The sequence below is a fragment of the Antechinus flavipes genome, chromosome 4 (genome assembly GCF_016432865.1).
Source record: "Antechinus flavipes isolate AdamAnt ecotype Samford, QLD, Australia chromosome 4, AdamAnt_v2, whole genome shotgun sequence".
Lineage (NCBI taxonomy): Eukaryota > Metazoa > Chordata > Mammalia > Dasyuromorphia > Dasyuridae > Antechinus > Antechinus flavipes.
In genome coordinates, this window is record NC_067401.1 from 598,873 (window position 1) to 659,820 (window position 60,948).

The 60,948-nt window shown below is 51.7% G+C and overlaps 2 protein-coding genes across 5 annotated transcripts in view; one reads left to right on the top strand and one right to left on the bottom strand.

Annotated features, from left to right (window-relative positions):
* Window positions 1–8,914, bottom strand: part of CFAP410 (cilia and flagella associated protein 410) — a 15,427-nt gene extending 6,513 nt beyond the window's left edge. For all 3 annotated transcript variants that reach the window (XM_051998186.1, XM_051998188.1, XM_051998185.1), the window contains exon 1: window positions 8,750–8,914. In XM_051998186.1, coding sequence (XP_051854146.1) covers window positions 8,750–8,826 — 77 coding nt within the window. In that variant the 5' untranslated portion in view covers window positions 8,827–8,914. The remainder of the gene's footprint in view (window positions 1–8,749) is intronic.
* Window positions 8,915–16,998: 8,084 nt separating this feature from the next.
* TRPM2 (transient receptor potential cation channel subfamily M member 2) lies at window positions 16,999–60,376 on the top strand. 2 transcript variants are annotated; one of them, XM_051998189.1, is made up of 33 exons: window positions 16,999–17,320; window positions 27,865–28,134; window positions 28,774–28,859; window positions 30,039–30,207; window positions 31,723–31,903; window positions 32,587–32,753; window positions 34,032–34,212; window positions 34,522–34,583; window positions 35,175–35,375; window positions 36,425–36,527; window positions 36,975–37,096; window positions 37,194–37,544; window positions 40,247–40,384; window positions 41,609–41,738; window positions 41,839–41,984; window positions 43,307–43,419; window positions 45,753–45,966; window positions 46,846–46,964; window positions 48,135–48,267; window positions 48,874–49,045; window positions 49,686–49,869; window positions 50,260–50,441; window positions 50,768–50,900; window positions 51,724–51,811; window positions 53,679–53,766; window positions 54,912–55,063; window positions 55,163–55,239; window positions 55,489–55,590; window positions 56,111–56,197; window positions 56,361–56,466; window positions 57,085–57,186; window positions 57,768–57,884; window positions 59,320–60,376. In XM_051998189.1, the coding sequence occupies exons 2-33, from the start codon at window positions 27,952–27,954 to the stop codon at window positions 59,443–59,445; spliced, it is 4,515 nt and encodes a 1,504-aa protein (XP_051854149.1). In that variant the 5' UTR covers window positions 16,999–17,320; window positions 27,865–27,951; the 3' UTR covers window positions 59,446–60,376. The 2 variants fall into 2 exon arrangements, with proteins under 2 accessions (XP_051854149.1, XP_051854150.1); XM_051998190.1 differs by having other exon boundaries at window positions 55,166–55,239.
* The last annotated feature ends 572 nt before the right edge of the window (window positions 60,377–60,948 follow it).

Consider the following 60,948-nt stretch of genomic DNA (forward strand, 5'->3'; position numbering starts at 1 on the left):
TGACAGCCACATGGTCAGTGACCCTAATACTGACACAGTCAGTGACCCTGACAGCCACATGGTCAGTGACCCTAATACTGACACAGTCAGTGACCCTGACAGCCACATGGTCAGTGACCCTAATACTCACACAGTCAGTGACTCTGACAGCCACATGGTCAATGACCCTAATACTGACACAGTCAGTGACCCTGATATCCACATGCTCAGTGACCCTAATACTCACACAGTCAGTGACCCTGACAGCCGCATGGTCAGTGACCCTAATACTGACACAGTCAGTGACCCCGACACTGACACTATCAGTGACGCTAATACTGACACAGTCAGTGACCCTGATATCCACATGGTTAGTGACCCTAATACTGACACTATCAGTGATCCTGACAGCCGCATGGTCAGTGACCCTAATACTCACACAGTCAGTGACCCTGACAGCCACATGGTCAGTGACCCTAATACAGACACAGTCAGTGACTCTGACAGCCGCATGGTCAGTGACCCTAATACAGACACAGTCAGTGACCCTGACAGCCGCATGGTCAGTGACCCTAATACAGACACAGTCAGTGACTCTGACAGCCACATGGTCAGTGACCCTAATACTCACACAGTCAGTGACTCTGACAGCCACATGGTCAGTGACCCTAATACTCACACAGTCAGTGACTCTGACAGCCACATGGTCAGTGACCCTAATACTCACACAGTCAGTGACCCTGATATCCACATGGTCAGTGACCCTAATACTGACACAGTCAGTGACCCCGACACTGACACTATCAGTGACGCTAATACTGACACAGTCAGTGACCCTGATATCCACATGGTTAGTGACCCTAATACTGACACTATCAGTGATCCTGACAGCCGCATGGTCAGTGACCCTAATACTCACACAGTCAGTGACCCTGACAGCCACATGGTCAGTGACCCTAATACAGACACAGTCAGTGACTCTGACAGCCGCATGGTCAGTGACCCTAATACAGACACAGTCAGTGACCCTGACAGCCGCATGGTCAGTGACCCTAATACAGACACAGTCAGTGACTCTGACAGCCACATGGTCAGTGACCCTAATACTCACACAGTCAGTGACCCTGACAGCCACATGGTCAGTGACCCTAATACTCACACAGTCAGTGACTCTGACAGCCACATGGTCAGTGACCCTAATACTCACACAGTCAGTGACCCTGATATCCACATGGTCAGTGACCCTAATACTGACACAGTCAGTGACCCTGATATCCACATGGTCAGTGACCCTAATACTGACACAGTCAGTGACCCTGATATCCACATGGTCAGTGACCCTAATACTGACACAGTCAGTGACCCTGATATCCACATGGTCAGTGACCCTAATACTCACACAGTCAGTGACTCTGACAGCCACATGGTCAGTGACCCTAATACAGACACAGTCAGTGACTCTGACAGCCGCATGGTCAGTGACCCTAATACTCACACAGTCAGTGACCCCGACACTGATACAATCAGTCACCCTGACAGCCACATGGTCAGTGACCCTAATACTGACACAGTCAATGACCCTGATATCCACATGGTCAGTGACCCTAATACTGACACTATCAGTGACCCTGACAGCCGCATGGTCAGTAACCCTAATACTCACACAGTCAGTGACTCTGACAGCCGCATGGTCAGTGACCCTAATACTGACACAATCAGTGACTCTGACAGCCACATGGTCAGTGACCCTAATACTGACACAGTCAGTGACCCTGATATCCACATGGTCAATGACCCTAATACTGACACAGTCAGTGACTCTGATATCCACATGGTCAGTGACCCTAATACTGACACAGTCAGTGACCCTGACAGCCACATGGTCAGTGACCCTAATACTGACACAGGCAGTGACCCTGACAGCCGCATGGTCAGTGACCCTAATACTCACACAGTCAGTGACTCTGACAGCCGCATGGTCAGTGACCCTAATACTCACACAGTCAGTGACCCTGACAGCCGCATGGTCAGTGACCCTAATACTGACACAGTGACCCTGACAGCCACATGGTCAGTGACCCTAATACTGACACAGTCAGTGACTCTGACAGCCGCATGGTCAGTGACCCTAATACTGACACGATCAGTGACCCTGACAGCCACATGGTCAGTGACCCTAATACTGACACAGTCAGTGACTCTGACAGCCACATAGTCAGTGACCCTAATACTGACACGATCAGTGACCCTGACAGCCACATGGTCAGTGACCCTAATACTGACACAGTCAGTGACCCTGACAGCCACATGGTCAATGACCTTAATACTGACACAATCAGTCACCCTAATACAGACACAGTCAATGACCCTAATACTGACACAGTGACCCTGACAGCCACATGGTCAGTGACCCTAATACTGACACAGTGACCCTGACAGCCACATGGTCAGTGACCCTAATACTGACACAGTCAGTGACCCTGACAGCCACATGGTCAATGACCTTAATACTGACACAATCAGTCACCCTAATACTGACACAGTCAGTGACTCTGACAGCCGCATGGTCAGTGACCCTAATACAGACACAGTCAGGGACCCTAATACTGACATAGTCAGTGACTCTGACAGCCACATGGTCAGTGACCCTAATACAGACACAGTCAGTGACCCTAATACAGACACAGTCAATGACCCTAATACTGACACAGTGACCCTGACAGCCACATGGTCAGTGACCCTAATACTGACACAGTGACCCTGACAGCCGCATGGTCAGTGACCCTAATACTGACACAGTCAGTGACTCTGACAGCCACATGGTCAGTGACCCTAATACTGACACAGTGACCCTGACAGCCGCATGGTCAGTGACCCTAATACTCACACAGTCAGTGACCCTGACAGCCGCATGGTCAGTGACCCTAATACTGACACAGTGACCCTGACAGCCACATGGTCAGTGACCCTAATACTGACACAGTCAGTGACTCTGACAGCCACATGGTCAGTGACCCTAATACTGACACAGTCAGTGACCCTGATATCCACATGCTCAGTGACTCTGACAGCCACATGGTCAGTGACTCTGACAGCCACATGGTCAGTGACCCTAATACTGACACAGTCAGTGACTCTGACAGCCGCATGGTCAGTGACCCTAATACTGACACAGTCAGTGACCCTGATATCCACATGGTCAATGACCCTAATACAGACACAGTCAGTGACTCTGACAGCCGCATGGTCAGTGACCCTAATACAGACACAGTCAGTGACTCTGACAGCCGCATGGTCAGTGACCCTAATACAGACACAGTCAGTGACTCTGACAGCCGCATGGTCAGTGACCCTAATACTGACACAGTCAGTGACCCTGATATCCACATGGTCAGTGACCCTAATACTGACACTATCAGTGACCCTGACAGCCACATGGTCAGTGACCCTAATACTCACACAGTCAGTGACTCTGACAGCCACATGGTCAGTGACCCTAATACTGACACAGGCAGTGACCCTGACAGCCGCATGGTCAGTGACCCTAATACTGACACAGTGACCCTGACAGCCACATGGTCAGTGACCCTAATACTGACACAGGCAGTGACCCTGACAGCCGCATGGTCAGTGACCCTAATACTGACACAGTGACCCTGACAGCCACATGGTCAGTGACCCTAATACTGACACAGGCAGTGACCCTGACAGCCGCATGGTCAGTGACCCTAATACTGACACAGTGACCCTGACAGCCACATGGTCAGTGACCCTAATACTGACACAGTCAGTGACCCTGATATCCACATGGTCAGTGACCCTAATACTGACACTATCAGTGACCCTGACAGCCGCATGGTCAGTGACCCTAATACTCACACAGTCAGTGACTCTGACAGCCACATGGTCAGTGACCCTAATACTGACACAGGCAGTGACCCTGACAGCCGCATGGTCAGTGACCCTAATACTGACACAGTGACCCTGACAGCCACATGGTCAGTGACCCTAATACTGACACAGGCAGTGACCCTGACAGCCGCATGGTCAGTGACCCTAATACTGACACAGTGACCCTGACAGCCACATGGTCAGTGACCCTAATACTGACACAGTCAGTGACCCTGATATCCACATGGTCAGTGACCCTAATACTGACACTATCAGTGACCCTGACAGCCACATGGTCAGTGACCCTAATACAGACACAGTCAGTGACCCTAATACTCACACAGTCAGTGACCCTGACAGCCACATGGTCAGTGACCCTAATACAGACACAGTCAGTGACCCTGATATCCACATGGTCAGTGACCCTAATACAGACACAGTCAGTGACCCTGATATCCACATGGTCAGTGACCCTAATACTCACACAGTCAGTGACCCTGACAGCCACATGGTCAGTGACCCTAATACTGACACAGTCAGTGACTCTGACAGCCGCATGGTCAGTGACCCTAATACTGACACAGTGACCCTGACAGCCACATGGTCAGTGACCCTAATACTGACACAGTCAGTGACTCTGACAGCCGCATGGTCAGTGACCCTAATACTGACACAGTGACCCTGACAGCCACATGGTCAATGACCCTAATACTGACACAGTCAGTGACTCTGATATCCACATGGTCAGTGACCCTAATACTCACACAGTCAGTGACTCTGTCAGCCGCATGGTCAGTGACCCTAATACTGACACAGTCAGTGACCCTGATATCCACATGGTCAGTGACCCTAATACTGACACAGTCAGTGACCCCGACACTGATACAATCAGTCACCCTAACAGCCACATGGTCAGTGACCCTAATACTGACACAGTGACCCTGATAGCCACATGGTCAATGACCCTAATACTGACACAGTGACCCTGATAGCCACATGGTCAATGACCCTAATACTGACACAGTGACCCTGATAGCCACATGGTCAATGACCCTAATACTCACACAGTCAGTGACCCTGATATCCACATGGTCAGTGACCCTAATACTGACACAGTCAGTGACCCCGACACTGACACTATCAGTGACGCTAATACTGACACAGTCAGTGACCCTGATATCCACATGGTTAGTGACCCTAATACTGACACTATCAGTGATCCTGACAGCCGCATGGTCAGTGACCCTAATACTGACACAGGCAGTGACCCTGACAGCCGCATGGTCAGTGACCCTAATACTCACACAGTCAGTGACTCTGACAGCCGCATGGTCAGTGACCCTAATACTCACACAGTCAGTGACCCTGACAGCCGCATGGTCAGTGACCCTAATACTGACACAGTGACCCTGACAGCCACATGGTCAGTGACCCTAATACTGACACAGTCAGTGACTCTGACAGCCGCATGGTCAGTGACCCTAATACTGACACGATCAGTGACCCTGACAGCCACATGGTCAGTGACCCTAATACTGACACAGTCAGTGACTCTGACAGCCACATAGTCAGTGACCCTAATACTGACACGATCAGTGACCCTGACAGCCACATGGTCAGTGACCCTAATACTGACACAGTCAGTGACCCTGACAGCCACATGGTCAATGACCTTAATACTGACACAATCAGTCACCCTAATACTGACACAGTCAGTGACTCTGACAGCCGCATGGTCAGTGACCCTAATACAGACACAGTCAGTGACCCTAATACTGACATAGTCAGTGACTCTGACAGCCACATGGTCAGTGACCCTAATACAGACACAGTCAGTGACCCTAATACAGACACAGTCAATGACCCTAATACTGACACAGTGACCCTGACAGCCACATGGTCAGTGACCCTAATACTGACACAGTGACCCTGACAGCCGCATGGTCAGTGACCCTAATACTGACACAGTCAGTGACTCTGACAGCCACATGGTCAGTGACCCTAATACTGACACAGTGACCCTGACAGCCGCATGGTCAGTGACCCTAATACTGACACAGTCAGTGACTCTGACAGCCACATGGTCAGTGACCCTAATACTGACACAGTCAGTGACCCTGATATCCACATGCTCAGTGACTCTGACAGCCACATGGTCAGTGACTCTGACAGCCACATGGTCAGTGACCCTAATACTGACACAGTCAGTGACCCTGATATCCACATGGTCAATGACCCTAATACAGACACAGTCAGTGACTCTGACAGCCGCATGGTCAGTGACCCTAATACAGACACAGTCAGTGACTCTGACAGCCGCATGGTCAGTGACCCTAATACAGACACAGTCAGTGACTCTGACAGCCGCATGGTCAGTGACCCTAATACTGACACAGTCAGTGACCCTGATATCCACATGGTCAGTGACCCTAATACTGACACTATCAGTGACCCTGACAGCCACATGGTCAGTGACCCTAATACTCACACAGTCAGTGACTCTGACAGCCACATGGTCAGTGACCCTAATACTGACACAGGCAGTGACCCTGACAGCCGCATGGTCAGTGACCCTAATACTGACACAGTGACCCTGACAGCCACATGGTCAGTGACCCTAATACTGACACAGGCAGTGACCCTGACAGCCGCATGGTCAGTGACCCTAATACTGACACAGTGACCCTGACAGCCACATGGTCAGTGACCCTAATACTGACACAGGCAGTGACCCTGACAGCCGCATGGTCAGTGACCCTAATACTGACACAGTGACCCTGACAGCCACATGGTCAGTGACCCTAATACTGACACAGTCAGTGACCCTGATATCCACATGGTCAGTGACCCTAATACTGACACTATCAGTGACCCTGACAGCCGCATGGTCAGTGACCCTAATACTCACACAGTCAGTGACTCTGACAGCCACATGGTCAGTGACCCTAATACTGACACAGGCAGTGACCCTGACAGCCGCATGGTCAGTGACCCTAATACTGACACAGTGACCCTGACAGCCACATGGTCAGTGACCCTAATACTGACACAGGCAGTGACCCTGACAGCCGCATGGTCAGTGACCCTAATACTGACACAGTGACCCTGACAGCCACATGGTCAGTGACCCTAATACTGACACAGTCAGTGACCCTGATATCCACATGGTCAGTGACCCTAATACTGACACTATCAGTGACCCTGACAGCCACATGGTCAGTGACCCTAATACAGACACAGTCAGTGACCCTAATACTCACACAGTCAGTGACCCTGACAGCCACATGGTCAGTGACCCTAATACAGACACAGTCAGTGACCCTGATATCCACATGGTCAGTGACCCTAATACAGACACAGTCAGTGACCCTGATATCCACATGGTCAGTGACCCTAATACTCACACAGTCAGTGACCCTGACAGCCACATGGTCAGTGACCCTAATACTGACACAGTCAGTGACTCTGACAGCCGCATGGTCAGTGACCCTAATACTGACACAGTGACCCTGACAGCCACATGGTCAGTGACCCTAATACTGACACAGTCAGTGACTCTGACAGCCGCATGGTCAGTGACCCTAATACTGACACAGTGACCCTGACAGCCACATGGTCAATGACCCTAATACTGACACAGTCAGTGACTCTGACAGCCACATGGTCAGTGACCCTAATACTGACACTATCAGTGACCCTGACAGCCGCATGGTCAGTGACCCTAATACTGACATGATCAGTGACCCTGACACTGATACAATCAGTGACCCTGACAGCCGCATGGTCAGTGACCCTAATACTGACACAGTCAGTGACCCTGACAGCCACATGGTCAGTGACCCTAATACTCACACAGTCAGTGACTCTGACAGCCGCATGGTCAGTGACCCTAATACTGACACAGTCAGTGACCCTGATATCCACATGGTCAGTGACCCTAATACTGACACAGTCAGTGACCCCGACACTGATACAATCAGTCACCCTAACAGCCACATGGTCAGTGACCCTAATACTGACACAGTGACCCTGATAGCCACATGGTCAATGACCCTAATACTGACACAGTGACCCTGATAGCCACATGGTCAATGACCCTAATACTGACACAGTGACCCTGATAGCCACATGGTCAATGACCCTAATACTGACACAGTCAGTGACTCTGACAGCCACATGGTCAGCGACCCTAATACTGACACAGTCAGTGACCCCGACAGCCACATGGTCAGTGACCCTAATACAGACACAGTCAGTGACCCTGATACTGACACAATCAGTCACTCTGACAGCCGCATGGTCAGTGACCCTGATACTGACACAATCAGTCACTCTGACAGCCGCATGGTCAGTGACCCTAATACTGACACAGTCAGTGACCCTGACAGCCACGTGGTCAGTGACCCCGATACTGACACTATCAGTGACCCTAATACTCACACAGTCAGTGACCCTGACACTGACACTATCAGTGACCCTAACAGCCGCATGGTCAGTGACCCCGATACTGACAGTGACCCCGATACTGACAGTGACCCCAACACCCATGTGATCAGTTAACCTAAGGCTGACATGGTCGGTGATTCCGAGGCTAGGGGGCCGAAAGGCCTGGGCTCACTTGACCCTCACGAGGCCTCCAATTTACAGAGAAGGAAACCGAAGCAGGGAGAGGCCAAGACTCCCATTTCCATCTGAGAAAGCCAACTCTTCTCCCGTCACCACCACCGCATCCGGCGGAGCGCACGCGCAGTCCAGCCCACTCTCCTGTCCCATTCCTCCCCACCCCCACCCCCGGCGGAGCGCACGCGCAGTTCGGGGAGGCGGGCAAGCCGGGAAAGGGACGCATGCGCTGTGCTCTCGTTCTGGCCCGCCCCCTCACCAGCAGTTTAGCTTCCTCACGCTTTCCAGCTCCGAGGCCTTGGCCCGGGACAGCACCATTTTCCGAGTCAGCTTCATGGCTTGCCTGGCAGAGGTACCGGTTCGCCGCAGAGCCCAGCAAGCGAGCTAGCGAACAAGCGACAGAGACGCGGGCCGGCGGCACGTTTCTAAGGGGCGGGGCTTGGGCGTCGCCAGGGGACGGGGCTGAGAGGCTTGCCTGGATTGGCGGGCCGCGTGGGTCACGTGTCAGACCATAGAGACTCCTCCCTCCAGGCCACTTCCAGCCGCACAGGCGCTGTTTTCCCTTCACCCCCCCCCCCCAACCCCCCTCTCCTCAGCCGGGCCCCTGCCCTGGGGACATGCGCAGAACGCCTGAGGCCGCCCGGGCCGCCACGTGCCTCCTAGGCTCGGCTCCCGCGTGTCCCAGCCTCGACCCCCAATGACACAGGAGGGTGGTCGGTAGATGAGCAGAAAGGCGGGGCTGTCCAGCGTGGTCAGTCAGTCCTTACACTCCAGCCTCGAGGAGCCCCTTTACAGTGGGGGAAACTGAGGCACCCACCTAGCGGGTGAGGTTAAAGGCCAGGATACCAACCCGCGTGTGAATAAAGATGGTCTCACAGGGACTTCCTACCCTAGTCCTGGCCGAGAAGAGTCCTCAGAGATCCTCTGGTCCCGTCTGAGACCCAGCGGCAGAGAAGGTGGCTCCTGCCCTCGGCAGCGTGTCCCTAGTGCTGCGCCTAGTGCCTGGCCCCTAACGGGCGGAGCCTAAATGCCGGCTCCTGGGGGAGCCCGCTCTCCCCCCACTACTGCGCGTGCGTTACCCCCCTGGGATAACTGTGCACCGCGGCTGTGGCGGGGCAGGCCCGGGACCCCCCGCACCCAAGTTAAATGGAAAGCAGCCAGGTTCAGGCGCTCGACTCCGGCCCCACTGGGGGATTTCTCCGCAGAGATACTGGAGGGGTTCACCATTTCCTTCTCCAGCTCATGTTGTAGGTAAGGAAACTGAGGCAGGCAGGGCGAAGTGACTTGGTTAGGATCTCACAGCTAGGGTGTCTTGGAGGCTGGAACTGAAGTCAGACTTTCCCATCCCCAGACCTGGTGCCCCACCTGCTGTCCCAGGAAACAGCAGCCACAAGCAAGCTGGCAGCAAGCCAGCCTTTTTTTTTTTTTCCTTAGTGGTTTCCTTCCTTCCTTCCTTTCTTCCTTCCTTCCTTCCTTCCCCCCTCCCTCCCTCCTTCCTTCCTTCCTCCCTCCCTCCTTCCTCCCTCCTTTCCTTCCTTCCTCCCTCCCTTCCTTCCTCCCTTCCTCCCTTCCTCCTTCCTCCCTCCTTTCCTTCCTTCCTCCCTCCCTTCCTTCCTCCCTTCCTCCCTCCCTCCTTCCTCCCTCCTTTCCTTCCTTCCTCCCTCCCTCCTTCCTCCCTCCCTTCCTTCCTCCCTCCCTCCTTCCTTCCTTCCTCCCTCCCTCCTTCCTTCCTTTTTCCCTCCCTTCCTTTCTCCCTCCCTCCCTCCCTCCTTCCTTTCTTCCTTCCTTCCTTCTCCTTTCTTTTCTTTCTTCCTCCATTCCTACCTCTATTCCTTCCTTCCTTCCTTCCCCTCTCTTTCTTTTTTTTATTAAAGGTTTTAATTTTTCAAAACACGTGTGAACAATTCTTCAAACATTAGCCCTTGCAAAACCTTGTGTTCCAATTTTCCCTCCATTCCCCCAAGCCCTCCCCTAGATGGCAAGTAGTTCGATATATGTTAAATCTGATGTATGCATACATATTTATACAATTATTGTGCTACACAAGAAAAATCATATCAAACCAGTAAAAAAAAAAAAAGCAAAATAAAACACAAGCAAGCAACAACAGAAAGAGTGAAAATGTTATGTTGTAGTCCACAGTCAGTTCCCACAATCCTCTCTCTGGATATAGATGGCTCTTTTCTTCACTGAACGAATGGAACTGGTTTGAATCATCTCATTGTTGCAGAAAGCCACGTCCATCAGAATTGATCATCATATAGTATTGTTGTTGTTGAAGTATATAGTGATCTCCTGGCCCTGCTCATTTCCCTCAATATCAGTTCATGTGAGTCTTTCCAGTCCTCTCTGTATTCATCCTGCTGGTCATTTCTTACAGAACAATAGTATTCCATAACATTCATATACCACAATTTATTCAGCCATTCTCCATGATGGGCAGCCACTCAGGTTCCAGTTTCTGGCCACTACAAAGAGGGCTGCCACAAGCATTCTTGCACATGTGGGCCCCTTTCCCTCCTTTAACATGTCTTGGGGATACAGGCCCAGTAGAAACACTGCTGGGTCACAAGGTGTGCACAGTTTGATAACTTTTTGAGCAAAGTTCCAAATCGCTCTCCAGAATGGTTGCATCCATTCACAGCTTCACTAACTGTGGTGATCTTCTTCTTTTAAAATAAGTAGAATAGTTCTCTCTGGGGGAGAGGGTAGGTTTCTTGGGGGAGGTTTTCTTGGAAGCAGTCTTAGTTGCAGTTGAAAGTAATAATCACCCAAATGCAGCCAGCTGGTAAAAATACAAACGTTTACTTTCTCCTTCCAAAGTAGCCTGGTTAGTTGAAGCCTCTCTCTCTGCTTGGTTCCAAAAGCTCCCTCCGAATGTCTCCAAATCCAAAGGTTTTGCCCTTCAGCCTCTGCCTCTGCTTTCTTCAGCCTCCAGAGCCAGCACCAAGTTGAATCTGTCTTGCCTCTGAGAGAATCTTCTCAATCTTCACTGAGCTCTCCACTCGTAGCTTCTTCCTCTGAAAACTCTTTTTCCGCCACCAGCCAGCCAAGTGGAAAATATTCTGCAATGAATCACTCTTCACTGGCTTATATATGACTCTTCTGAGAGAATGGGATTATGGGTTTTCTCCCATAGTGCTCTCTGGCCCTAAGAGCTTCAAGGGAGGTATGAATTCAGATATCTCATACTAACCCCTGAAATTTCCCAAACATGTGAACTCCAGTGAGTAAAGGTGCAAACACAAGCATTGTATCAATTAGTTTTACTTAGTACCTTGTTTCAGGTTTTGGCCCAAAACATCTTCTTGTAAGAGCAGATCAATAATCTATCAACTCTAATGAGTTAGCAGTTTGTAAAGATTCCAACAACTAACAAGGTATCCCAGTTTTTTAATTGTGTCCCAGTTTTCCCACATACCCTCCAATATTGGTCCTTGTCTTTTCCTGCCATCTTAGCCAATGTGAGAGGTGTGCAGTGGTACCTCAGAGTTGTCTTGATTTGCATTTCTCTGGTCAATAGTGATTTGGAGCACCTTTCCATCTGACTAGAAATGGTTTCAATTTCTTCATCTGAAAATTGTCTGTTCACATCCTTTGACCCTTTATCAATTGGGGAATAAACCAGTCTTTATTTCTTCCGAGCATCGTGGGTGGGTGATTGTGAGGCTCACATGAGGTAACACTGATGAAGTGGAGTGCCGGCACATAGTAGGCACTCCACTCCATATTTCCTCCCTTCCCTTTTCCAGCTCCCAGGGATGAGAGCAGTGTGTCTGGTCTCTCCTGGCACCATGTGATATGGCGACCTTTGAGGTGATGGCAGTCTGCCTCTTAACTATGGGGAAGCTGAGGCCGGACCGTCTGTGCAATCAGCCAATAAGCACTTATTAAGTGCCTATGTGCGCCAAACTCTATTTCTCAAGGAAGAGGCAACAGGGACCTCTCTCAGCACGTGCAGGACCAACAGGAGCTAGGTCCCGTTTGTGGGGAGGGAGGTTGGATTTCCAGTAGAAGGGCAAGATTGGAGGAAGCCCAGGCTTTTGGGGTCAGAGGCGAGGAGGGAGGCAGAGGTTCCGAACAAAGGCCTCAGCTCTCCTTCCACCGGACACTGCGCTCCTCCAGGGAGCAGGATAGCCTGTTTCCATGGCCAGTCTGTCGCCTGGCAACTGTTAGGAGGAAAAGGCTGGTTGAAGGCTGGAGATGCTGTTCTCCTCTTTAGGACCTCCGACTCCTTCTTGGACCTGGCGAGGCTGGAAAGGGCTGTCCACCTGACCAGGCAGCTGAGGAGACCTTGATTTCCTAACAAGAAATTCCTGGAAATGAGGCTGAAGGAGGATGTTTCTGAGAAGGATTTCTGGCAGGAAGCTGAGAGCCAGGGAACTGAGGGCCCAGCTGCCCTTCCTCCTTCCTGCCTGCTGCCCCTCCACTTTTCTCTGCCCGCTGCCCCGCTGTTTTTCTCTGCCCGCTGCCCCACTGTTTTTCTCTGCCTGCTGCTCCACCACTTTTCTCTGCCCGCTGCCCCTCCGCTTTTCTCTGCCCGCTGCCCCTCCGCTTTTCTCTGCCCGCTGCCCCGCTGCTTTTCTCTCCAGACCCTAGGGCCTCTTTGCTCCCGTTTATTATTCATGACCAGAAGGCGCAGGCTCTGCCCGCTGCCCTCCTTGGTTTTCATGGGCAGGCCTTGTGCTGCCCAAGGTCTTCCTGACCTCGGAATAATGGCCTCTGTGGTGTTCCTGAAACTTGTGAAAGAGCCATTCTGGCCCGTTTTCCCATCTCTAAACTTTCAAGCAGCGCCCTGGGATGGGCAGAGCAGTCTGCAGGCTGTGGGCCGCCGCAGCTGCCACTAATGGAGAAGGAGGCCGTTCGGCCTGGGGCTTTGGGAGCCCAGCCCCGGCAAAAGGAACACGCTCTTCTCCACGCTCTTCTCCGTGCCCTTCCCAGCCCTCTCCAAGAGGCCGGGGCTCAGCTGTTGGCTCGGGCAGACAGGCTTCTGAAATGCTTTCCTTCCCTGTGGACTTGGCGTGGACTTGGCCCGCCCTACGGCCCACCGCGCCCGGCCGGTGCTTTGGGATCCCTGTTGGTAATTGTGCACTTCTCATTTTCTTCCTCTAGATTCTGACCGCATTGGTACAGATGGTTCCCAGGGCATCCAGAACAGTCCTGGGGAAGGAAGCAGGGAGCTGCCTGCTGCTGACCGGCCAGCTGAGTGACCTGAGGTCAGCCTTGCCCTGGCGTGGCCCACCGAAAGCCCAGACTGCAGGGAGCTTTCCAGGGCACGGGAGGGTCATGATCCCCAGAGAGTGAGCTCCCTGGCCAGAAGAGGGCTCCCACCCGGCGCATGGGTGTGGAGGGGAAGCCTGGGCCGCAGAGGGCCGGCACTTGGCAAGATGCCTTCTGGTCCAGCCCAGACCTGCATGAGGATCTCCACTAGGGCACGTGTGATGGGCGGCCACCCCACAGCTCCCGAGAGCTCCTCCTCTGGGCTCCCAGAGCACACCACCCCCTTCCTGGACATGTCCGCAGGTTGCCTTTGTGTAAGACTGCCTTTGCTCCTGCTTCTGGCCCCAGGGAATTCTTCCAAAGGATGAATTAGCCAGTGAGCATTTATTAAACTCTTACTGTATGCCAGATACCATGCTGGTGTTGGGGATACAGATAGAAAGACGGGGCCTGCCTTCAGGAAGCTTCCCTTCTAAGGAAGAAGATGGGGGGCATGGGACGCAAAGTTCTGTGGAGATGCAGTAATGCAGGAGAGAAGTCTCCCCCTTAAATGGGAGCGTCTGGGAGGAAGGCAAGGCCTCCAGGATCTGGACACAGCATGGGGGGGTGGGGGATGGACACGGCTCCAGGTTGTTTCCCCTCAGTCCCACCTTGTCCCCTCCCTCCAGGAAAGTGAGGCAAGTTCTTTCCCTGACCTGAAGTGGTCACAACTTCCCAGTCACTTCTCCTGGTCGCTTACGCACCTCAGGGGGCCACATGCCCTCTGTCTTCTTGGCCAGATGCACCGTAAGGCATAGAGGATGTGGAGGTGAGGGGGGGCCACATGTACCCGAGAAGCAAACCTCCTCTGTTAACTCCTGAGTAACCGATGCTGACTCCCAACTGCTGGGAAGGGTCCTCCACGGAGGGAGTCTCCAGGAGGCAGAAGCTGGAAGATGCTGGAGGGCTTTCTTTGGAATCCCCAGAGTGCCTAGGATGGGGCACGCTCTCAGTGAGTGAGGGAAGGGGGGGAGACAGATGGACATTTTGCCCCGGAGAAGACAGGCACCCTCATTGTCGCCATCAACCCTCTCTCCAGGGGCTCTCCCCAAGGCAGATGTCTGGCCAGCCCAGGGGGGCTCCCGGTCCTCCAGGAGGGCCTTGTGAGGAGCTGGGGCAGGAGCTGCATCATGAAGCTGCTGGGCGCAGGCCGAGAGCTGGGAGGGAGCTGTCCTGCCTGTCATGCTTCCGGACCCTTATTGGATGGCAGCAAAAGAGCCCTGGCTCTGGGGTCAGAGGACCCAGATTCCAGTTCTGCCACTTTCTCTGGGACCTCGACCAAGGCATGTCCTGAGCCTCGAGGCCTCTGAAGTCCCCCCTAGTTCTAGATCTGGGATCCTGGGGAATGGGGTTGGGAAGTGAATGCCATCCCTCCCAGAGGAGGGGCTGACCAGCCTGCTTCTGAGAAGACCCTCGGCTGTGCCCCCACTGAGGCTTCCAGCTGCTAGTGCTCTACAGAGTGTGGTGAATGTGCCTGGGAGGCTACTTACCTAATGGGGCAGGAGCCAATCGGGAGCTGGCAAACTTTCTCTGGCTCCCAGATGCCTTTGCTGGTGTTTGCTGGCTGAGCCTGGCTTCCTGCAGAGCCTTCCCTTTGTGCTTCTCCTAGGCTGGGGACTTCCCTGTGTGAGTCTGGCCACCTCTGTAGGTGGGGGGGGGCTTCTCGCCATGGACATGAGGAACAGCTGGGGGCACGGAACTCAAGCCCACCCCCATCCAGGCCTGGGGGCTTGGCCTCTGGGAGACAGCCAGCAGCTCCTGGTCCTGTCTCCTTACAAGAGCCTTTGGACACAGTTCATTGTGAGGAGGCTGAGGCTCAAAGACAAGAAGCACAGAAGTCATGGAGCCCACAAATGGTGGAACCATCAGTTTTCTTGACTCCAGGTTCAGGCCTCTTTGCACTGCTCTCTACCCTCCTCCTCCTTTTCCTCTCCTCCCCTCTTCTTCCTCCTCTTCTTCCCATTCTTCCCCCCTCCACTCCTCATTTCTGTTTCTTTCCATTTTCATCTCTTTCTCTTCCTCTTCTTCTTCTTCCTCCCCTCCTCTTTCCCTCCCCTCCCCTTCCTCTTCCTCCTCTTCTTCCCATTCTTCTCCCCTCCACTTCTCATTTCTGTTTGCTCATCATCTACATGGACAAGTTCATTCTCCTTCAGTTCCTTCCTAAGTGGTGTTTGAAGCCTCAGAGTTAATCAGGTGCCACCCACTTCTTGGGGGCTGAGGGTACCCCCCACAATCTTGGGGCAAAGCCTGCAGCAGGATGTGTTGGCAGGAAATGGGAGGGCTGGTCCAGCATAGTAGAGGCTGCCCACCAAAGGGCCTTGGCAGGGCCCTGCTCCCAGACAGCCACGGGCACTTCCAGTTCTTGCCCATCCGCCATACTCTGCTCTAGCCCAGCCCCACCACACCCCCGTAAGGAAGCGGCTCTTCCTCCCCGTGTCCAGTCCCCAGTGACCAGTTCCCGTCTGGTCCCCAGTGTCCTGCTCTGCGGCCAAACTTTCTCCCTTAGTTAGATGTGGATGTTGGGGCCATTGAGAGTGGACCCCATGGCTGTCTGTGCTTTTGTATTTACTCGGATAGAGCCAGGCCCTGGGAGATCTTGGGAGAGAAGAGGAAGAAGACAAGCCTTTAAGGGGGCTGGCCTGGTCTGGGGACAGAAGGCTTCAAGGAGAGGGAAGTGTTTCCTTTGGATTGTCTCCTGGGTGGTGCTGTCTTTGGGTGAGGAGGGAGAGGAGAGGAAAAAAGGAGAAAAGGGAAGGGGAGAGGAAAGGAAAGGAGTTGAGAGAGAAGAGAGAAGGGGAGAGGAGATGAGAAGAGAGGGAGAAGAGGAGAGGAAGGGAGAGAAAAGAAGAGATGGAGGAGAAAGTCGAGGAGAGGAAAAGTTGGGAGAGGAGAAGAGAGGGAATGAGTAAGAGGAGGTGGGGGAGAAGAGAAGAAGAAAGCAGGGAAGGACAGGAAAGGGGAGGAGAGGGAGAGAGTTAAGGAGAGGGAAGGAGGGAGGAAGGGAGAGAAGAGGAGAAGGGAGAAGAGAAGAAAGGAAAGAGGGGCAGGAAAGAGGAGGAGAGGGAGAGAGTTGAGGAGGAGAAGGGAAGAGGAGGAAAGAAGAGGGGAGGGGAGAGGAGAGGGATGGAGGGAGAAAGGAGGAGGAAGGGAGGAAAGAAGGGAGGGAGGGAGAGTTGGGTGTATGCAGTCAGGTTTTTCTTGTTCACTGCAGCAGAGCTGGGCTCTGCACTGGGAGGACTCTGCCTTCTCTCACCAGCGCACCCTTCCCCAACTGCTTGTCCTCTGCAGTCTGATTGGAGCAGAGTTCCCAGCATCCATGCTCCTCCTCCCCTCCTCCTCCTGCTCCTTCTCCTCCTTTCCCCTCCCCTCTGCCCCCTCCCCCCTCCCCCTGCTCTTCTCCTCTGAGCCGCAGTCAGTGTTCAGCTACTTTGGCAGATGCTTCTGTCCGCAGCGGCCGGAGCTCCGGGAATAACCCGCCTGGCTTTGAGGGGAGCTCGGGTGTCCATTGCATCTTGCCCCGAGCCCCGGAGACGGAGAGGCAGGGTGGGGAGGCCCTGCTGCAAGAGGACAGGTACCACGGACAGCTCTAGCTCCCCAGCTGTGGGGTGTGTAGGGGTGTCTGTCTGTGGGGGGACTTGGCCAGCCTGCTGCTGAGGGCCCAAGTGCCCCCCTCTGGTGGGGGCCAGCCAGGGTGCGAGTGGGGAGCGCGGCAGGATGGAACCAGATGCCCTCTCAGCTCCCTCCCAGCCTCTGCCCATGGCTGAACCCTGGAAGTTATGGGACGGCTGGGAGTTTTCTTTTACTCTCTTGGCTCTCACTACACAACCCTTATTTGGTATGAGGGCATTTGAGTCTTGGGGGTGGGGGGGTGCCCCTTCCCCCTCCCCCTCCCCATGCCCTTTTATGCCCTTTTATGCCCTCATTGGAGATGCTGGAAGTGCAGAGGCATCTCCGGGTGCCTGACTGGTAGGCTGGACATCGCACACGGGACACAGCAGCTCCCTGACACCTTGCCAGCTGCCCGTCTCTTGCGTGCTCTTCTCCCTCCCGGGAGGGCCGTGGTAGGAGCATCTGTGCTTTGGGCTAGTCTGAGGACATGGGCAGGTGCTCTGGGGCCTGAGCCTTGGTGGGCTCTGGGCCTCCACAGCCGGCTCTGAGAGGCAGCAGCCGTCGGTGTGGCTGGGTGTGTCTCCTTGGAGCTGGGGTCCCTGCCCACAGACAGAGCCCCCCCCCCAGAGCCTTGTTTCTTCGAGGTTGGGACTTCTTTGCTTCCTTGTGGGAGGCTGGACCATTCTTTGGGGACTGTGGCAGAGGCTGGCTCCCAGCATCCTCCAGCCCCTGGCCATGACTCTGGCCTGCCTTCCGGGGTCATTTGTTTAATTTTTAATGACATGAGTTCCCCGGACAAACATGTATAGAGTCTGACGGGTGGGGGTGCCTCTAAAGCAAGGAGACAGACTGGCAGGGAGTAGCTACTAAATAAATGGTCGTCAAGTGAATGAATGAACGTGAAAGGCAAACGGGCAGGACTGGTTGGGACACAGGCAGTGGCCACCTGGGACTTTGGCCATGTAAAGAGCAGGAAACAGGAGGAAGAAGTGGGAGGAGCCTGGAGGTGACAGAGGGGCTTTGAGGGGCTCCCAGTCAGTCTGTGCAAGAGAAGGGGCTTGATCCCGGGCTGGCTCTAGTTCTCCTTACAGCCTCTGGTACTTACAGATGTAGCTTTCTAGGGGGAGACAGCAGTCTCAGAAATGGAGAAAGGCCTGTGAGAGAAACCACCTCTTTTGTGACCACAACCCCTCCCCCCATTCTTCATATCCCTTATCCTCACAACAATCAGGAGAGGGAAGTGGGGCAGACAGCAGATGAGAGGAAGTGATTTACAGAATCCATTTTAGAGCCAGCAGGGATCTTGGGATCTTCTAGCTCTTCCATTTTACATCTGGGGAAATTGAGTGACACAGTCTCAAGACTAGCGAGGGGCAGAGCCAAGTGCAAACTTCTTGTCACATTGTGTTGGCAGACAGTTCACCTAAATCAGGGAGGTTAAAAATAAAATTAGCACAGATTTCTGGGAAGTCCTGGTTTTGCAGATGATTATTTCTCTTTCCACTCCTCCTGGGGATGTAGCAAGAATTAGATGGTCAATATAGGAACGATCCTTTGAGCTGTTGGCAGGCGATCACATGAAAACCTGGTGGGAGGGTGTGGAAGGGGAAGAGAATCGGGCTTGATGAGCATGTCCGGGGCCCAATGAGCCAGCCTTGTGGGGTGCCCCATATATTCATGATCTGTCCCTTCAAGCATTTTGACCCCATCTTAAACAACCCGGGAGCTCCTTGTGCTAGTCATGGAGCCTGCCATGTGCTAGTCAAATCCTGCTTTCATCCCAGGGTCAAACCCTTTGCTTGGGAATTCAAATGGACTTTGAGGACTGGAGAGTCCGAAGGAAGTGTGGAGGAAGATCCACTTCCATTCCAACTCTGCCCAAGGGGCTAGCTTCAGAAAAACCCTGGTCAGAGTAAAGGCCAGTTGCTGCCTCCCTGATGGCTGCCCTAAATTCTGGCACCCATTTTCCAGGTAGCCATTTCTGCCTTTTTCACTGAGGAGGCTGTCCTTCCGGGGCATCTCTTGTCTGCAGCCTTCCCCAGAGCTCAAAAGAAAATGCTGGTACCTCAAAAGGCATCCTCACACAGATTTAAGCCAAAATTCTTTGGGATGATTGTGGGAAGGATTTAAGTGAAAGATCCTCGGACCTAAAGCCCCAAGGAAGGAGAGAGCCAGGACCCAGCCCTGCTGGAGAGTGACCCTGAGACCCTCCACAACTGTGCATTTAGAGTTAGGGTTAAGGTTAGTCTGCTGGCCAGCTCCTCCTCTAAATGAATGCATCTTGGTCAACAAATTGCAGGAAGAGAAAATAGGCCCCTTAGTCACCTTTGTGAGCTAGTAATAAAGGGCAAGGTCTTTCCCACTTCCTCAGCTGCCCTGAGAGTAGAGCCCTGAGTATTCTCATGCTGTCCTCAGAGTGGATCTCCTCTGTCTATACCTTGTTAGGGCCAGCTGCTCTCCTCTTCCCTCTGTCCTTCAGAGTCATTTGTACCTCTTGAAAAGTACCTGGGTTGCTAGGCTGTTCGAACCCAGAGAGGAAGGCTCACTACTTTTGGGGAAGAAGGTAACAGACTAAAAAAGCTTGACATATCTGACATATCTTTCCATTGTCCGTCTATTTGCTGTTCTCGTTTCATCCTTAAATGCTTTTGGACAGATTTTGTTTAATTGACAATTCTCACCAAGCTGTCTTTAAGCTGGTTTTTCCCTCCACAAGCTTCTCTTGTTTCATAAAATGATGCTACTTGTAATGGTCCACTGTCTTTATAAGATTTGACAAGTGAATTCATATTCTCAACTGGTGCTGCCCATGGCTGCCATGTTTCTCCATTTGGTGAGTGAATTAAAAAAAAACTTGATCTCACCAGTCATCCAGTAAAAACCAAGGGGACGAAGAACGTCTATTGCTCAGACTGGGATCTGTAGGTTCATGAACAATTTATGGAATCCCTCAATTAATCAATCAGTTAATCAAAGAGCAATAAGTGGCTGCTCTGAGCCAGGCATTCTGATAGATGCTGGGGAAACACATACAAAAAAAATGCAAGAATTACTATTTATCTGTCCTCCTGTCCATCTATCATCTTTCCATCTACCTATCTTTTTTCTGTTTTTCATTGTCTCTCTCCATTCTTCTGTCCATATGTTTATCTATTCATCCATCATCCTGTTTATGTGATCTTTTCCTTCCCAAGAGGCTCCTCCTGAAGCTGTCATCCACTGTCTTCACCATAGATTTTCTAGAAAACATCTTCTGTCCAATCTCTATGCCTCCTTAATCTCCTTCTCACTAAACCTCATCTCTTCCCTCCTCTTTATTGAAACTTCTCCCTCAGGTCACCAAGTACACCCCCAGCCTCCATTCTCATCCTCCCTGGTATGTGACAGTGCTTCCTTCTCCTGGCTCATATTGTAGCTAAGCCCTTTTGGTTCTCTCCTGTTTTTTTGACCACTTGTTCTCAATCCCCTTTGCTAGATCACCATCTGGGTCCCACCCCTTATAACTGTGGGTATCCCCCAAGGCTCTATATTGAGTCCTCTCTTCTCACATTCAGTGACATCATCAGCCCCCATGGATTCAATCATCTATGTAAATGATGGCCAGATCAAGGTACCCTTGTCTTTCCCCCAATCTCCAGTACTAGATCAGCAACTACCTATCAGATGTTCCAGCTACACATCCTGGAGAGAGCCCAGTCTTAGCATGACCAGACCAAGAATTCATTCTTTTCTCTTCCTGCCCAAATCCAGGCCTTTTCCAAATGTCTGTTTTTCTTAAGGATATCACCATCCTCCCAATCATCAAACTCACAACCCTACTTTGGTTAGATGGTACTGGATTTAGAATCAGGAAGATGAAACCCACCCTCAGACATTTATTTTGTTTTTTTTTTTTAATATTTTTATTTAAAATTTTGAGTTCCAAATCCTATATCTCTCTCCCCAAGACAGTAAACAATAAGATATAGCTTATGCATGTGCAACCACGTGAAACATTTAGTCATTTTGTACAAGAAGATTCAAATCAAAGGAAAAAAATGAAAGAAAGAAAATAGGAAATAGTATGTTCCACTCTGTATTTAGACAGTGTCAGTTTTTTCTCTGGAGGCATATAGCATGCACCATCATGAGTTCTTTGGGATTGTCTTGGATCATTGTATTGCTGAGAAGTGCTAAGTCATTCACAATTCTTCAGTGAACAATGTTGTTCACACTATTGCTGTGTACAACGTTCTCCTGGTTCTGTTCACTTCACTATGCATCACTTAAGGTTTTTCTGAAATCATTCTCCTTGTCACTTTTTTAACAGCCCAATAGTATTCTGTTGCAACCATATACCATAGTTTGTTTATCCATTCTTCAATTAATGGGCATCCCTTTGATTTCCATTCCTTAGTCACCACAAAAAGAGCTGCTGTAAATATTTTTGTATTTATAGGTCTTTCCCCTCCTTTTAAATTTTTTTTGGGGGGATATAGACCTAGTGGTATTTCTGGATCAAAGGATATGCACAGTCTTATAGTCCTTTGGGTACAATTACACATTGTTCTCCAGAATCACAACTGGCACTACTGTGCCTTAGTGTCCTAGTTTTCCCACATTTTCCCCTAAATCCAACATTTCAGTTTTTTGTCACATTAGCCACTCTCTTAGGTGTAAGGTAGTACCTCAGAGTTGTTTTAATTTGTATTTCTCTGATCAATAGTAATTTAGAACATTTTTTCAAGTCTAGATCTGATTTTTGTCTGAAAACTGCCTGTTTATGTCTTTTGACCATTTGTAAATTGAGGGATGACTTGTATTTTCTATGAATAGACTCAGTTCTCTATATACTTGAGAAATGAGGCCTTTATTAGAGATAGTTGTTGCAAAATTTTCCCTCTATTTTCTGCTTTCCTTCCAATTTGGATGCACTGGTTTTGTTTGTGCAAAAAAGTTTCAATGTTTTATAGTCAAAATGATCTATTTTACATTTTGTAGTGCTCTCTATATCTTCTTTGGCCTTAAATTCTTCTCTAGTCTATAAATCTGACAGATGAACTATTCCATGCCCTCTTAATTTGCTTATGGCATCACTCTTTCTTTATGTGCAAATCATGTACTTATTTTGACCTCATCTTAGTATTTCATATGAGATGTTGGTCTATACCTGACTTCTATCATACAGTTTTCCAGTTTTCCCAGCAGTTTCTACCAAACAATGAGTTTGTACCTGACTTCTATCATAGTTTTCCAGTTTTCCCAGCAGTTTCTACCAAACAATGAGTTTTTGTTCCAAAAGCTTTGATTTTGGGGTTAATTGTATACTAGATTACTATGGTCACTGACAATAATGTCATTTGTACCTAATCTATTTCACTGATCCACTATTTTTTTTCTTAGCCAATACCATATTGTTTTCATAATTACTACTTTATAATACAGTTCAGCCTCAGATGTTTATTAGCTGTGAAGCTTTAAGTCACAATCTCCTCCATCCTCAGCTTTCTCATCTATAAAATGGGAATCATAAGAGTATCAGCCTGTCGCAGTGGTGAGGACAAAAGGAGATCATATCTGTACAGTGCTTTGCAAACCCTACAATGCTATCTAAATGCTAAGTGTTATTATTATTATTCTCTTTTCTCTTATCCTGTCTCTAACCAAATGCCAAGACTTAATGAATCTGCTTTTCCTCTGTCTCTCTCCTCTTTCCTGGTCATAGCCTCACTGGTTTGCCTGCTTCTAACTTTTCCACTTTTAATCTGCCCCTCACATGGCTGCCAGTTATGGCCACATCACTCCTTGGCTCACACCTCCTCAATGGGTGCCTCTTACCTCTAGGATAATTCAGGGATCAGAGTTTTGCTTGGGACTGGCTTTGCTGGGGCTGGTTTTGGAGGCCTTCTTGGGAAACACCCTTTGGGTGTCATTTCCAGGTAACCCAAGTTTCCTCTGGTGGAGAGCTTCTGAGTACTGGGCTCCAAAGAGTCTATCGGGCACACTTTTTCCAGGGCCCAGAGGAGGGAGGAAGGAGCCCATTACTCCCTTGTTTCCTGCCTCTCTCCTCTCGCCAGGAGAGTCTGTTGCCCCAGGACAGCCTTCCTATGATGGACTAGGGCTGTTATGATAGTCTTTCTCTCACCATCCTTCCTGGAACCCCAGGCTCCCATCACCCTACTTTTCTAGAATATATCACCCTGCCCCTGCCACCCACCCCCACTCTAATCTGTCCAGCCCAGACCCTGCCACACCTTCCTTATTTTCTCTCAGACTGCTGCCCTTCACCTGAGTGTCCCTGTGTCTTCCCTATAAAATATAACCCACATGTCCCCCACTGAGTCCTCTGTGATCGTCCCTCTCATAGCTTGACCCTTGGGGCTCATAGCCTGTATGATCCTTTGCTGAAGCCTGCTCTTGTCTAGATTGTGAGCTCTCCAAGGACAGGCTCCCCCCCTGCGGAGGGTCCAGAGAGTGGGCAGGCTTGGCCCACTGGCATGAAATGGGCAAGGACTGGGGAGCTCCCAGAGAGGCCTTCTGCCTCTTCCATTTGACAAAGAGAGAAAATGATTTTTACCACTTAGTGCTTGTGGTTTGGTGGTTAAAAACCTCTCCAAGTTCAGGGTGCAGGCAGGCAGCAGGTGGGGCAGAGTCCCCCTCTCCTTCTTGGTCAGTCTCTGCCTTTTGTGCTGGGGTGGAGGTGGGAGCTAACTCTTGCTCCCCTAGCATTGATCAACATCAGTGGAACAAAGAGGAAATGGCCACACGTGGATCACCGTGGTGGCTTGTGCTTATTATGCACTCAGAGTCCTGCTCCGGTAACAGCTGATCAGCCTTCCTTGGAGGGAGCCCCAGGACAGAGCTCTGTCATCATCATCCTCATTCCAAGCACCTACTTTGTGGAGGCAGGAAACAACAGTTTCATGTGATGTTAGGGAGGAAAGAACAGGAGAAGACCAGAAGAATCACAGGCTGGGTCCTGATAGAATTGGCAGGGATTTCCAAGCTCCCATCAGGGTTGTCTGATACCCTGCGATTTAATAAAGAAAGATACTATCATTGTCTTCAAGGAAGGGAAGAGAACTATGGGCCAATGAGCTTGATTTTGATTTTTAGGAATATGTCAGAGTTGATTGTAACAGAGACAGCTGGTTAGTAAATGATGATTACCAAGAGCCAGCATAGCTCCCAAACTGGATCCTCTTTGGGAGAGACTTCTAAACTAGTCCAGATGCTAGGGAGATAGAATTTACAAAGTTGTCATTGTTTTGTTTTAGTAAAATTTATTCCCGTAGAAAAGGTGGTGCTTTCTGTTCTACACAATAGCACAATTATATGGAGTTGCAGCAGCTTTGATGGTTGCACTCAAGGAGTAATCATGAATGGTTGGATGTCAATGCAGAAGGTCTCAAGCCAATGTTTGATCCATTTGTACTGGGACCTGTACTATCCAAACATTTATCAGTGACTTGGATAAAGGCATAGGAAGTGTGGCTTGTGTGATAGATCAAAGAGTCCTTGACAATCTAGAACACTGGGCTGAACCTAATAAGTCAGAATCCAATAGGGACGCATTTTTCTTTTTCTTTTTTTTTATATTTTATTTTATTTTATAATAACTTTATATTGACAGAATCCATGCCAGGGTAATTTTTTTTTTACAACATTATCCCTTGCACTCACTTCTGTTCCAATTTTTCCCCTCCCTCCCTCCACCCCCTCCCCTAGATGGCAAGCAGTCCTATATATGTTAGATATGTTGCAGTATATCCTAGATACAATATATGTTTGCAGAACTGAACAGTTCTCTTGTTGCACAGGGAGAATTGGATTCAGAAGGTAAAAATAACCCGGGAAGAAAAACAAAAATGCAGATAGTTCACATTTGTTTCCCAGTGTTTGTTTTACATTGAGTCCTTTGGGATTGTCCTGGACCATTGTATGACTGAGAAGAGCCAAGTCATTCACAGGAGAGCATGGTTACAATGTTGCTAGTTCTGCAGACAAACTTCCTTTTACTTTACTATGTATCAGTTTCTGCAGACAAATTTCTCCTTTCACTTTATTATATATCAGTTTCTGCAAACTTTTCCTTTCATTTTCCTATGTATCAGTTTATGTCAAACCTTCCAGCAATTCCTTGCAACTGCTCCAAATATTTTCTGGTATACCTGGCTCCTTTCATCTTTTTATGATCTCTTTGGGATATTGACTTCTCAGTGATATTGCTGGATCAAAGGATATGTACAGTTTTATAGCTAATAGGAACAAACTTAAAGTTCTATCAAGGGGTTCAAAAAGCCACCTTCTAATTCTAGACCTAGAAGTGCCCTCAGAAGGCATCAAATTCATTTTAGAACTGAGGAAATTAAAGCTCAGTAAGTTTAAGTGACCAGTCCAACATTACTTGAGCAGATGGCAGAGGGGAGTCCTAATATGGGTTTTCTGATTCTGGAGCTAATGGTGCTCTTCACTGAAGGGTGAGACTCACCACAAACTTATCTGAGGAAGATCTGGGAGGCCAGTGTGACATCCCGGCCAAAAGAGTCAGTGCTATTTTGGGCTGCCCTGAGGGACAAGAGCTTCAAGAAATGAGGGATGGTCATCTCTATGTTTTCTGACCTGGTCAGACACTATTTGGAGTATTGTGTTTGGGTGTTTGAGAAGCCATCCATAGGAGGGAGACCAAGGAAGACCAGTTGGAAAAAATAGGAATATTTAGCTTGGGTAAGACAAGGCAGTTCTTCTTCTGGTAATTATCTTTATTCAGAATTATTGTCTTTTGGGAAAGAATCTAACTTTGCTCTATTCAAGAAGTAGAGATGTTATCAAGGGGCTTATCTGGTGTTAGGAAGAGCCATCCTATGTCACTGGTGACCATACTGAGCTGGCAGCTTCTCCTTAGAGCTTCTCAAAGAGTCATTGGGTAGCTGGATACCAGGTATTATTTTCAGATATGGATGAGATCAGGAAGCCATCAAAGTCCTTCCCAACTCTAAATACAGAAATGTGTGATGACAAGTACAGGTAGATCTTACTGTTCTTGGGCAGGACTATAGTGAAGAGGAAGCTTGAAGAATACAGACTGAAGCGGTCTATTTTTCACTTTGTTTCTTTTCTTTCTTTCTTTGAGTTGCTTATACAAAATGACTAGGATGGAAATGTTTTCCATACTTGCACATATGTAACCTATATCTGATTGCTTACTGTCTCAGAAAGGGAGGAAGGAACAAAATTTGAAAAAAAAAACTTTAAATAAAAATATTAAGAAGCTTGTGGGAGCTTATTACAGACAAGAGCAAAAGAGGGAGAAATAGAGGCTTTCACAGGCAAGAGATGCAGTCAAGAGAAGAAGAGGGAGCATGGGACCAATGGCATCTATTTTCTCCTTTTATGTATATGGAGGCAATTAGGGTTAAGGATAACACAGTTAGTGAGTGTCTAAGGCTGGATTTGAACTCAAATCTTCTTGACTGAACAGCTCAACAGCCCCTATTTTTTCCAAAAAGTGTGAGATGAGATATTCCACTGTGAAAGTGTGGGCCAACAGCACAAGGGTGGAAAAAAACCAATCTGGATCTGACAGCTTATTTTGGGGAACATTGAGACTTCCTAAGGCAGGGGTGCTTCTGGAGTCAGAGGATCTTGGATTGAGTAGCATCTCTGCAGGATGAGTGTCCCTTGTCTAGTGACTAAGACCCCCCTGACCTTCAGTTTCCTCCCTGCTGGCCTCTGACCTAAAATGGGTCTTAAAGCTACCCCTCTGCCTAGAAAACCATTTATTTATAGCAGAGAAAGGTCAGTCTGTTTGGGGAAGGGGAGGGGAAGGAAATAAGCATTTATTAAGCACTTATAAATTGTGTGTCAGGTACCATGATACTATATGATCTTATTTGATCTTCACAACACCTCTCCATTTTAATACTTGAAGAAACTGGGGCAGACAGAGATAAAGTGACAGAATCTTCTCAGAGATCACATTGAACATAGCGAGCACTTGATAGATAATGATGGATTTGTATTGAATTGACTCCAACACCGGAGACCAGGGCAGCACCCCCCAGGGGTTATCTGTTAAGGTGAGTGTCCTTCCTGTGTCCATGTGAGGGGCATGGCCATGAAGCTTGCACTTGAGGACGGATTTCAGAACTTCTCTGAGCCCTCTAGAGTCAATAACTTCCAGCCACCATGAGCCCAAATAAAAAGAGTTCCACTACAGGCAACTTGAACCTTCCGAGGCTTCCAGAAATGAGGAGACAAGGCAGGTCCTTCCATTTTAAGTGCATTTTGATTTCTTCTCCAATCAGGGCCTACCATTTTACTGTATAAATTTCTCCCAGATGAGGAAAGCCCTCCATCTATGCAGATCACTACCTGCTTCAAGGTCTGAGGGTCCCCCAGCTATAAGCCTTTACAGGAGGAACCTGAACCCGGGGCTTCTTATCTTGGAAAGGCCAGAGGCCTCCTTCCCATTGGAATCTGATTCCGCCTGGCATCTCTGATCTATTTCCCTGTGCTCCCACCCAGCGGTTTGGAGATTCCCAGCAGCACGAGTGGTGGAGATGCTGGCTCTCTGGTGGGGAGCAGAGGCCGTGCCGAGCCCGGGGCACCGGGATGGAGCCCTCCCGACTGAAGAAGACCAGCTCTGAGGAGGAGGAGGGAGACGAGGAGGAGGACGGCTACATCATCCCCCACAAGAAGACCTCGAAACTCGAAATGGTCCCGAATCTCAGGAGAAGCAACAGCGGCCGGTCCAAAAACAAGAGGCGCCAGTACGCTTTTGGCAGCAATGAGAAGGTGCGCCCCGCCCCCGCCCACTCCCTCCCCTCCTCCCCTCCTCTCCCTCCTTTCTTTGTCCCTCTTCCCTCCCCTTCTTTTTTCCTCCCTCTTCTCTCCCTCTCCCCACGCCATCTCCCTGGGTCTCTCCCCTCACTGGAGGCTTCAGTCTGCCATCCTTTGGTTCCTCCATTCATTGCTTCATTCATTGACTGGTGATTTCGTGGTACCTCCGGGCCTGGCCCAGCTTGGCCCCTGCCCGGTGGGATAGTGAGCAGCCTTTGAGCGGGAGCTCTCCCTGCTGGTGAGAGCGGCCCTTGACTGAGGGGGAGCCGAGGCTGTAGCGGGGGTCTGCGCTCGGGAGGTAGCTGCAGGGAGGGACTCAGAGCAGCCCTGAGACTTGACTCTGAGGTTCAGTGGCCACATCTGGCAAAGGGGTTGAGGATGCTTTCCCTTCTGCCTCCCAGGAGTCGCTTAATAGGCCTGAGGGCCTCAGGGACAGGCAATCCCTGGGTTTTTTGTTTGGGGGGAGCTGCCTGTGGGAGCTTGTGGGCAGAACAGGCTCAGCAGCCCAGGAGGAGGAGTGCTCCCTCCCAGGCTGGGTGTGATGGAGAGATTTCCTGGGACCTCCAAGGGACCGTCTGCTTTCCTTGCTCACAGGAGAACCTCAGCTCCTGGATCCCAGAGAACATCAAGAAGAAAGAGTGTGTGTATTTTGTGGAGAGTTCGAAGACTTCGGACTCGGGGTAGGAAACATGCTGGGGATGGGACTCTCTTCCCTGTGTCCCTTGTGCATTTTGCCATGAGTCAGCCAGGCAAAGCAGTGCCCCTAGGTCTGCTGCAGGGCCTCCTGCCCTTCCTATGTCCAGCCACCCCCTGGCATTTCCAAACTCACCCTCATTGGGTCTACATTTCAGAGGTTTGGATTCTGGGACTTCCCCACCCTGGGTCAACCATGGGGCAAAGTCTAGGCAAGTTTCTGGGTGTTTTCAACACTCTGTGACAGCAACCTATTTAACAGGTAAAGAACTGCTTGCCATCTGGGGGAGGGGGTGGAGGGAGGGAGGGGAAAAATCGGAATAGAAGTGAGTGCAAGGGATAATGCTGTAAAAAATTACCCTGGAATGGGTTCTGTCAATAAAAAGTTATTTTAAAAAAAACACTCTGTGACAGGGAGATTACAATTAATTAGGCTAAATGTAAAGTCCTTCATAGCGGCTCAGAAAGTCAGTGCCAAAAAGGAGTCTTTTGGATGCAAGAGACTAAAAAGATATTTGAAGGGACTACAAGAGGGAATTAGCCTGGAAACTGGCATACTGAGGAGTGTCAGCAGGCCCTCTACATTGCCACACTTTCCCTGCCTCACTTTAGTGATCCCAGTAAATATTAGGCAGGATTTCCCATTTGAGGAAGACTTGGAGTCTGAGCCAGAGGTAAGATTTATGCTTATTCTTCTAGGATCAGTCTGGTTGCTAGAGAAAGGTACCCAGTGATGGTTCTGTGATGGGCTAAATGAAAAGGTTAAATTCAAGAGACAAATGTAAAGACCTACACTGAGATCCAAACAATCAATGGAACAAACATACCATGGAGATCAGAGTTAACCTTGGTTCATGTAAAAAGAGAGGGGCAGTTTCAGTTAAGGACTAATTAGAATGGGTTGAACTTAGAAGGACCCACCTTCTACTTCTTAAATGACTTTAGGTCTGTTACTATTCCCCCCTCCATAAAGCTTCTCCACTGCCCCATTCCTGCTGAAAGAGCTATGACTTATTTGTGAGCAGCCTTACTCACTGTCCCTTCTGCTCTCCCTCCTCAGGGCTTTGAGAGCAGGGACTGTCTGAGCCCCTCTCTCCAGACACACAGTCGGCACCTTGTGGGTGCTTATGGCTGGGGTGTGGCTGATGGGAGGTGTGTCCTTCTAGGAAAGTGGTGTGTGAATGTGGTTACACGCGAGAGCAGCACCTGGAGGAGGCCACCAAGCCCCAAGTATTCCAGGGGAAAGAATGGGACCTGAAGAAGCACGTCCAGGAGATGCCGACCGATGCTTTTGGGGACATTGTCTTCACAGGCTTGGGACAGAAGGTGGGAAAGGTTGGTTCTCCGTGACTTTGTTGTTCTTGGGGGATTCTCATTTCATAGATTCTGTCATGGTGATGTCTGGATTCTCCTGTCTGGTAAGCGAGGTCATTGAAACCCAAAGGGAAGGGGGAAAGGAATGCACATTTATTAAACACCTACTGTGTGCCAGGTCCTGGGTTAAGTGCTTCACAATGATTATCACATTGGATTCCCCACAACAATCCTGGTAAGCAGATGCTGTTATTAGCCCCCTTTTATAGATAAGGACATAGAGGCAGAAGTTAAAATGACTTGTCCAGGTCACATAGCTGACAAGTGTTTGAGGCAGAATTCAGGTCTTCCTGACTCCAGAGCATATTGTCCACTAGCTACCATTTGCATTGCTCCCAAAGAGGGCCCACCTCTCCATGCCAGGGTGTCAACTCCCTTTTTCCCAGCACCCATGGGGGAATTTGCCTTGGGTATCTTCATGGTGGCTGAACATCTCTTCTTCTGGTACTGGAAGCTCAGGTTAGCCCATTCTGACTGAAGACATGTCATGGGCTAGACCCGGTGCTGGGCATTGTAATGGGCATAATGTGCCTATTTTGTTTTGTATCCCAGGGCCTTGCTTACAATAGGTGATTAATAACTATTTCACTAGTTCAGCTATTATGTTGAACTGAAAAGACTCGGTTTCTGCCCAAGACTTTTAGCCATGAGAGAAGGTGTAGCCTGGACTGCGGCCCAGACCCCAGGTCTCGCTCTCCTCAAAGGAGGGAGGGAGGGGGTTTCCAGAATGACATCTTCCCCTTCTTTCAGACAGGAGTAGGGATCCTTTGGGATTCCAGACCTTCATTCTTCACCTTTGACTTAAGGAAGGAAAGAACGTCTCATGGACCATCAGATTTCTCTAGCTTCCTCACAGCCAGAAAGGACAATAATCCAAGAGCAAGCATTTATTAAGCACCTGCTGTGAGCTAGGCAGATACACAGACAGAAGGGAAATAGTCCCTGCCCTCCAAAAATTTGCAATCTAGCCAGAGAAAACAATATAGGTATATACAAATCCAATCCCAGATACATTTTTGGGAGAGTGGAAAAAGGTCACTAGCAGCTACAGGGGCTGGAAAAACCCTCACAAGAGAAGGTGGCACTTCAACAAATCTCAAGATTCGGATAAGTGTCAGTGAGCAGGAGCGGCATTCCAGGTAGGCACAACAGCCAGTGCAAAGGTGCAGAGACAGGAAATGGAGGTTATGGGTGAGAAATGTCAAATAAGCCAATTAGGCTGATTATAAAGCTTTTGAAGAGAGAAAAGTGGGGGGAAGGGGGCTTGAATGCCAAGCACTGACATTTGTATCTGTCCTGGAAGCAATAGGGAGCCACTGGAACTTCTTGGAAGGAATCCCAGAAGAATTCCCAAAAGGGAAGAAGTCAGCTTGCGTAGGGTCTCTGCACCATTCCTTGTGACCACAGATCCTTGCAGGCTCTGCTGGGCCTTTAGTTAGTTCATTCTTGGTTCTCTGTGTTCTGCCCCTCCTGCAGTATGTTCGCGTGTCTCAGGATACACCCCCTGGGGTGATCTACCACCTCATGACACAGCACTGGGGGCTCGATGTTCCCAACCTCCTGATCTCCGTCACTGGGGGAGCAAAAAACTTCAACATGAAAGTCCGACTAAAGAGTATCTTCAGGAGGGGGTTGGTCAAGGTGGCACAGACAACAGGTAGGTTGGTGGCCATGAGGCAGACCAGGACTTTGCTCCCACCCAGTTCCTGTATGTCGCCCTCATCCACCTGTCTCTCCAGCCCCCCATTCCTGCACCCATCCATCCTCTCATACACTCACACATCCAATCACCTACACATCCAGTCAGCCACCCATTCTTGTGCCCACTCATCCACTTGTATACCCATTTACCAACATCTGCCTATCCATCCATTCCCCTATCCTCCCCAGCTGCCCATTCCTGAACCCATCCATCCCCTCATACACCCACACAATCATTCACCTACACATCCAGCCATGTATCCACCCACCCACCCTCCTGGGGGCACTGGGGAACCATGGCAGCTTACTGAGTACAGAGTGACAGGGTCAGATCCATATTTTAAGAAATTTCCTTTAGCATCTCAGTGGAGGACGGACTGGAATAGGGAGAGCCTTGAAGTAGGCAGACTCCCAGCATCTGTGGCTACATCCAGGGATGAGGAAATGAGAGTCTGCCCCAGGTGGGGCATGGGACAGAGGGTCAGGGGTCAGGGGGAGCCTGGGTTTTCATTTGGAATGATGCCTGGAATTTCCAAGGAGACGTGGTCAATGCTGTGGGTTCGGTGTTCTTCCTAAGGGCCGAGATAGGCCTCTGAGGGTGCTTTGAGATCTCTGCCCATCTATATCCTTTCTCCCTAGGGGCCTGGATCATAACTGGGGGCTCCCATGCTGGAGTGATGAAGCAGGTAGGAGAGGCTGTACGAGACTTCAGTCTGAGTAGCAGCTACAAGGAAGGGGAAGTCATCACCATTGGGATCGCCACTTGGGGAACTGTGCACAACCGTGAGAGTCTGATCTATCCCACGGTGAGTTGGGCTGGCTGCAGGGACCAGAGCAAAAGGATAAGCTTGTGTACCTGTGGGAGGGAAGGGGAGAGGCAGAGAGAAGACAAAGATAAGGAGAGACAGAGGAGAGGAAAGAGAGGTGAGAAAGGGGAGAGAGAAGAGAAGGGGGGAAAGGGAGAGAAGAGGAGAGGGGGAGAGGAGAGAAAGGAGAAAAGGGGAAAAGGGAGAGGAGAGAGAAGCGAGAAAGGAGAGAAGAGGAGGAGAGAGGAGAAAGGAGAGAAGGGAGAGAATACAAAGGAGAGAAGAGAAAGGAGAAGAGTGGGGGAGAGGAGACAAAGGAGAGAAGGGAAGAAGGAAAGAAAAGGAGAGAGAAAAGAGAAGAGAGAAGAGGAAGCTAAGAAGAGAGAGTAGGAGAAGAGACAAAAGAGAGAAGGGGAGAGGAGAGAAAGGAGAAAAAGGAGAGGAGAAGAGAGGGGAGAGGAGACAAAGGAGAGAAGAGGGAGAGGAGAGAAAGGAGAGAAAGATGGAGAGGAAGAAAAGGAGAGAAAGGCAGCACTTATCTCAAGGAGCAATGAAGCAATAATAATTATTGGAGTAATGCTTACTAATTACTAATAATTGTACTTAACACGATAGCTATCACAAAGTATGCACTATATACATTGTATTATATTATATTCAATTATAATATTATAATTATTATAATTCAATATATATATTATAATTTATTATAAGTCAATTATAATTCAATATTATTGACTTATTATAATTCAATTATAATACTTATTATAAGTCAATTATTATTTATATTATATTATATTATTTATATTATATTATTTATATTATATTATAATATTATATAATATTATATTATAAGTCAATAGTCAAGCAGTTCATCAATCATTTAGTAAACACCTTCTATGTACCAGCCACTGCTCTGGATCCAGGGATGCACCAGAACCTGCCCTCAGGGAGCTTCTGTTCTACCTAGGGAATAACACATACACATCTAAGAAAAGGCAGAATCTAATCCCAGTCCACATGAGGGTGTTTGTCTTGGGTGCTGAGGGGTTAGGGAAGATTTTATGAATCACAGCCAGCCTGATTTACCCAGGCCAGCCCTTGAACAGCGAGATGGCATCTGAATTCCGGTTTAGCGTGCTATCTGCTATGCTCCCTCGCTGCCAAACTTGGCAAGACCCTCTTCCTCTCTGGAAACCGTTTAGAGCAGGTGGCTTATCCGGAAGATCACAGGTCCTGGGACTCCAGGTCCTCAACTGTTTTCTTGGCTATCCCCAGGGAGGTTTCCCAGCTGAGTATATCTTGGACGAGGAGAGCCAGGGAAATCTTTCCTGCCTGGACAGCAATCACTCCCACTTCATCCTTGTGGATGATGGGACCCATGGCAGATACGGTGTGGAGATTCTGCTGAGGACCAAGCTTGAGAAATTCATCTCTGAGCAAACAAAAGAAAGAGGAGGTAACAGGTGCATGGAGTAAAGGGGGGTGGTGTCTGAAAGGTGAGAGAGAGAGAGTTGTGTGGATATGCATTTGTGTAGTCTCCTAGCCTGTGAGAAGAGCCCCCATTGGTGTGACACCCTAAAAAGAAAGCTTTGGAACTAGTAGATATGAAAGGGCAGGGGGACCTCCTCTCTATAGCTCCTCTTGTCCATCTTTTGAAGTCAGCCATGTTGTCTATAACAGGCCCCAGACTGGGGAGACGTCATGACTAGAAATACATGTTTCTTTCTATATTGGGCTTTCATTTGATCTAACCTATTGTCCACAGGGGTGGCCATCAAGATTCCAATTGTTTGTGTGGTCCTGGAGGGAGGGCCTGGCACACTGGATGTAAGTATAGACCAGGGACCACAGGGGCCAGGGCATGGCTTCCTAAGGAAGGAAGAGAAAGCATTAGGGAAGAAGAAAACCACTCATTAACCAGATAATTGGGAAGGTTTTTTTTAAATCAAAAATGAGCTGATTATTTTGTGAGTGTTAGTGATTTTTGAGAGACAGCAGTGTGATATAGCAGGGAAAGAGCTGGCCTTTTTGTTCAAGTCTCTGACACACTGTGGGACTCTACAAGTCAGATAACTTTGTAGAGTTCTAGACAACTCCCTGAGAGTTAGAAAGCTGTGGGGAAGAGGAGTTCCCTACACTCATTCCTTGTGGGTGATTCATGACTGTAAAGTTTTCATCAAGGGCAGCTTAGGTGGATGGAATACCAGTCCTGATGTCATAAAGGACCTGAGTTTAAATCCAGCCACAGACACTTGAAATCTACTAGCTGTATGACCCTGGACAAGTCATTTAACCCTGATTGCCTTACCAAAATAAAAGTTCCCACTAGGGAGCCCTGATCTGTCCAACCCACCCCAGGCTTCCCCAGAGTCCCTCCAGGCACTTCAGAGGCCCATCACCCTCTCCTCTGTGCTACAGACCATCTTCAATGCCATGACCAATGGAACCCCCTGTGTGATCGTGGAGGGCTCGGGCCGTGTGGCCGATGTCATCGCCCAGGTGGCAAACCTGCCCATCTCAGAGATCACCATCTCCCTGATCCAGAAGAAGCTGAGCTTGCTCTTCCATGAGACTTTTGAGACATTTACTGAGAGCAAGATTGTGGAGTGGACCAAGAAGGTGAGGCTGGAGTAGGAGTGAGAGCCTTGGGACCATGCCCAAGCCACCCTGGGGCACTGTGACCTTTGGCATGCTTGTCAAGAGATGCCAGGTGGGCAAGGGTCAAGAGGGCTCCCAGAGGGGCCCCAGACATTCATGAAGCAAGACTCTATGAGGTGCCTCCTGTGTGCCAAGCCACTCAGTGCTGAGTTCACGCTGGTCCTGGGGGAGGGCTGGACAGAAGAGGTCACGGGTTGGCCGTGTAGACACTGAAGGGTCTTTTCCTCTTCCGGCTGATGGTCATTGAACTATGGCTGGCGATCCAACCTTCCACCTGGTCCTTCTGTGACATCTTTGATGTCCTTGATCCTGCTCAGTACCACAGGACAGCTCATTCTGCTTGTTAGAAAGGCCTTTCTCACATCACGTGGCAGCAGGGTTCCATCTGACTTGCAGTCACAGCCCTTGGGAGCAGGGAGGCTGGGCAGGCATGGGGCACGACAGAGCAGGCTGCGAGGTGCCCGCAGAGGGAAGGACATGGCCCGGAGGGATCCCCTGCATCCACCCAACTGTCTTAAGCATCATGGGAATAAATGAATAGGAAGATGAGTTTGTGTTTCTCAAGTAGATGACAATTGATGGGGATGATCTGAGGCGGGGGTGTGTGTGTATTGTGTACTGTGTGCTTGTGTTGTGTTGCGTGTGTACATGTGTGCTTACATGTGCAGTGTGTGTATCACACGTGTGTGGTGCACTCCTACGCATATCCACCTATGGGGACATGGCCTGTGGGTGTAAGCACGGGGAGTGTGTTAAGTAGTGTGTGTGTTAGTAGAGAAATTTCCTGTCCAATCAGGGAGGGGCTGGAATCTGTAGGGTGGGGAGAAGGGCCTCCAGCTGCTCTGGTGCCAACGTTGGGAGCCAAGGTGCAAGGTTACTCAGGACTCGCACTCAGAACCCAGGGCTGGGATGCCCTTGAGCATTGCTGGGGGAGGGATGAGGCCTTCCCCTGAGCACAGGAAGCAGTGCACACATGGGTCTGGGCCTGGCTCATCCCTGATTTATTACAGATCCAAGACATTGTGCGGAAGAGACAGCTGCTGACCATCTACCGGGAGGGCAAAAACGGCCAGCAGGACGTGGACGTGGCCATCCTGCAGGCGCTGCTGAAGGGTGAGCACGTGGGCAGGGGGCTCTGCAGGAGGGCTGAGCGGAGCCTGGCTTACGGGAATGGAACGGAAAAGCTCAGATGGCTCAACGGGTGCAACAGTGGTTCGAGAGCCTCTGCAGACATGAGGCCAAAAAGCAGGACTCTGCCGGCCCACAGGGAGCTTGCGTCCTGTCTAGTGGGGGACAAAGTGCCGGCTACTGCTCGCGCTCACCGGGCCATCTGCAGGAGCTCTCCCTCTCTGCTTAGGAGCAAAAGTAAAATGGGAAGGAAAGGGCAGGCAGCCAGGCAAATAAACCGTGAGATGTGCAGCTGAGCATGAGGGAGTGGACACAGGGACAAGTGCTGACCCTTGGGCTCTCCTGGGGCAGGTGAGAAAGCAGGGGCCTTGCACCTCGGAGGCCCTGAGCCTTGGCTGAAGCCTTCCCTTCTCTGCTTCCTTCCACACCCAGCCTCGAGGAACCATGACCACGTGGGCCACGAGAACTGGGACCATCAGCTGAAGTTGGCCGTGGCCTGGAACCGGGTGGATATTGCTCGGAGTGAGATTTTCACCGATGAGCGCCAGTGGAAGGTGGGTCTCTGGAGGCGTGGCGCTGAAGGGGCAGGGAAACGAGCTCTGGTTGGGGTGTCCTCGGCCCCCCACTGACCGTGGTCTGCTCTTGGCCCAGCCCTCGGATCTGCACCCGATGATGGCTGCTGCTCTCATCACCAACAAGCCTGAGTTTGTGAAGCTCTTCCTGGAGAATGGGGTTCGCCTGAAGGAGTTTGTCACCTGGGACACACTGATTTACCTGTATGAGAACTTGGCCCCTTCCAGCCTGTTTCACAGCAAGTTGCAGAAAGTGCTGATGGAGGAGATGGAGCGCTCCGCCTACTCATCCCTACCCAAGATCCAGATGCACCACGTGTCCCAGGTGCTGCGCGAGCTGCTCGGAGACTTCACCCAACCGCTGTATCCCAAGCCCAAGCACAGCGAGCGGCCCCGGCTGTCCCTGGCAGTGCCACACATCAAGCTCAATGTACGGTACTGCCTTTTCTCACCCTGCTCACCCCACTGACTGCCATGTTCATTCCCCATAGGGGTGTTTTCCTAGCTCTGTCCAAGGTACCACACTGCCCTTGCTAACATTTCCGTGCTTGTGCCGGGTAATGCCGGGTAATGTTTTTATCAATGCCTTGGATGTATGACTCCCAAACAGTGAGGGATAGCTGACATATTGGATGACTGAGTCAGGATCAAGAAGGATTTGATAGGCTGAAGCAATGGGCAGAATTGAATGAGATTAAATTCAATAGGAATAAATGGAAAGTCTTGCCCTTGGGCACAAAAAAAAAAAATCAATGGGAAGGCTTGGCTAGACCAGTGGTTCTGGAAAAGATTTGGGGATTGGAGTAGATACAGTACAAATTTGGGAAATCACTATAGATCATTGGGGATGGAGCAGCTGCCAAAAGTCTGAGGGCGGGAAAGACCATGAGAGCTGTCCCAGAAAGGATGATCTTCTTCTTTTAAAATAAGTAGAATAGTTCTCTCTGGGGGAGAGAGAGCAGGGTTCTCGGGGAGGTTTTCTTGGAGGCAGCCTTAGTATCAGTTCAGATCAATAATTACCCCAAATGCAGCCAGGTGATAAAAGTTCAGATCTTTTATTGCCTCCAATATACCCCGGTTAGCTTAGAGTCTCTGCTTGGTTCCAAGAGCTCCCTCCAAATGTCTCCAAATCCAAAGGTTTTGTCCTTCAGCCTCTGCATCTGCTTTCTTCAGCCTCCAGCCAGCACAAAGATGGAATGAATGTCTTGTCTCCTTCACTTGGGGCTCCGCTAGCTTTCTGGCAAGTCTTTCAGACCAGCATGGTCTCAGTGGGGGAAGTGCAGGAGCCCAGCCACCACAGTGGTGTGAGATGAAGATGAATCTGGTTGTGCTTCTGAGAGAGCCTCTTCTCAATCTTCAGCTCAACTTTCAACTCATAGCTTCTTCCTCTGAAAACTCTTCTGACTGTGCCCTTTGAAGCTCTATTTATTTGAGAGAGAGGAATTGTGGGATGTGAGAGAGAGAGATTATGGGTTTCTTCCCAGAGTGCTCTCTGGCCCTAAGAGCTTCAAGGGAGGTGTGAATTCACAAAGTTACAAAGTTTACTTTGTGAATCTCCCATACTTGTGAACTCCAATGAGTAAAGGTGTGAACACAAGCATTGTATCAATTAGTTCTACTTAGTACCTTGTTTCAGGTTCTGACCCAAAACTTCAACTCTAATGAGTTAGCAGTTTGTAAAGATTACAGCAATGGACTGTCTCAGGATGTGGTGAATCTCCCTTCCTTAGAGATCTTCAAACAGATTGGAAAGATATCTGAGGGGTTTGTTACAGTGGGGGCTAATTTCAGTCCATCAGTCAATCAATCACCAAGCATTTAGCAAGTTCCAACTCTCAGCAAAACCCTGTGGGTAGTCCATGGGATACAAGGATAATGAATGAATCAATCTCTGCCTACAAGGAGTTTCCATTTCTAGGTGGATGGCAACAAGAACTTGGAAAAATCCTTTGGTACACAGGTTGGGCTGATGGTTCCCAAGATCCCTTCCTATTATGATTTTCTATGGTTCTCAGAACCTGTTAGACAAATGAAGAGATTGCTTTGTAGCTGATGGAAAGAGAATTTCCCTTGCCCAACCAATTTCTACCATTTTTTTTTGCCCTGAATGTCTGAGGCTTCAATGTCCATTTGATCTAGATATAGCTACTATTCCAAGAACAGAGAACTCTATAGTAGATTAAAAGGGAACCATTCTCCAGACAAAAGGCTCATTCATTTTAACTTTTAGAATCCTGAAATCACAGACTTTCATAACCAGATGGCGCTTTAGTAGGTATCCAACACCTCCCTTCCCCCAAATCCCCTTGAATATCTCTCTCTTTACCAGTCACTCAGACACTGCCTGGTCAGTTGGAGTCCCCAGACTAGACCAGTTCAAAGGTCCTTCTCTTCTAGATCCTTTTCAGTTTTTCTGAGGAGCCTGATCCAAAGATGCTCAAGAAAGCCAAAAGCTCACTTCCTCATAGAACACGGTGACCCAGGAAACTTTCTAAAGGCAGAAGTCTTGTCCATTATGAAGATCTGGCCTCAGACAGTTTTAGAAGGATGTGGTTCCCAAGTGGAATCTGTCTTCCATATAATAGGGAATGACTTTGGATAGCTCCTTCCATCCACCCCTTTCCCTCTTGGTTCCCTCCTTTGTAAAGTTAAGGGTCCCTCCCAACTCTGACCCTCTGTGATTCTACAATCTCTGAAGCTGGATAAATAAATGCCACACTCGTTTGTGTATAGTCTAGAGCAAACTGGCCTTTCTCTCATCCATCTATCCATCTATCCATTCATCATCCATCCCTTTCTCCAACCCTCCATCCTTCTTTCCTCCATCTTTCTATCCATCCCTCCTTCCATCCCTCTGTCCATCCAATAATCATCTATATATTCATCCATCCATCCCTTCCTCCATCTATCCAATAAACCATCTATCTATTCATCCATCCATCCATCCATCCCTTCTTCCATCCATCCAATAATCCATCAATCTGTTCATCCATCCATCATCTATCCATCCATCCATATCTCGTGCCATGGCACCCGCTCCCATCACCTCAGTGATGCTTTGACCTCCCAATTCCTTCATCTTCTCAGAACCAGTCACCTGTGGTGGAGTTCTAACTGTCATGTACTCACCAGGTGCAAGGTGTGAGTCTCCGGTCCCTCTACAAGCGTTCTCCAGGTCGTGTTACTTTCACCATGGATCCTGTTCGAGACCTTCTTATTTGGGCCATTGTCCAGAACCGCAAAGAACTGGCAGAAATCATCTGGGCCCAGGTACTCAGCTAAGACATTTCTTGTGTGGAGTCTTTATGGGGGACTTCTGCAGGATTCAAGGCCCATAGATGCCTGGGATGTACAGAGGCAGATGGATGCAGTCCCGGGGAGCCCTGGGATGGGGAAAGGCATGGGGCCCATGCTGGTCAATATTGTAAGATTATCTGTGGAGTAGACCTGTGTTCACTATGGCCCCTTCTAATGGGCCAGTGCCGAAGAGCACGGACTCTGTGGAGGTGCAGAGATAGGGAGAAGGAGGCTTGGCTCCCTTGTTGGAGGGGGCAAGAATGAAGGGGGGATGAGACTGACCTCCTTAGCCAATGTTCACATCCCACCCTCAGTAAGTAGCCAGTGACACTACTACCAAAGGAAGGGAGTGAAATAGTACAGCCTGCACCCCCTCCCACCCAGAGCAGCTCTGGTGCACACGCCAGGTGGTCCCAACCCTCAGCAGGGGCTTTTAGGGGCAGAGGAGCAGTAGGTCGGTGGTTGGGCATCAGACTGATCATCGTATCAGATTTCTCTCCATGGCCATGTCTTTAGAGTCTTGAAGGTATGAGAGGTTTGTCACTTGTCAGACATTAACTGGTTTGTCCCTGCTGAGCAAATCCTGGCCACTGTTCCCTGGTAAAAGTCAAGTTAGGGCAGGTCAGGAAGGGAGTTTGGAGCCAGGCTGCCCTTAGCAGGAGTATGGGCTGCTTGGGTGTGGAGCAGCAATGGCGTTCAGTCATTGCCGGTACCAGCAGTCACCCCTTGGCACCATGTTTGTGCCTCTCAAGAATAGGCTACAGTGCTTGGAGGTTTGCTTAGCAGGTGGCACCTAGAAGGGTCCTCCCTGCAGAGCACTCACCCCCCATGTGATGCTCCCTGCAGCGAACTCACCCCCTAGAATGGTCCTCCCTGCAGAGGACTCCCTACCGATATGGTCCTCCCTGCAGAGGACTTCCCAGCGATATGGTCCTCCCTGAAGAGGACTTTCCCCCACATCGGTTCTTCCTGCAGAGGACTCACCTCCAGTATAGTCCTCCCTGCAGAAGACTCACTCCTGGTGTAATCCTCCCTGCAGAGGACTTACCCCAAGGTCCTCCCTGCAAAGGACTCCCCCCAGCCCACCCTGTGCAGTCCTCCCTGCAGTAGCCTCATGGGAGGGTCAGGAAGAACAGACAGGATGTACTCCAAAGAGACTCATGGCTGGCTTCATGGCGCCTCCCCCCATGTCTCTAGAGCCAGGACTGCATTGCAGCGGCCTTGGCCTGCAGTAAGATCCTGAAGGAGCTGTCCAAGGAGGAGGACGACACGGACAGCTCGGAAGAAATGCTCACCCTGGCTGAGGAGTACGAGCACAGAGCCATCGGTGAGTTCAGGGGATCCCCCACCCCACCCTCCGCCTGTGGCATAAGGGGTTGGTGTGCAGGGGGGCTGATGACATGTACTCCCCATCCTGGACCTTTTAGGCGTGTTCACTGAGTGCTATCGGAAGGATGAGGAGAGAGCCCAGAAACTCCTTATCCGTGTGTCTGAGGCCTGGGGGAAGACCACCTGTCTGCAGCTGGCTCTGGAGGCCAAAGACATGAAGTTTGTGTCCCACGGAGGCATCCAGGTTAGCCTTCCTGGAGGAGGTGTGCACGCGTGTATATGTGTGCTTGTGCACGTGTGTGCTTGTACATATATGTATGTGTGTTCCTGTGTGTTTGAACATGTAGGTGTGTGTGTATGTGTGTATTTATGTTGTGCTTGTGTATATGTGTTTGTGCTTGTGCATATATGTATTGTGTGCTCCTGTATGTGCTTGTGCATGTATATGTGTGTGCTTATGGATGTGTGTGTGAGTGTGCATGAGTGTGTAAGTGTGAGTGTGCATGAGTGTGTGTGTGAGTGTGCATGAGTGTGACACGCGGGGGGACAATTCTGTTTCTTGCCCGACCACGGACATCTCCTGCCCAGATGGGAAGCCGAGGTGGGGTGTGTTCTTGCTTAGTCCTTGCTCACAGTACAGAGACGGCTTTTCTCAGGGCGTGACAGTGGGGCGGATAGTAAGGCTGGCTCTGCTGTGAGTTCAGGGAGCACAGTGGGTGAGGGCAGAAGCTGCCTCCCCTTAGCTCTGCATCTGGGCATCCAGCTGGGCACGCCACTCCATGCACTCCTCAGTCTTGGGGGCAACAGCAGCAGACCTCAGCTTGGTGGGGTGGGCACAAGGCGGCTGCCGAGGGAGCGGGGAGTAGCTTGCAGGAGTGCTTGGCTGGAGGCAGGATGGCGGAATGGCAGGGGTCATCTCAGCACCGGGGGGCAGGGGCAGGCAGGCTCTGGAGGGGATGGAGCTCTGAGCCGGGCTCTCGGGAGGCAGGCGACGTGGGGTTGCTGCTTCCCTTTAAACCCTCTCCCATGTTCTGTCGAGCAAAAGGGTTGGACCACATGGGCTGAGGTCTTTTCCCCAGCTCTATTCCTTCAGATCCTCTGGCCCCACAGCATTAAAGTCCCTTTCCTGCAGAGCCCCCTGATGCTTTTCTGCCCCAACGTCCCTCCGACGACGGCGTCTGTGATTGTACACAACATCCAAACCAGTCCCAGGATAAGCGGGGCCTCCCTGGGCTTCTCTCTAGGAGAGGGTGGGCTCAGCTGCCCGTGCTCAGGAGCTCTGGCCTTGTCCACCAGTCACGCCTGGCCAAAAGGGCCCTACTCTGCCCACCCCACTGCACCCCTCCCCCCATCCCTGACCTGGTGCTCACAAACATGACTGTATGAAATGTCTCTTTTCCTGGGGATGGAGCTCTGTCAGCCCTGAAGCCCCAGGAGCATCACCTTTAGCTCTTCCTCGCTCCGTCTCCCCGGCCGTCCCTGCTTTCTGTGCGAGTGTGTGCACGTGTGCATCCTGGCCCAGAGGGTCCCGGCCTGCTCTGCCCAGCGTGACCTTTCTCTCCCCAGGCCTTTCTGACCAAAGTCTGGTGGGGGCAGCTGTGTGTGGACAACGGCCTCTGGAGGGTGATCCTGTGCATGCTGATGTTTCCACTTCTCTACACGGGCATCATCTCCTTCAGGTACCAGCCCGACTCTGGCACTCTGGGGGGCTTTTCCATTTTTTAGGGAGCCAGGACTTTAAAGAGAAGTCTGGTAATAGACACCTCAGGGGCTCCCGGCTGACCTTCGGTATCTCTCCCTCCAAACATCAGGCTGGTTCTGCCTGTTTCCCTTGGGTTTGAACAGTGGGTTGGAAGGTCCTTAGTGGTCATCTGGGCCACAGAAGGAGCAGAAGGCACAACCAACCTGAGACTTGGGACTTGGAGGCTGGGTGGTCTGCCCACTGCATTTTTATTGACCTTCCTTACATTTCGATTGTTGCAATGGTGTCTGCCAGTCAGACAATCTGCTCACATCAAGCTTTTTTTCTTCAAAAATGTATCTATTTTTACTAATTATTGGGCTCAGGTTTGGAAGTTCTGTCATTTTGGGGACATATCTTGAGCTCTTTTGCTTTTTGGAATATATTTCATTTCTTTCTGAGGTTTCTGGTAAGTGCAAAGCAGTTTTGTGCTGTTCTGATTTTCTTTTCTTTGTATTTGAAGGTTTTTCTCTTGGTCGCTTGCAGAAAGTATTCCTTGCTCCTGGAAATGTCAAGGTTAACCATCATGTGTCCTGGAGTTCAAAACAGAATTTTTTCCCCCTTGAGGCTTCAACTAATTTCTTCCTGTATTCAGAAATTCTGGATAGTTTTATTATATTACTTCTTGCAGTATGGTTTTAATCTTTTTCTGTCACATTCTAAGAGGACCATGGTCATTAAGTTGTCTCCATACATCCAGTCTTCAAGATCAATGTATTTTGCTTGCATAGAGAGATCTTATTTTCTTTTAACATTACTGCTTTTTGCTTTTCTTTCAGATTGCTCTTTACTCCAATACATTTCACTCCCAATCAGTTGTTCTGTTTTGCTTCTTTGGAGGTATTTGCCACAGTGGATTCAAGTTTTTCTATTCTCCTTATTATTTCTGTTGTGCAGACCATTTGTTCTTATCTAAGGTTCATTTCTTCTCTCAAAGTTAGGAATCGAGTTGATTGTCTCAAGACACAAATGACCTGTCTCTTGAACTATTTTGAAATATCCAGTGTTTTCTTGGAAATCCAGAAGGTTGTGTTTCATCAACTGTTAAATCATTTCATATCTTACGATATTTATTTAAAGACATTTGCAACCTTTTCATTGACCTGATCCTCACCTTCCCTTCTGATTTTGGTATCTTCTCAGTTACTTTCTTATGATATTTATTTAGAGACATTTGCAATCTTTTCATTGACCTGATTTTCCATGTTGGTTAAAATACATGTGCTCTAGGTTTTTTACTGAATTTTCTTTCTCTTCAAATCTTTGGTGGTTTTAGCCTTTTCATCTTAAATTCTTCTCATATTCTTTTTTGATGGTGAGTTTATCTTCTGGGGCTGGATCTCAAAACTGTTGTGACTCCCTCCCATGTTGGGGAATCCATTTTCCCCCAGCCTCGATCCCTACCTGTTCCAAGAGACTTCCAGGGACCTTAATTGAATGTCCCTCCTTCTCCTTTGAGCCAGGGCAGCCCACATGGTAGCCCTCTATTTTAATCCCATTCTTTAGTTGTCTGCCTGGATATGTAAGTGTCCACTGCGTTTGAAGAGTCAGGGGAGGGTATCATTTTATGCACAGTTTCTGCCACTTTGGGATTCCCTGACTTAGGGGCTACCCCAGACAGAATACAGTCCTTCCCTCCCATATTTCTGCTTCTTCCAGCTGTAACTGGACAGAATTGAGGCCCGATTTGTCTCAGAATTATGGGGTCATGGGGTAGGGGCAGTGTGTGCAGGAAAATTCCCAAGTAGACTCTGGAGCACAAGCTGGCGGGTTGATCTGTGTGTGCTTCTAGAACAATGTCACCAGAGGCAGCAGCGTGTTCTCCACTATGAGTTCCTGAAGTTGTTACTTCGTTGACATCTGTAAATGCTGGATCTCTGGGACCTCTTTGGGCTTGGAATTTCTTTCTTTTTTCTTTTGTGAGAGGGTTACTAAGGACTAGAGAAAACGTGGAGTCTCCCATCTCGTTGGTTCCTGCCCTCTAGAGAGAAGGAGGCCAGAGAGATGATGCAAGGAGCCCGCAGGCACGCACGGGCAGGATTCAGACCCATCGTCCCAGGCCTGACCAAGGGCGTCCACGCTAACCGAGGGCCCCTGCCTCCTTCAGCAGAGCCGGGGAGGCCAAGGGATGGGTCACTGCTGCTGCCTGGGGCCAGACTGGATTTTCCAAAGGGAGAGGGCGAGCTCCCGGGGAGCAGGCTCTGCTGGGTCCGTCCTCAGGGTCCTGGCAGAGCTTGGTAAATGTTCTTCCTGTGCTTTCCTCCTCCTCAGAGAGAAGAGGCTCCAGCCCGTTAGCTGTCTGGCCCGGTTCCGGGCCTTCTTCACCGCACCAGTGGTCATCTTCCACCTCAACATCCTCTCCTACTTCACCTTCCTCTGGCTCTTTGCCTACGTGCTCATGATCGACTTCCAGCCCACTCCATCTTGGAGAGAGTACGTCATCTACTTCTGGCTTTTCTCACTTGTGTGTGAGGAGACCCGGCAGGTATGAGACACCAGTCCCTTTGTCCTGACCCCCTGAAGCCCCCCGGTTTCTGTACGAGCCTCCAGACAAAGCTTCTCTCGGTCTGTGTTTGCCTTTGGGGGGAGCCCTGGCCCTCCCCACCTCTTCACTGCACACAGCCTCGCTGGACATTGTACAAGACCCCGAAGTAGTATCGGGAAGTTGTTAACCACTTATAGATTGTTAGAGCCAGAAGCAGCTTCCAAAGTCAGCTTCCTCTTCTCTCTACCTCATTGCATGCAGTGAGACCTAGAAGGGTGACGGCACCTGAGGCAGAAGGGAAAAGGACCTTCTTTCCACTGAATTAAAGATTCTGGGGGTGGGGACGGAATACCTGTCAAGTGGAATCAGGACATTCAGGGAAATGCCATTTTTGCTAATGCCTCAGTGGTTAAGCCATGAGCTTGTGAAAGGCCAAAAGGCTAGTGTTTGGACTGCAAGGAGCAAATCATGTTTGGTAGAAAGAATTGGGTCCCTGTCGGGCACTCTCCGTGACCCCATACTTAATTTTGATCCTCTGCTGCCCCTCCTCTGGGTCCTCTCCCATGATGGGATGCTACCTCTGACCAGTCCTGCTGAAAAATCCTTGATATTTCTCATTTAGTGAGGAGAGCGGATCATGGGCAGCCAGGGGCACCCTGGGCCAGGTCTGCTCCGTCACCCTAAATTTGTCTTCAGGATGCTGGAGAGAGGACAGTCAGTCATATAGAACTTGGGTCTCACAGTCCCATGCAGGCTCCCAGGCATGGTTGCAGCCAGGGCACCTGGCTGAGGTTGCGTCCCCCTCCTGGCTCCCAGGCAGGGGTGCCCAGTACCCATGATCACGTTTGTCCCTTTGCCCATGCCGCGCTTCTCTTCAAGCTTTTCTATGACCCTGATGGCTTTGGACTCCTGAAGATGGCCTCTTTGTACTTCAACGATTTCTGGAATAAACTCGACGTTGGTGCTATCCTCATCTTCATAGCCGGGCTCACCTGCAGGCAAGTGCCCGAGATCTCGCTCCATTTGGGACATTGTCTCCCTCCCCCGCCTCCCATCCCTCAAGGAAAGACCTGAGTTTGTTTGTTAATTTTACTTTCAACTTAATAAACATCAAACAAAATGATCATTGTCCCGTAGAAAATGGTCAGTGAAGAGCTAGAGTTATGGTTGGGCGCGCAGTGAAGCAGCTGGGGCCATATTCCCAGTGCTTCTCCCAAATGCTCGAGCTCCCTCACCAGGGCATACAGATGCCGTCTTCCTCACAGCCCCCTCAGCATCTGTCACCTTTCTGTCAGCGGTTGTGAGGCTGAAACTTAGAACTGTCTTAATTTGCTGTTCTCGAATCATTGTTCTGGAGCATTTTAGATAATGTTGTCGATTATGCTGATAGTTTGTGTTCCTTCTTCTAAGAACTGCCAGCCCTTGTCAACTGGGGGACGGCCCTTATTCTTGTAAATCTGAATAAGTCCCTATACACTGTGTGAATTGTGTGCTAGGACCCGGACCTAATCTCGTCCAGGCTGGTTTGGGTTAAACAGTGAGTTTTGCCCGAGTATTTGTTCATTTGGGCAGAAATCATCGCTCCTGCACTGCCCCTGGACTGGGGCTGTCTGTCCTGGGGTTTCAAGATCTTTTCCCAACTCTCAGATTATCAGAGAAAAGAGCCCAGATTGGCCAACTTCCCTGCCAGCCAGGGTTACGAGGAACCGGATCCATCTCCCCATTGAGAATAATGAGAGTTACAGTCATGAATCTGTCCCCCGTCTCACCTACAGGGAGGGTTGGAATTCCCGGGAAGTGGGTGGGGATAAGCTGGCCTGAGTCAGCCCCCTGAGGCTACCCCCAAGCTCCTGGCCCTGCAGGTCTGAGGGTAAGAAAGAGCTGGAAGTGGGGGGAATATGAGTCCTCTTCATCCTTTTCATCATCCTCATCTTCACCTTCCTCCTCCTCCTCCTCCTCCCCCCCCCTTCCCTCCTTGTCTTGTAGAGCAGATTTTGCTTTAGGGGATGGAGGGTGGACGTGGGTCCTGGCCCTCCAGGGAGTCTGAGCTCAGCTCTCCGGCCCCGGCAGACAGAAAGCTGCCCAGCTTCTCTCCCTTACAAGTCTTGCTCCGACTGGTGGGAGTCGCAGGTCCCCTCATTTCCGCCTCCCCCCCCCGTGCCGACCAGGTTGATCCCAGCGACTCTGTATCCAGGGCGGATCATCCTGTCGCTGGACTTCATCATGTTCTGTCTGAGACTGATGCACATTTTCACAGTCAGCAAAACTCTGGGGCCCAAGATCATCATCGTGAAGAGAATGGTGAGCACCTGCACGCGAGCCCACCCTGGGGGGAGGAAGGAGCAGGACAGGAGGACGGGGCCAGCGGGTTTCCTCCTGGGGCCTCCTGGAGCGTGAGGGGAGGACGGGGCCAGTGGGTTTCCTCCTGGGGCCTCCTGGAGCGTGAGGGGAGGACGGGGCCTCCTGGAGCGTGAGGGGAGGACGGGGCCTCCTGGAGCGTGAGGGGAGGACGGGGCCAGAGAGCTTCTGTGCAAGGCCTCCTACAGCTCCCTGGGCCCAGACTGGGAGGTCACGGTGCTTCATTTTAGGGCGATGGGACCACTGGCAAGTCCCGAGGTCCGGCCTGAAGTCCCCACACTGCAGGTCACCAGTGGGCTCAGACAGTGGCCCTGGGGGAGGGCATGTTCCTGAAGAATTTGGGCAGAACGTCCATCCGGTGGGGAGGCGGGGAACCCTTGGTCGGCCTGCATGCGGGGGGGGGGCAGTAACGTGGCCGTGCTGGTGGTCAGCTGCCCTTCCCCGGCCTCGGGATGGGCCGGGCCACGCTGCTGTGAGCCAGGGCCCGAGCTCTGGAAGGGGGGACGTCCCGGACCGTGGCCGTCATCGGGGCTGCCCCTGCCGTTGCAGATGAAGGACGTCTTCTTCTTCCTCTTCCTGCTGGCCGTCTGGGTCGTGTCCTTTGGGGTGGCGAAGCAGGCCATCCTGATCCACAACGAGAGCCGGGTGGACTGGATCTTCCGGGGCGTGGTCTACCACTCCTACCTCACCATCTTCGGGCAGATCCCCACCTACATTGATGGTACCAGCCCCGATGCTCTCCTGGTTTGCAGCGCCGGGCCGGGAGGCAGCGAGACCAGAGTCCAAACTCTGCCTCACGTTTACTAGCTGTGGGACCCTGGGAGGCACTTGCCTCTCCTCAGTTTGCCTTGGTTTGCTCTTCTGTAAAATGGGCATAATAACGGACCCAACTTCCCGGGATGGATCAGATGAGGTGCTATTTGCCTGGCACTTAGTAGGTGCTTAGTAAACCTCACCCACAGTGCGATCCACTCCCGTGGCTTCCTCCTCCTGCCCAGGCAGAGGAGTTCTGAGGGGGGGCCCCTGGACAGGTGAATTCCTGAAGTGAGCAGGAGGGGGCAGCCCACGAGAGGGCCCCCACCGAGAGCCACAAAGCGCCACAGAGGAAGCTCGGGCTGAGAGCCCCTGGCCCTGCCTCTTGCCCCTTTTCTTTCCCCTGGCTCTGGGGCTGTGGGAACTCCCAGTGTGGAAGCTCCCTCTGTGAGTGCAGTTCTGCCCAGAGGACGCAGCCAGGGGAAGGGGCCTCCCGCAGCCGGAAGCACTTGCACCCAGAGCTTTCTGGGAACGTGGCGGACAAGGCCGTCTGACTTTGGGGGCGTCTGCCCGCACCCCCCGCTCACTCCCTCCGGCTTCTTCCGCAGGGGTGAACTTCAACCCGGAGCAGTGCAGCCCCAACGGGACGGACCCCTACAAGCCCAAGTGTCCCGAGAGCAGCGAGGTCAGCAACAAGCCCGTGTTCCCCGAGTGGCTGACCGTCATCCTCCTCTGCCTCTACCTGCTCTTCACCAACATCCTGCTCCTCAACCTCCTCATCGCCATGTTCAAGTGAGCCCCTCCTGCCGTCCCACCCCCACCCCACCCTCGGGGGCTGGGGGGATCAGGGGGGAGATGGAGGAGGGGGTGGGTCTGGGGGAGTTAAGGGGGAGATGGAGGAGGAGTGGTATGGGGGGAGTGAGGAGGGGGTGCTCAGGGGGAGTGAGGAGGGGGTGAGTCTAGGGGGAGTGAGGAGGAGGTGGTCTGGGGGAGTGAGGAGGGTGTGGTCTGGGGGAGTGAGGAGGAGGTGGTCTGGGGGAGATGAACCAAGGGGGGGCAGGGCGGATGGAGGAAGGGCAGAGAGGAAGGCCCTTCTTGGGGCCCCAGCTTGGTCCGGGACAGGGGGGTCAGAGGGAGTTGCCAGCCTCCAGCACAGCATCTGCCCCCTCTCCCCTGCCCCAGCTACACTTTCCAGCAGGTCCAGGAGCACACGGATCAGATCTGGAAGTTCCAGCGGCACGACCTGATCGAGGAGTATCACGGGCGGCCCCCAGCGCCTCCCCCCTTCATCCTCTTCAATCACCTGCAGCTCTTTGTCAAGAGAGTCATCCTGGGCAAGCCGGCCAAGAGGCACAAGCAGCTCAGTGAGTGCTCCCACCGCGCAAGGACGCAGCCCCTCCTCCCCCTCCAGCTTGTCCCTTCCCCAGGACCGAGAAGGGCAGGGCAGGGCCCTGGGAGGGGACAAGATGGAGTGGGGAGGAGGGGCTGAGAGGAGATGATTGCTCTCCATGGTCCTGGGCATCAGGGGCACAGTGGGCAATGAGGGCTGGGCTGCTCCAGAGTCCTGGACGGGCCCCCTCTGCGAGGGCTCCTCCCCCCGCCTTGGGGACCACCGGCTGAGCTTGGCGGCCCCCCCCCCGGGCCGGGAGACGCCCCGCCCGCTTCTCCTTCTCTGCCTCCCTCCCACCAGAGAAGAAGCTGGAGAAGAACGAGGAGGCCACGCTGCTCTCCTGGGAGATCTACCTGAAGGAGAACTACCTGCAGAGTCAGCAGTACCAGCTCAAGCAGAGGACAGACCAGAAGATCGAGGACATGGGCAACAAGTAAGGACAGGTCTGGGCAGGGGCGCCCGCGGGCGGGTGGGCAGCCTGGCCGAGGTCCCCACGGCACCGGGTTCTGGGGAGGACGGCCCAGGCAGACTGGGAGGCCCGGGTGCAGCCCTGAGCAGGGGTGGCCAAGGAGGGGGGGCAAGAGGGCCAAGGATCACCAGAGTCCAGTGGCTCGGGGAGGATGGACCCCCTGGGTTCCACAGCGTTTCCTGAGGGCTTGGTATATTCTGGGCACCTGGGGAAGGGCAGCTCTCCAAGAGCGAAGGATGCACGTGAGGAGGACGCAGGAAGCTCGGGAAACGTGGCGGGTGGGGAGGGGACGTGGCTGCGGGCAGGTAACTCATCGGGGGATCTGGGAGGAAGGCCTTGTGGCCAGGGGATGGAGGCCGGAGGAGGAACACGCCCCCTCACCCCTCCCTTAAAGCTGTCCCCAGAACAGAGCAGCAGCACAAGGGGAAACAAGGGTCAGGGGAACTTGGCAGCGTCTGCCACGGCCGGCTCCCCACCCGCGAGAGGGAGGCCCCTTCTCCCGGCTCCGCCTCTTTGGCCCTTCGGGCGGCTGCTCCCCAGAGCGTCCTCCGCCTGGCCTCCATCGCTCTCCTGGTTCGGCCTCCAGCGCCCTCCATCCCAGGCCGCTCCCAGAAGTGTGTTAGGAGCAGGGACACAGAGCAGCGCTGGGAGTTCGGGGGGTGGTGGAGACTGAGAGACCAAAGGCCCTGCGGAGGAAGCGGGTCGGGGGAGGTGGGCGGGTGAGTGCTCGGCTCCAGAGCCCCCTGTGCCACGGCGCTCTCTGAGGGGCCGGCGTGCTCTGTCCCAGGATCGACATCATGATGGACCTGCTGGACTTGGATCACCTGAAAAGGCTGGGCTCTGTGGAGCAGCGGCTGGGGTACCTGGAAGAGCAGGTGAGCTAGCACCCTCCGCGGCAGCCGGCCGGCCCCACCCTCCTGGGACACACGGGCACCCCTGGCCCAAGGAAAGCATGTTGGGGGCTGGGTGGAGGCCTGGAAGGCCCAAGGAGGGGACTTGTCCACTCCCTGGATCGGGCCCCACTGGCGCTGCTGGCGGCAGGTGGTCATGGCTTGGTCTAGGGGACCCGCGGAGGACGGAGAGACCCCCTGAGCAGTGGCCATTGCCGCCTCCCTTCTGGCCATTCTGAGAAGGGGGAGAAGGGAGCCCAGCTCCCCAGTCTGGTTATGGGCAGGTGGAGACCCACTCTCCATCCTCAGTCGGAAGGGGAAGCGCAGAGCTCCGAGTGTAGGGGACCGGGGGGCAGACGGGGGAACTTGTGCAGTTCCTTTGTGTGCCCGCCCCCGCGGCAGAGGCTGTTGACGGAGATCGGGAGGGGTCGGATCCTGCTCCAGTAAGTGGAGTCTGCCCCGAGTGAGCACAAGAATGGTCTCCCCTCCATTCGATTCAGTAAACATGTATTAGGCGCCTGCTGTGTGCCGGGCACTGTGCCAGCTCCTAGCTCCAGCACGAGGTCATCCCGCTAATTCTGTAGTGACCCTAGGAGGCTCGCCCCTCCCCCCGGGTCCCTCCGGAGGCCGGAGGCAGAGCCGTGTGGGCTCCCGCTCAGGCCTGGCACAGGTGGGTTCTCCCAGACGCAGTGGACGCAGGGATGGGGGCGGGAGCGGAGAGCGCCCTCCAGAGGGCGTGCTCAGAACAATAACGAGTATTACCTGCTCCCTGTGCCCCAGTTACGGCGCCGGGGCTGACGTGGTACTTGGGGAAGGCAGCCAGGCCACGGATAAGCAAAGATGTCACCCTGGGACCCGGCGAGGGGGAGGTGGGGTCAGTGGGAGAAGGGCCTGAGCCTTAAAGGTGGGAGGGTCTCCGGAGGGGGCGGAGCAGCTCGGCCGGATGTCCAGAGTGGCGGCTTCCAAACCTGAGCCCCCTCGGCCACGAGTTAGGGAAACGGATGTGTTTTGGAAGAAGCGCCGCCTCGAGTGCGCAGACTGACTGGCAGGCGCCTCGCAGCGACAGAAGTCAGAGCCCCCGGGAGCACAGTCCCGAGTCTCTGCTCGCGCCTTCCGCTCCTTCTGGGGCCAATGACCACTAAGGGCCCTCCCGCTGTTCGGACCCAAGGAAAGCAGGGGGGAGCGGCCCAGGGTTTGGAGGGAGAGGTGCTGGAGGTCAGCCGGGGCCCCGAGGGGACTGCTACCAGACCCCAAGGCTAAAGTGGGTGAGGAGGCCACAGCCCGGGAAAGGACATCCCCCGCAGCCCCCTCCCCCACTCTCGGCCCCCACAGACACTGAGCTGGAGGGAGCACTGCCCACACGGAGCGTGCTTTCTCAGCGGCGCCCCGGCACCCTGCTGATCCACCCTGGGAGGGTTTGGGGGTGGTCCCTCTGACTTGTTCCTCTGAGCTCCCAAAAGTCCTCGAGACCTTCTGTCTGCCTTGGAGGGCCACGTCCTGGCAACTTCCAGGCCCGGGAGGTGCTGGTCCAGAGTCCCCTTTCTTGAGAAGCTTCAAAGGTCTCGTGTGGCTCCAGTGATGTCCTCAGACACTGCCAGATCTGGGGGGCTTCATTTGGGGCCAAGATGGGAAGTGGCTCTAGGCCCTCATCCGTGGGCCCATCTCAGGGACGGGGGAGCTAATGTATTAAGGCAGGCAGCCCCAAGAAAATAACCGAGTGACCACGGTGCTTCCCACGAGACTCAAACCGTTGCGGGGGAGCCAGCCTCTTTCCAGTGCAGCCTTGCAGGCCGGTGCCTGGGAGGGGCCCTGCAGAGACCCTCACCCAGGCTGCTGGGCCTGTTTTGGGCAGATGTTCCAGTCGACCAAGGCCCTGACTTGGATCATCCGGGCACTGAGGGACAATGGCTTTGGTTCCGAGGAGGACGTGCCTGTGTTGGGTAAGTCTTGTGGGCACACTGGCAGTTGGCACTAGGGGCAGGATTTGAATTGCAGTCTCCTGCCTCAGTCAGCTCTTTGTCCCCTGGACCACACTGCCACCCCTGCCCTGGCTCCCAGAGGCTTTGCAGTGGACATCAGGGGGGGCCTCCTGAGGGTTACCCCCCTCCCCACCCAGTCATATCCCCTAGCACTACCAGGCCCATCTGAGTGAGGAAGAGGGGACAGAGATTGGTCCTGGAGGTCCCCCCTCAAGTGGGAAGGGTTCTAGGGAGGACACCTGACCTCAGCATCCTCATGGGCACCTCGCCCAGCTAGAGGGAATGAAATAATGTGCAAAAAGCTCTTCATGGACCTTAAACTTCTGCTAAATTCACACCGTGATTATGGGCTGAGGGGAGGCAGGTGTGGGGAGGAGACCCTGGAAAGTGGGTGACATTTGTGAGCCCGAGGAGGCTCAGAGAGAAGAGGAGGGCACAGGGGCAGAGTATGGCCCCCTGGAAGGGGGCCACACTTAGGCCTGGGGAGTGAAGCTGGTTCTGAGAATCCCCAAGTGTGTGTGTATGTGTGTGTGTGTGTGTGTGTGTGTGTGTGTGTGTGTGTGTGTGTGTGCGTGCTGTGTGTGTATGTGAGTGTGAGTATATAAGTGTATGTGAGTGTGAGTGTGTGTGTGAGAAAGTGTGAGTGTGTGTGAGAGTGAGTGCATGTGTGTGTGTGACAGTGTGAGTATATAAGTGTGTGTGAGTGTGAGTGTGTGTGAATGTGAGTGTGTGTGTATTAGTGTGAGTATATAAGTGTGTGTGAGTGTGTTTGAAAGTGTGTTAGTGTATGTAAGTATGTGAGTGTGTGTATGTGTGTGAGAGAGAGTGTGAGTGTGTGTGAGAGAGTGTGAGTGTGTGTGTGTGAGAGTGTGAGTGTGTGAGAGTGTGAGTGTGTGTGAGTGTATGTGTGTGTGAGAGTGTGAGTGTGTGTGTGAGAATGTGTGTGTGTGAGAATGTGAATGTGAGTGTGTGTGAGTGTATGTGTGTGTGTGTGAGAGTGTGAGTGTGGGGGAGTCAGGAATAATGGGATGACCTCACCAGAAGGGACAGGGCCTCCAGTGTATGGGAGGGGGCTGAGACCTCTGCCTGGGCCCCCCAACCCCCAGTGTCCAGGAAGATGCCAGAAGGGAAGGAGTACGACCCTGGCGACAAGCAGGAGGACACGGAAGACCTTTACCACGTGAACGCGCGCCATCTTCTGTACCCCAACTCGACTGTCACGCGCTTCCCTGTGCCCAACGAGAAGGTGCCCTGGGAGGTAAGGGGCCTGAGAGCCTTGGCGGCCATGGAAGGGCCTGGGGCTCAGGGAGGCCCTCGGCCTGGCCAGAGTCTTGGTTGAAAGATGATTTCTTCACAGCAGGAATTTCATATCTATGATCCTCCCTTTTACACGGCGGAGAGGAAGGAGAAGGCGACATCGGATCCTGTGGGAAAGTGAGTCCGTTGGCGAGGAACCTCCTCTGGACTGGGGGGCCCAGAGATGGGCTCTGCTGGGTGTCCGAGGGGGCCGAGGGCTGGGGCCACAGCCCAGGGATTTGGGGATGCTGCCACGACTGCTCTGGGTGGAGGGTGCTGGTCCCCCTGGGGCTCCGTCCCTCCATGTTGGAGCCAAAGCTGCTTCCCTCTGTTCCATTGGGCAGCCCCTCTAAGAGCCCTGGGCCGGCCTCTGCTCTGTCCTTCTAGTTCTCTGGAGTCCCTGTCTAGAATCAATTATAACACCATGGACGGGCTGATCAACAGGCAGAGCTTCCACGGGCCTTACATGGTGCAGGACGGGCTCTCACTGTGAGTCAGCTTGGGTTCTCGTACCCTAAGACCCCCAACCTGGCCGGCCTGGGTTTCACCTGGCTGAGGGACCCACAGTCCCCCCACCTCCCTGACTGTCCCTCTACAACTGGAAAGGTCACGGCTCTGGATTTCATTTGTGTAGGGAGCTGGGACTCACCCCTGGGAGGGACTTCCCTCTGCCCGGGGCCAGCAGCCACCCAGAACGTTGAGAGGCTGGGAGATTTTTTTAAGGTGACTTGAACCCGGGTCTCCATGGCCCTACAGCCTCTGGTTGTGCTGCTCCGTGCAAGAGCCTCAGGATGTCTGTGAGGTTTCCTACACACAGGAGCTGGCCCAGGCTTCCCCCAAAGCAGTCTCCAGACCAGATGGTACCAGGGTGGAAGGCTGGCGGGCGCAGCTTCCCTTGTTTCAGACCAAAAGCCCATCACAAGAAGGGGGCATTCCATTAGCTGTGGGTCTACCCTGGCCTTGGGGTCCAAAGAGCCCCTGTGCTGACCACATGTCCTCTCTGTGCCAGGAACCCCATGGGGCGCACGGGGTTACGGGGCAGGGGAAGCCTGTGCTGCTTTGGACCAAACCATGCCCTGCACCCTGTTATCACACGGTGAGTAGCTTCATAGTGGCTGGCATCCTTTCTTGGGTGCTGGGAGCACGATGATTGGCTTCTTTCATTCTATACAGAATGGGGGACTCCATTTAGTGGATTCCCTGAATTCTTTCCAGGAATATCAGGGTGGTCCCAGACAGCTAACTCTCCTCTCTTACAGCTGGCGGCGGAATCAAGATGGTGCCATTTGTAGAAAAAGCATCAAGAAGATGCTGGAAATCTTGGTCGTCAAGCACGCCCTGTCGGAACACTGGGCTTTGCCAGGGGTACGTAGCCATTGGCCAATTCATTGATGTCAGCGCCCCTTCCTTTCCTTAGGATGCCATCCATTTATTCATTCAACAGATGTTTGTTAAAATACTCACTTTGCACAAGGACCTGTGCCAAAAGGTAAGGGATAAATACTTCATTCATTAGTAATTGGGATATTACTATCTCTTGGGCTCCTTGTCACTGGGGTCTGGGTGGTCACTGGTCAGGTGTCCACCCCAGGAGGTAGAGATATCTTTGTCACTGAGGTCTAGTGGTCACTAATCAGGAGTCTGCTCCAGGAGGAGCAGGGCTCCTTGTCACTAAAGGGTGACCACTTGGCCTCCCCAAGAGGTAGTGAGCTCTTCAACATCAGTCAAGTCTTAGGCAGGTATTCAACATAATGGCCTGTGAGGCTCCTGCCAACTCTGGTTCTGTGGTTCTGGGTTCAAGAAGAAAAAGTCCACTCTTAGCTCTGCCATTTACCAACTGTGTGACCATGGACAGACCCCTACACTTCTTTGACCCCGATTTGTTCATCTGTAAAATGGGAATGCCAGAAGAAAGACATTCTGTTCACCGACAGGCCCCTTGCTCATGGTGTAAGCTGCATATAATTTTTCTGGTCTCTCCAGGGGTCCCTGGAGCCTGGTGAGATGCTACCCCGAAAACTGAAGAGGATCCTGAGCCAGGAATTCTGGCAGTACTTTGAGACACTGCTGAAGCAAGGTGCTGAGGTAGATTGCCCTTGTGGGTCCCAGCCTCAGTGGGTGAGGGGTTCCTTCAGGGGAGAGACTGGACAGGCTGAGCTCGTGCAGAGGCTGCTGAAAGAAGGTCATCCCCGGGGGATGAAAAAATGCCTGGGGGAGGGGATGTTGGGTGAGCAGGAAGAGCAGACTGGCTGGACTGAGGAGAGGGAAAGTAGGAGGTTGTGGAGGGCCATGATGACTAGGGTAAGAAGCTGGGACTTTGTTTAGAACACAATGGGAACCATTGAAGTATTTGAGCCCCAGACTCAAGAGGAAGATATATTTGGCCCAGTTGTGGGACATGGATTAGAGGTGAATCTCTTCCAGGATTCACACTCACGCATCCTGTGCAGGACCCCACTTTCTGGGGAGGGGGTGCCAGTGAAGGGAAGACATGGCAGAAGCTTTTAACCTGGAACTTGGTATAAGATGGTGGCCCTGGGCTTGGAAGCAAAAAAGAAAGTACAAGCAGAGCTAAGAAGAAGCCCCATGGCCTTCACAGCTCCCCACACACAGTAGGTGCCTTCCTAAGACTGAATCAGTCCCTTTCTCTGCTCTACTCTCCCCAGGTCTATAAAGGCTATGTTGATGACCCGAGGAACACAGATAATGCCTGGATAGAAACCATTGCTATCAGTGTCCACTTCAAGGACCAGAATGACTTGGAACTGAAGCGACTGAATTCTGTAAGCATCTAGGGATGTCTTCCCCATTCCCCCAAAGGTCTGTGCAAGTGTCACAAAAGTGTGATCTGGCAGATGAAATTTTTAGTGCCACTATTATAGCTCCTGGCACCTTTTATTATAGCTCCTGGCACCTTTGCTTCCTCTAGCAATAGCATGGTGGTCTAAGTACCATCTAATGGTGGAAGTCTCTTTTGTCACAACCTTCAGGTGGTGCAAGGATGATTATTCTCCTTCTACCAGTGGGGAAACTGAGGCTTAGGGCAGTGAGATGAGTTGCCCAAGGGCCCCGAGGGACTAAATGGAAGAATTAAGAGATGGCAATAACTAACAATTTATGGCAGATGATATCTAGGAGGAAGGGCTTGGATGCCCAAGCATGGCCACCGGGCACCAAGAAAAGCCAACACAGCACTGTCTTGGCAGAGAGAGGTCAGTTTGACCTCAGGGGTCAGCAAGTATGAGTGGGATGAGATCTGTGTCTGGCATGTGGCTCATGAAGGGATTTCTCAGACAGACTCCTTGGGAGGAGGGGGGCTCTACCTTGGGGTTGCAAGCACAGGGATGTGACTCAAAGCAGCAGATGGCAAATAGGTTCAACAGCTATCTTGGCCAGAAAAGGGGACAGAGCATGACCTGCAGGCAGTGGAGATCACTTCCTGAGATTCCCCAGACTCCTGGGAGGGCCCTACCTTGGGGATGCAAGCACAGGGATGTGACTCAAAGCAGTGGATAGCAAATGGGTCCATGGGCCATCTTGGCCAGAGAAGAGAACAGAGCATGTGCTGCAGGCAGTGGAGAAAACAGGAGGCAGAGGCTGGATGACAAGTACTAGTGCTTGGCTTGAGCCACTATAGAATCCCTGGGCTGCCTCAATAATGATTCATTTTCTAAAAAGGGGGAAGTGGCAGAAGAAACTGCTTTCTTCAGCAAATCTGGTTTGCCCAACAAATTGATCAATCAGTAAACATTTCTTAAGAGGCTACTATTATGTGCCCCATAGTACACTAGTGCTGTGGTAAGCACTAGGAACTCCAAGATAAAAAGGAACAGAGGACGTGAGGAGAAACGTGGATCATGGAATTATACACAAAGTAGATGCAAATTGAAGGCAGGAAGGGTGCAAATGACTGCGGAAGGCTTCAGGAGAAGGCTGATGCTGAACTGGATCCTGAAGGAAGCCAGGAATATTGATAGAAAGCAGAGATCTTCCAGTTATGGGGTAGAGGCACTGCAAAGGCGTGGAGACAGGAAATTCCTCAGAGATTTCTGATGGACAGGGAAGCCCCATAACACTTGAAAGAGCATTCTAAAGGGTTGGACAAAAGTAGATAGCATCTCATGGACAAAATCATATGGTGAAAGATGATTCAGGAGGACTGGGGAGCTCTGAGGAGAGAAATTCAGGTGATGAACAGTTGCCTCCCTTTCTTTCCAGCATCTTCAAGTCTGTGACCCAGAGGTTTCCATCCGATGGCAAGTGGTGGATAAAAGGATCCCACTTTATGCAAATCACAAGGAGATCCTTCAGAAGGCCTCAGCCCTGTTTGGAGCCTATTACTAAGGCCAGACCAACACTCCCTGTGCCCTGGCACTGGAGGGTAGAAGAGGGCTGGGCTCTTCCTGACCAGAAATGAGCTGTCTGGTCTCATGATCTCTATGCCTATCATGAGGAGAAAGACATTCACTCTTCCTCAGCTCTTGTGGACTCACTGCTATTCTCTTTGAGGCGGGACTGAGAGTCGTGGTGGGTGCAGACTGCCATCCTGGGCCAGGTGCCAGCAGAAGTATCAAGATCTATCTTCATTTCCTCCATACCACCCTCTGCCTCCTTGTATTCAGACTGCCTGGGAGGTGTCAATAGTGGTACTGGGGTGTGGGGAAGGGAAGCAGTCTTAAGACCCAGATCTGGGATGAAGGATAGGGAGAACCAGGGACTTGTAAACTAGTGTCCTCAGGGGAGGTATATCCCCTTTCTTTGCCATTACTCCAGGGAAAGGCTAATCTGAGACCCACTGGTTTCCAGCCCATACCACTCTTCTGTTCTTTCCCATAGCATCTTCCCTGTCCCAGTGCAGGACCCTACAACTACTGCTGGGCTTCACGTTCCTATGAATTGCCTCCAAAGCCTCTGTCTGTGAGATTTAGTATGGACCAAACACCCCCAGGTGCCCTCTGGGGAAATCTCCTGTTGAGAGAAGCTCACCTGTGGTCTGATGACTTTCCCCATTCACAGCAGGTGCCAAACTGTGAAGCAAGGAGCGTCCCAGGACTTACTGGGATCACCAAGGTGGGATGGTCAGATCCTGAGGGCCCAGACAAAGCCCCTTCGGTCTTTATTGGTGTCTTCTCATGAGACTTGCCTTGGTCAGGGGACCTGAGATGTGACATTAAACCTGCTCACTGGCTCCTCCTCACATACTGCTGCCCTGTTCTGTTCAGCTTAACCTGTAGATGCTGAGGAGAGATGGGAATAAATATGGGCTTGAATTGAGGGTGGACTCGTCTCTGTGCTGGAGGTGACGGAAGGCAGGAGAGCCAAGGGCCACAGGCTGCAGCTCCTCAGCTCTCAGGCTGAATCCCTCACAAGACCCTTCCTCCCAACAAAGTTTATCCAGCAGCACCAACCCAAGGCCTGCCTGATGTGACTCAGAAGGAACAATTTATAACATCCTGGTCCCTGGGGCCCTATCCAATTCTCGCTGAACTCTGGAACTCCCTCCTCCCTAAGACTTCTTGTCTGGTCTCTTCTTTCTCCCTCTTCTCCCAAATCTGACAACGTTTGAATCAGGGATTTCCTGCCCCTCCGGCCATTCCTCCCATGTTGCTTGTGATCCACCCTCATTCCTGGAACATTCCCCATTGCCCATCCCGTGACCCACTCTCCAGCTCTGAGGTTTTTTCTGGCCAGTCACAGCCCGCTCAAGCCAGTGCGTTCCCCTTGGTGGACGCTCACGGTCAACATTTGCTCCCGTTCAGAGTGTCATTGTCAGGCTCTAGGTGTTGAGTGGGGACACCATTACCACTACATAACTAGGGACATTCCCCCAGCATTTGGGGATCGGGG

Bases quoted from the DNA above. Each gene is read 5' to 3' on its own strand.
- TRPM2 (XM_051998189.1), top strand. From the start codon at position 27,952: ATGGAGCCCTCCCGACTGAAGAAGACCAGCTCTGAGGAGGAGGAGGGA. The intron at 30,208-31,722 runs GTTGGTTCTCCG...CCCCTCCTGCAG, and splicing joins TGGGACAGAAGGTGGGAAAG to TATGTTCGCGTGTCTCAGGA. The intron at 31,904-32,586 runs GTAGGTTGGTGG...CTTTCTCCCTAG, and splicing joins CAAGGTGGCACAGACAACAG to GGGCCTGGATCATAACTGGG.